The sequence below is a fragment of the Abrus precatorius genome, unplaced genomic scaffold, assembly GCF_003935025.1.
Source record: "Abrus precatorius isolate BTA unplaced genomic scaffold, Abrus_2018 Scaffold3, whole genome shotgun sequence".
In the NCBI taxonomy this organism is placed as follows: domain Eukaryota; kingdom Viridiplantae; phylum Streptophyta; class Magnoliopsida; order Fabales; family Fabaceae; genus Abrus; species Abrus precatorius.
Genome location: NW_020874373.1, coordinates 33,401,213 through 33,473,301, shown reverse-complemented (window position 1 = coordinate 33,473,301; position 72,089 = coordinate 33,401,213). Strand labels below are relative to the sequence as shown.

General features: G+C 28.7%; 4 protein-coding genes across 4 annotated transcripts; 3 read left to right on the top strand and 1 right to left on the bottom strand.

Annotated features, from left to right (window-relative positions):
* Positions 1 to 20,188: 20,188 nt before the first annotated feature.
* Positions 20,189 to 23,846, top strand: LOC113862620 (aquaporin NIP2-1-like). The gene is made up of 5 exons (XM_027495701.1): positions 20,189 to 20,518; positions 20,837 to 21,061; positions 22,798 to 22,992; positions 23,111 to 23,172; positions 23,375 to 23,846. Exons 1-5 carry the CDS (start codon positions 20,378 to 20,380, stop codon positions 23,625 to 23,627), a joined length of 876 nt encoding a protein of 291 aa, XP_027351502.1. The 5' UTR covers positions 20,189 to 20,377; the 3' UTR covers positions 23,628 to 23,846.
* A 13,291-nt stretch (positions 23,847 to 37,137) lies between these two features.
* On the top strand, positions 37,138 to 39,971 carry LOC113862531. Its single transcript, XM_027495612.1, has 6 exons — positions 37,138 to 37,413; positions 38,076 to 38,147; positions 38,584 to 38,648; positions 38,803 to 38,956; positions 39,233 to 39,313; positions 39,936 to 39,971. The coding sequence occupies exons 1-6, from the start codon at positions 37,138 to 37,140 to the stop codon at positions 39,969 to 39,971; spliced, it is 684 nt and encodes a 227-aa protein (XP_027351413.1).
* A 1,614-nt stretch (positions 39,972 to 41,585) lies between these two features.
* Positions 41,586 to 42,568, bottom strand: LOC113863382 (gibberellin-regulated protein 4-like). Its single transcript, XM_027496944.1, has 4 exons — positions 42,479 to 42,568; positions 42,309 to 42,353; positions 42,151 to 42,184; positions 41,586 to 41,767 (listed from the first exon to the last, which is right to left on the bottom strand). The coding sequence occupies exons 1-4, from the start codon at positions 42,545 to 42,547 to the stop codon at positions 41,586 to 41,588; spliced, it is 330 nt and encodes a 109-aa protein (XP_027352745.1). The 5' UTR covers positions 42,548 to 42,568.
* An 18,445-nt stretch (positions 42,569 to 61,013) lies between these two features.
* Positions 61,014 to 62,836, top strand: LOC113861541 (zinc-finger homeodomain protein 9-like). The gene is made up of 2 exons (XM_027494423.1): positions 61,014 to 61,224; positions 61,371 to 62,836. The coding sequence occupies exon 2, from the start codon at positions 61,390 to 61,392 to the stop codon at positions 62,395 to 62,397; it is 1,008 nt and encodes a 335-aa protein (XP_027350224.1). The 5' UTR covers positions 61,014 to 61,224; positions 61,371 to 61,389; the 3' UTR covers positions 62,398 to 62,836.
* Positions 62,837 to 72,089: the final 9,253 nt, after the last annotated feature.

Here is a 72,089-nt window from a genome sequence, read left to right as displayed (position 1 = left end):
AAAAATAAATGTAATATTATGTTTGATTATTTTGTTAATATTTAAATAATAAAATTATAAACTGCTTTAAAAACCTATTTTTTTTATTTTCTTATCGAGAGTTAAATAAATATTCAATATAAGTTTAAACAATGAGTGTTGGTCACACAACTCATTGCTTGATAGAGACTAAGTTTAACAATAATTAATTATGATAGTAAAAATTGGAGGTTATATATTATAAGCAAAAAAAGGTACAAGCTTGATATAAGTTTTTTTTTTTTCAACTGACTAGCTATTTAACAAATAACTATTTAACTACTAACATAATTTTAACTAATGACAACACTTAAAATTCTTAGAAGAAATTAATCTTAACTTGTCTTTCATTTCTTTGAAATTAATACTGTTTAGAGGCTTGGTTAGTATGTCTGCCAGCTGCTACTCAGACATGCAGAATTTAAGTTCAAGCTTTTGTTTGCTTACTTGATCTCTCAAAAAATGAAACTTTGTTTCTATGTGTTTACTCTTTCCATGTACAATTAGATGCTTTGCCAAATCAATAATTAATCTATTATCAACTAGTAATCTCATAGGTCTAGTTAATTTTAAATTTACTTCATTCATCTCAGTTTCAAGCCAAATTAATTTACATGCTGCCATAGCTGTAGAGATATATTTTGCTTCACATATTGACAAAGCAATTGAAGACTATGTTGATAGACACACAATTACTAACAATCTTTTATGGTTAAGTGATAAACTACAAAAAAGTAGATACAATATTATTTGTAATTATCGAATTACATTGCAAAGAAGAAATGAATTCATATGTTTTGTGGTTATTCATATAAATTGCATAGATTGTTTGTGATTTCATGTTAATTATCTTTAAAAGTAAAATATTTTTAAGACTTTTTTTGCAATTATACACAAAACTGTACACAATCGAGTGTTAAAATAAATAATTTTTTAGGATAATAAATCCTTTCCAATTTTTATACCTACAATTGATTCATCATTTTCAAAATGACATTAGATCAAAATAATATAACTACGTTCATTGAAATTTAAAGTCAAAATCACTAATTAAGCTAAAATAATTCTATATTGGATGATCCACATCCAAGTGATTTGTAAATAAGTGAGTGTTTTTAATATTAAAAATTATTATTATGTATTATGACTTCAACTGGTCGGCTTGCAAACCTACATGCTCAACCTACGATTAAATGGGCCACATATTTTTGGTCCAAGTTAAGAAGTTTACTAACTTTTGTGGGCCAACCTGTTGACCTAAGTTGATATACTTACCTCTAATTATTTCTTATAATTCTGGAAGGAGAGACTAGTGGTACACATTTTGAAAAGAATTTCAAATTTCTAAAAACTTGTAATCTCTTATGTAATAAACAAATGTTGAAGTGTTTCCGTGGACATGAATAAATGGTGTCAAATAACTTAAATCTTGTGCATTTTGTTTTATTAAATAAATAAAATTTGTGTATGTTTCACTAAATAATAAAGGAAACTTGCTAATAAAAAGTAAAAAAAATATCTTCTAGTGAGAATCCACACAAACTTTACTGAAAAGTAAGAAGTGTATTAAACATTATGTTGGTATTTTTATTTATTTTCTTTTCTTTTTAATTATCGATTAGAGTAGGATAAATTTATTTTTTTTTGTAAAATTTTTTAAAAAAAGGGCACCCTCACCACCATAATATATGATTATCATCCCAACAACAGCCATATCCCAAAAAAAAAAAAAATCATAAACCCATTGAGCAAGTTGGGCTCTTCTTTTATACATGGGCTTTTATCTTCTGGGACAACTCAGAACTGGTCATGGGCTGAGACCAAGTTTCGGTCGCGAGAGTAGGTCGAGCTATTTTTTTTAACAGCTACTCCCACTAACTTAACATTCTTTAGGTTTAAAAAAATATTATTTTATTCAGAAAAAAAGAGATTTTAAGCAAGATAATAAAAAAATTGATAAAAATACTAAAAAATAAATAAAAAATATTTATATTTTTATCTCCAGTTACTTAGGCCTTGGTTTGATCATATTTTTATTGTTCAATGGCGTGACTTATTTTTTTTATTGCGTAAATTTTTTTGAAGTTTTATTTTTTGCAGTACCGTAAATCAAATTTTGTTCAGTTTTGCATTGATTTAACACAAAAAAACATATATTTTACTTTCTAATCAACCCATACTTATTATAAAGCAAAGTCATTTTTCAATTTCTTTTTTTACTTTTTGTCTATAGTGAGTTTAGTCATTTCTTTCTTTTTATTCTTTATTCATTGTCACTTTATTTTGATGGAGAAAGAAAGGGAGAAGAGATTTAGAAAAGAAATTAGGTTAAACTTTATGTTACTCGAACGGGTAAAAATAAAAATAAAAATCCCTACGTTTGCTAAGATTAACAGAAAAAATGAGTGAAAAAAAGATTGGAAAAAAAAATCATACAGTAAAGAAGCCTTTTCCGAACATGTTAGAAAGGAAACTGAAATCATTTGATAAATCGGAATTTAACCTTTTTTTCTCCACACCAATGGCCCCAACACATTGGTTTTGTATTTGTCTGCCTGACAAATGAGCCGAACAGTAAGTTTTATTTTCAACGCCTTTCTTGTTTTCTTTTCTTTTCTTAATTGATTATGAGATATTAAAAAAAACTGTGTGTGTGTGTGTGTGTATGGATGAAGAATGATGATTTTGATTTTTTTTCAATTTTAACCCAGCATAATTTTCAGTTGGTAACTACCCATTTCCAAGTTTACAGCAAGTAAGAAACATTATCAATCCCAATAAACCAATCCTCATAAAATTACTTAAAACGGGTGAGACTAAATAAGCACATTAAATAAGTACCTACTCCTTGCGTGAGACTAAAAGGAGGCATGGAAATCTTTTATTTTTTCAGACAATGCACGTCATCCACATGATCTACAAAGTTTTCAGGTGCAATGATTGCTTGACGGATTGCCCTTCGAACACAACATCCCAACCAACCATGCTATTTGTCTCCTTCTATACAAATTAAGAAGGCACGATTGTATATGAAGCTGTGTGTGTTTGACTTTACTGTGAATGGTAATATGGTACATTGCTGATCAACCTAACACATTACAGAAATAGACCATTGGCCCAATATAATAGAATACAAATTTTGAAGCCAACGAATGTTTACTACAAGTCCATCTCCTCAAAAATGTATACTTTAAGAGTATATTTATTGCGTGTCTTTTATTTTGGTATTGTTATCTATTTGAAGTCTCTCTAGGGAGAGCTGTTCTCAAGTTTATGGTGGGTAGAAAGTTGTGGATTTGAGACACTCTTACTTATTGCATATCCGAATTATCATGTTAGCAATTGTTTTAGTGCAGGTAATTTGATCATCAACGACTGAGACTCGGTTTTGTCGGATTGTGTCTCAGTTTTCATGCCTTGTTGGAAGGTGATATATACCACACATACTTGGCGGTATCTCTGGTTTTAGTTGATAATGCATAAGAGTTTTGTGTTAATGCTCGCATATTCTGCTCAATAATGGCTTCGTTATTTGTATGTGAACAGATATTCGTTCCCTTGTAATATATGTAGCTTTTCATTGATTTTTTTCGTAAAAAATATCTATTCAAAGGTGACAGAAGTAAAGGGTGTTTGAATAAGCGACATTAAATCGCTTTTAGGATAAGTTCTAAATTACAGAACTTTTAAAAACACAAATAAATGTACAAAAGTGTTCATCAATATACATAAATATAGGTAGATAAGAATTGACATGTAGAGTAATTACAACACATACTTATATAATTCTTAATAAATATTTGTAATGCCTGCTTAAGTCATAGAAAAAGGTTTTGGTTTTTCTTAAAATATCTAAGTTCTATCATCAAAAGCAGTAGAGAGAATTGTGCGAAGGTTTTGTTGTAAGTTGAAATATAGGAATATCGTTTTGGACGTCTTTTTCCTTACACAATTCTCCATAAGGTTTCTAATTCGTAAATTAGATTAACATCTTTATTGCTCAACACGCATATCTGTACCCAGTTTCCCAAGTCATTGTGAGGTAATTGGCCACTTTAAATCTTTCGACTTAAAACAACCACTATATGGTTATGACCTTTTTGTTTTTTAAACTCTTTTACCCGTTGGAAACCCATTCGATTGTTGAAAATGGACCTCTTATACGCATCTACATATTCGCGAGTATAACTTAAACCTACTCTTGGAACATATAAAAGAACCATGTGTAGTCATAGTTGCATTTAATTAGACAGTGATTCGTATGAATTCTAGTGCTTTTTTTAATATAAAATAAAAGAATAGAAACAACAGAAATATTGTGGAGTTTGGAATTTCGTTTTAGTTTGTTTTGATAACTTAGTTTGTGTTAATTTGATTATTTCCCTCTTCATATGGTTAATTGATTTTGCTTTCTTTATCCAATTTATAGAATAATATGAAATATGTTAAAGAAATAAAATTAAAATTTAAAAGATGAAAATCTAACTCATTCCTAAAAGTTAGTTAAAAAAAAAAAATTACTCAAGTTTTATAAAAATATTTTACTTCTATTCATAATCGATATAAGAAATAAAAGGTGTTTTAATTCTATATTCTAACAAATTGTACATGTGGTTCCATGATTAGGTTGTGCGTCCATATAAAGTGGTCACGGAAGAAACCTACGTAGACATAAATATGATCCGATCCGCTGAAGATAACATAAATAATTAATTACATGTAATCAGAATTTTATTTAATTGTTTGTAATTTTTTCCCTTTCTCGTTATTCTATGACAAAGTTAGGAGTTGGGAAAGGATTTAGATTGACGAATCAAACCTGCTCGATCTCAAAATGGAATTTTTTCGTCATTTCTATTTTTCTTCCCTTCTTTTCTCTTCTATATGTGTAGCTGGATTTTAAGGTTAGATTACAATGAATCTCAATATGAATCATTTGTAATTTGCATTCTCTTTCATCATCTTAATTCAAGTATTTTCTTTCAATTAATCTTTCCAATGCATCAATAGCTTGATCACCCATAATTGATTCTAGATTTAGCTTTATGATTGAGAAATTAGTTGACATAAATAAAGTAATTCACTACAATTATTAATTGTTATGTTAGGAATATGATTTAATGAATGTATAATGTTTTTTTTAATTGAAAAAAATCTAAAGATATAGATTTCCTTTTAGCGGAAGGGAAATTGGAATTAACCTATAATAATAGATTTGGCTTTTAATTAGGTATACGTATGAACATTTAATTAGGTTAATATAAGTTTATTGGAGAGAAGAATGGTAGGGTTTTAATCCCAACCATTGTTATGTTTTCACCATATTGTTGTTGATATTTTGTGAATTGCATGCACTCTCTTTATTGTATTCTTTTGCCCTCTGAATTCTCTTTTTATTTGTATATATACTTACTTTTTCAAAAGATAAATTAAAACAATAATAACTTTATATGAATCGGTAGTTGAAGCAGGCTTTTGATAGAAACTGTGCTCAATCACATTTTATTACTCAACACAGTTTGGTGTACTGGCCAACGTTTTCTTTCTCAATATAAAGTGCAAGGGAGAGAAGTAACAACAAACAGGCACCTATGTGTGCCCACCTACAAAGCCTAGTAAATTAACACAATTGACAAACAATTAGGTTATTTAAGCATGTTAACCACTTCTAGTTGTGTATGCATGCAAAAAGCTTTCTAAAAAACAGATAAATCCCATTTCAAGATCTTTACACTTCGAAAAAAATTACTTTTTAATAATTGATTGAGAGATATCTTGGGTTGACATTAAACCAAAAAAAAAAAAAAAAACTATATATGTGCCCCTCTTTCAAGAAAGAGTAACTCAAGGAATATGTTATCATTTTTTGAAAAAGTAAAATACAAGATGAGCTCACAAAAGACTAACATTTTTTAAAATAATAATGGTTTGACTCTCAATTTTTTTAATAATTCTTATATTTTTTCATCACGCATCTTATTTTATTTCATGCTTTTCTTCTGCTCTTTTTTTGTCTTGTTGCAAGCATTGTTATGAAAAATTGTCATGCGTACAGTATTACTTAACTTCCTATAATAAGTTGAATCATTCACTGTTACAGTACTTTTTCTCTATTTCACTTTTTATTCGAATTAAACAAAGATCAACAATTTCAGCTATGCCTTCTTTATTTCTTATTCCTTGCACACAACATACCAAAAATCGTAGGACATGTTATTTTACTGGGAACATAAATATTACTTGTCAGGATCGAGTTCTCCAGTAAAAAACTTTAGTTACAATATATGTTAGGCGCTTGGGACACCCTTTGTTCATCCAAGGAGAAAAGAGGCACGTGACTTAGAAATCCAAACCAACAAAATGATGCATTCATGACCTAAATTAGGACTCTCTCATCATAGACATGTCCTGTTGGACTAGACAGATATTAACCAGTGGGAATTACAGCATCTTAATTGGCTTCAATTACAACAATAATTTGGTTCGAATGGACACCATGCTGTGTCTTTATGTTAAAGATAGCTTAATATGGAGTATAAAATATGATCCATGATTGCAAGTTACTCTTCTTTGGATGCGATTAATAATGATGTGGAACCTCTGCAGTTGCAGCTGTCCGGGCAGTTTTGTACATTGTCAGAAATTGGGTGGATTTCATAATTTGATTTTAAACATTTTATTTTTTATGGATAAAGTCGAAACTAAACTCTAAATGTTTAATGCATACATTTCCTTTTTGTCTTTCTGTTAAATCAAGTTCGCCTTTTCTTTAGAAGATACTGTGAAATGTGAAAAAAAAATCAATTTTGACAATCATGAAAGAAAATAAACAAAAATTAAGGTGTAAATGCATATAATAGAAAGTTTATGTATAATTAGTTTTAGGTTGTTTGAATTTAAATACCTTTTGTAATCTCTAATTTTAAATTAAAAAACTTCAATAATAAACATTTTTATAATGGAATATTATATTTTCTTGAAGTAAGATGATGCATGTGCAATCATTTCTAAGACACTATAAGAAAAAACAGATTTAGTTACAAATAATTTATTAGCTAATCTGTAACTAATTCCTAGCTAATAAATTTAGTTACGGAATTGTTTGTAGCGTAAAACAGGTCACTAATTAGTTACAGATTAGCTACAAAATTATTCTGTAGCTAAGTTATAGCTAATCCGTAGACAATTCATAGTTGATTATTCAGTAAACAAAATAACAAGTCTGTAGTTAATTAGCTAGAGATTATCTATAACTTTATTCGTAACTATTTTGTAGCTATTAATTTTTAGGTCCGTAGCTAATTAGCTAGGGATTATCCGTAACTTATTCTGTAGCAAAAGTCTTTAACTATTCTATAGCGAAAGTCTCTAACTATTTTGCAGCTATTTCATAGCTAATCCGTAGCAAAAGTCTTTAACTATGCCGTAGCAAATCCATAGAATATCTGTAGCTAATGTCTTCAATTATTCTGTTGCTATTCCATAGCAAATCTGCAGTTAAAGTTTTATTTTAGTCCATAACTATTCCATAGTTAATCTATAGCTAAAGTTTCTAATTATTCTGTAGTCAATCCGTAGCTAATGTCTTCATTATTCTGTAGCAAATCTGTAGCTAAAGTTCTATTTTAGTCTATAGTTATTCCATAGTTAATCTGTAGTTAAAGTCTCTAACTATTTCATAACTAATCCGTACCTAATCTGTAACTAATGTCTTCAATTATTTTGTAGCTATTTCGTAGCAAGTCTACAGCTAAAGTTTCTATTTTAGTCCGTAACTAATCTGTAGCTAATGTTTCTAACTATTTAGTAGCTAATTTGTAGCAAATCTATAGCTAAAATTTCTATCTTAGTTCGTAGCGATTCCATAGCTAATTTGTAATTAAAGTTTCTATTTATTCTCTAACTATTTCGTAGCTAATCCATAGCAATTGTGTAGCTAATTTCAATCCAACATCTTATTTATTATTTAAAATTAATTTCTAACCACAATATAAATAATTTAAAGATTGCTATATTAAATATCTAAAGACTGTAAATACAAGAAAAGTGTATTAAATATCTGATCGTGAATATAGAAACAAAATTTAAATTCAAGACATATAAACATAAAGATAGTAATCAGTCTAATCCTAAATCATTATCATCATTTTCTACCTCAGCAACTTGATCTAATGGTTTTTTACCTCGAAGGGGTGGTACTGGAGTTAAATTTGGTGCTTGAAGGCTAGTGTACTGGGATAAAATTCCATCCAACATCGGTGCCAACTGAGTATTAACAAAAGATGTCATTGCTACATTTACAGCTGCATTTATGGCTACTTGTGATGGAGTAGACACAGAAGAGGAAGTAGCATATGCTGGAGTTGTAGACATTGATGATCCATTAGTTGACAGCTCTAAGCCGTGACCCAAGCCATGAACTCGTCCCTTTTTGGTGGGACTCGCAACCTCTAACCACACATCTGGATCAATCTCAGGATAAGATGATTCTTCACCATACTTTTGTAACATTGCATTATCAAGGTTGTTCTGCATTTATTACAAGCAAAATATTTATCAACTCTACAAATATACTTTATCTATAACTTATACGATTATATTACAGGAGCAAACAACACAAGATGATGCAATATCAATCTAATGCAAAGGAAAGAATGTAAAAAAAGCAGCCGAGAAATCATAACAATACAGGAACACCAAAAGCATCCAACAATATAATTATTATATTATAACTCTATATTTAGTGATAAGGCCACACATTCATTACTCACTATGAAACCCAAACAAAAATTATTGATAAGTAATAGACAGAAAGTCTTTCATGGCTAACAACACATGACCAAATTCAAAACAAACAAAAGATGTACATCACCCACTTGAGAATAATATTCAATTCATTGAAAAAAATAAGATAACTATATGTTTCTTGAGATCTCCAATCCATATTACAGAGTGCACAAGAAAAATAATAAAAAGTCAAAAATTCTGAAACTAAAATCTTCAACAATCAGAATAGTAAAATCTCTTTCACATACGAAAGTCAGCAAATGAAGATATCTATACAAGAGAAATAACAAAACCAAAGACATGGGCAACTAATGATAATGTACAATAATACTATAAATCATATGTTCTTATATAGCAAATAGTATAAAATAACTAATAGTATAAAAAATTATGTTTAAGCCACATACAGCAAATTGCTTAGAGTGCTCAGATATAAATGCTCTAGCATTGTTCTTATGTGTTTTATGGTACACATCTCGATAAGAAACTTACTGATTTTTCTCTATCTCCTGTAATCAACATTCAATTAGATAGAATATATAAAAAAATATAATTACTAAATCAAATTTGTTATACCATCTTCTTTTTGTATTCACAAAAACTAATGGATCCTCCTGTATGCAACATTACGTTAGACATAGAGGCTTTATTCCTCCGAGCAATTTCTGACTTCCTTTGCCATTGAGGGGACAAACAGATGTCAACTAATCCATCCCAAACTTCAGTTTTCATCCCCTTAGGCTTATGACCCTTTGCATCAGTCAAATTTGTAGAGTTTACAACCACAAGTGCTTTAGCTTTTGCCTTTTTCAACATGTCTGGATAGCGATCATTGCATGTTATCTCCCATACATGACTTGCCATAGTGCGATCATATTTTGATGAAATTGATATCTTTCCTATAATAATAAAGGAATGAGTTAATATCTCTTTCATTTTTAAAGCATATATAAAAAACTCAATTAAGATATTACCATAAACTCTTGAAATAATACCAAACAAATTTTATTTTATTTTCTTCATTAAATAATTTTATAAAACTGTTTTAAAATATTATTTTTAAAAATTATAAATCAAACAAGTTCTAAAACTAATTTGTAGCTAACTTGAGTTTTTTAAGTGTAAATTTTGCTACTGAATCATTCTGTAACTATTCTGTAGCTAAACTAAGAATATTTTATAGCTAACTTTTACTATAAAAATTTTTTGTAGTTAATCCGTAGCTAAATTAAGAAATTTTTAACTATGCAAAAGTCTATAATTAATCTGTAGCTAATTCCAAGCAAATTTTTTCTGCCATATAGTGTCACTTATTCCCACCATAAGTTTATTTTTCTACAAAAATTTTTTGTACCTAATCTGTAGCTAAATTAAAAAAATTTTAGCTACGCAAAAATATGTAGCGAATCCCAAACAATTTTTTCTCGTCATAAGGGGTCACTTATTCCCACTATAAGTTTATTTTGCTACAAAAAATTTCTGTAGCTAATATGTAGCTAAATTAAAAAAATTTTAGCTACGCAAAAGTTTGTAACTAATCTCAAGCAAATTTTTTTCGTCATAAGACACTACTTATTCCCATCATAAATTAATTTTGCTACAAAAAATTTTTTTAGCTAATCCGTAGCTAAATTAAAAATTTCTTAGCTACACAAAAGTTTGTAATTAATCCGTAGCTAAATCGAAGCAATTTTTTCTCGTCATAAGACGTTACTTATTTGTGTGAATTTAGCTATGAAATTTTTATCCCTAACTAATCCCTAGCTAATTAGCTAAGATTTTGCTACGGAATAATTCTATAGCTAATTTTTATAACTAAATTTGTTTTTTTTCTTATAGAGAGATTATTATATATCATTTCATTTGAGAGAGTAGGTAAGAATAAAATATTTAATTAATTTATCATTGTATATATTTAGTGATTATTATAATATAGAAGGAAAAAAAATTTACAAATAACTTTATAAAATAAATTTTAATATTTTAAATTTTTTAGTGATTCAAATATTTATAATATACATTATTTTACTTTTAATTATTTAAGATATTAATTCTCTAAATATTGAAATATAAGAATATTTTTTTTGTTTTTTTTTTGTATGAGAAAAGAAAATTACTAAAATATGATATTTTAAAACAAATTTCTTAAAACTCGCCAACTATATTTTTTAATTATTTTTTAAAAAATTATCATTAGCAAATTTTTATGTTTTAATTTTTTTTAAAAAGTATTAGCGAATTTTAAAATTTTTCATTATTCTATCTCTAAATTTTTGTACTTGAATCAAAACTCATGATAATATTTGAATATCATATTTTTATAATTTTTCTAAAACTACTATGTTGGTATAGATTATTTTAAAATTCCATACATAAAAGAATAATTCTGTATTTAACTTATAAATTAATAAAATAATAATTTTCTTATTCAATTATATAATGCAACTATATGCCCTATATTTAAACTCAAGATTGCTGAGTATGTTAAAATAATTTTGCGTTAATTTATTCACGTAATCAAGGTCCAGTAAAACAGTACTATTAATATATCCTAAATAATTAAAAATATATTTTATGAACCTGTATATGATATGGGTATGGACTCAAGGTATTTTTGCTTGGGGAGTTAGTAGGCAACAATATTGTTGGCCCCATTATTTCATTGCAGTTATTTTCTTAGAAATCGAAAGGAAAATGAACAGGAAAATAAAAAGTGCGAAACAGTACTCAATAATGAAGGCCAACGGAAACCCAAGTTCAGCACACGAAAGCTTTCAATGTAGCAAAATATTGGTGGCAAATCAAACAGAAAATTGCATGGTCCTGTTCCATTTACGTACCTGTGGTTCATTTGCAAGTTTTTGTTTTCTTATTACTTATTAGGATGTCTTGATCATTATCCACTCTTCCTAACCTTTACAACCTATGAATGAGTAGGGAGGTAACAATTCCATTGTTGCTGACAGAAACAAAATATCGAAGAGAAAAAAAAAACAGTTGAGCTAGCTAGAAAGAATGCTGAGCAGCGATCAAGATAATAATTTTTACTTTGTTTCTCATATTAGAATCTCATGATTAAAAAAATTGATTTGAATCACTTTGTAAGTTTATTTTTTAAAATTTTAGAACACATTAAAGATAAGTGAAATTTATTTTACTTTAATATTTTTAATTAAAATGGTTAAACAAATATGGATAAGATGTTTATAAATCAGAATTTCTTTTGAAAATTACAAACATTTGGTTGTGTTTTCAAAGAAAGATTAAAGAAAATGTTAGGAATCAAATCATGTAAACACATTAGACAGAATTTGCGTCTGATCGGTTTGAACTTTCATCAGTTAGGGTAAAATAAATACATGTTCCCTGAAAGTATCTTTTAAACTCGACAACTTTTCTTATCTTTAAAAAAAATATTATTTTTTCCCTTCAAAATCATTAAATTACAAAGTATTAAAACTTGATTTTTTTTTAAGTTTTAAATACAGTTGGCTGTTCTTTTACAAGCGAAATTTTATAAAAAGTACACGTGTTTTGGTGTCCTAAAAACAAGACTCAATAATTAAACGTAAATCAAACAGGTTTATGATATTCAGGAACAACAAGAGTACTCATCCATTTGACATCGACCGAAGCATTTTTCTTTCAAATGTCTAACACTTCTAAAATTTTGTAACTATATCCATTACGTGGGTTGACAACTGACAAATGATAAAATATTATATTTTAAAAATAATTGAAAACATGTATATTTTACAGTCCATGGAAGATATGAAGTGATTGAAAAGAATGAAGGAATAAAAAAGAAAAAAAATGAAAGATCAAAATTCTATAAAATAATATAATAAAAATGAGAAAAATTCTAAAAAAAATTAAAATCTACAGATGATACCTCATAAGGTTTAAATAAAATAAAATTTAAATTTGTTCCACAGGCATAAATTCATCATTAATGTTAACTGTATCAAATAGTTGTTGTTTAAATTAGAAGAAAATATTATTTTTAATACATTATTAGTGTACTTTTTTAATATCAATCAATTAAAATTTATAATAAATATAATTTTAAATTTAATTATTAAAAAAACTAGTATTTTTTCATTGATATGGAAGTTCATAATTAAATAAAAATATAAAAGTTAGTGCATTTTATTTATTTATTTTAAAACGTGATATACAAATGAGTTTAATTTTCATAAACTGTTAGAATGAGCTAAACTGTTATTTGCACTATTAACCATATATCTGAGATATAAGTTTTAAAGGAATTTTTTATAATTATAATTTTTAAATAATAATTCATGATATGATAAAATGTAAAATATCTTTAATATTAGTGCAATTTAATTAAATTCTAAAAAATATCCCTTTACTGTTATCTGAAAAGATGCTCAATCACAGTATAAATTATTTTGTTTTTCATGAACAAAAACTAGCCACCACTGCAAAATTAGGACAAGTATGGACATATCCATGGTGATGAATTGAAGTCCTACAATGTTGCTTTTGCAACCTCAAATCTCTAAAAGAGAGAGAATCCTTATTTCTGTAAGTTCTCAACACAAAATTTAGTTAACATTGTTGAAATCACACTTTTAATATCAATCAACATGATCGATTACAATAGATATAGAAATGCCCGCAAGCATAATACTCAGCTTTGGTTGGAATTCGAATTTGGATAAGGGTCTATCAACCAACTTTGCCTCTCATTTATCTAGTGTAGTTATGAATTTTAGCTTAAACATCTTTAGTTCGTTAGATTTTTTTAAAAATTTATTCTTTAAATACAAAATTCATCAATTAGAAGTGAAGTGTAATTAAAATGATAAGTTTTTCTCATAATTTTCACATATTTCTACGATTAATGAATTTAAGTACAAAGATGTCTACTACTTTTTCTTTTCTTTTTTTTGTAACGAATGATTACTTATATATATAGATACCAAAATGTGACGAAAATGCCTAAAAAGTCCACTGATATATAAAATCATTGCCTATAAAATTATTGCCGCCCCTCCCTTTTTGTCTTCTTGTTTTTTAAATTATGAAGCTTATCGTTCCTCTTTTTTTCTTTTTTTTTTCCCTTTGTAATGTTATATAAGATGTATTAGATATCAAACTCATATATGTGATTACGAATATATTGATTTTATTAAGAGTGGTTATGAATAATATGGTACCTGATTGACGAATGTGTAAATTTATGAAATTTAGTATGGCAAGTGTATTGATATGAAGTCGTTGACAGGTAGTTATTAATCTTATAATTGTTAGGATGTTAACATATAAAGAAAAAACTTCCACGTGTATTTTGTTGGTTGGGGACAGAATGTGTTCTTCAAAAGAATGGAAAAGACCATCTATTAATGCAAACAAGGAAGGAAGGTAAGAACTATCGGACTGTTATATATTTATTTGGGTGCTGTTTGGACAATATATATATATATGACTCCGCAAGAATCAAATTATTTTCGACAATGTGGAAGAAATGGTGAATCAATTTCAACTCATATATTAGCTTGCAAAAAACTTCTCTTGGGTCTTGTATGTTTTCTTGCAGCTGTCGCTGTTCAGATTACAATAGGTCAGTAATTAAAATCAATCAATCAAAAAATGAAAATTGCCACTACTTAACATTGATTACTTTAATAAAAAAGTTTAATTGATAATATGTTGTCAGTATAAAACTTGTTTACCCAGACATCAAAGTCAAATATTGCCACTGCATATCTTTTTTAAAGTATAATTATTAAATAATTAATTAATTTAATTCCGTTAAAATTTTAAAAAATACCCAAAATAACTAATTTTCATACCTCCTCCAATTGCCCGTGAAAACCACCATGCTTACCCCAGCCTGCTCAGTCAGCCGCCACGAAATCATCATTGACGAAATGAATAAAGTATATTGTTGCTCTTTTGATTCGTCTTATTTCATGATTCACCATTTTCTTCCAATAACACGTATACGAAGAACATTGCAAAAAAATTTTAGATATTTTTTAATCTATTATTAACTTATGTATTTTTACGATTAAAATTTCTGTTGTCGTTGTTTCAATAATAATAATAATAACGATTGAATGAAAAATATTTGGACCACTGTGATTTCTGTTGTTGAATTAATTATTTGATTAAAACTATTGTCGTTCTTATCGATTTGATAGTAAAAAAATTAGCAAAGGCAGGCACCGGAAAAATGGGTGGCAATGAAGAGATTGTGATTTTCAAAAGAGAAACAGAAATCAACAAGCACATAGATTCTACCATTGTGAACAGTAAATAAGATATATTTGAGAGTTTAAAAGAGAAAAAAAAAAGTTTGAAGGAGAAGAGGGAAGAGGAAGATAAAATACTTTTTTATATCTTAAAAAAAAATTTACAATAAGAGAACTTAAAAAAAAAACAAGAAAAATTTAGAGTAAATCTAAAAATCTCTCAATTATTTCTTTTTAGTTTTAAAAATGCTTAAATAAAAAAATATATATCCTAAACTTACAAATAAATCCTAAAAGAAAATAAAAAGTGGCATTGAAAGTCTTGTAGTTTAATAGTCTCACCACCTATAACTCAAATTTACATTTGGTGACATATTTTATATTTTCCTCTCTCTTCTTTTGTCATTCAGATTTCTTTAAAAAATTATTGTGGAGATAATTTTTGAAAAAGAAAAGGAGAGAATATATTTTATAATTAAAAAAATATATATTATTTATAATAATAAATATTTTAAGTTTATATTAATTATTATTTTATATCTTTTATTTTAAAAAATATTTATTTAAAAGAGAAAATTTGTCATTCCTACTCCTTTCCTTTCAAATATTTTTTCCAAACAATTCTTAAATGAGAAATATTAGAAAAACGTTTTAAATCGTTTAATTTTTCAAAATCTCCATAAAATTTTCTCAATGTTCTAAATATAATTATGTTTTAGAACGTATCTCTCACTATAATTTTGGTAAAATCCAGGATACCAGTATCCGTACAATTTTTTCTTTTTAGGGACGATCGAAACCTATATTTCAAGTTAAAATTTATTATTATTGAAGTCACATCATATGAATTGAAGCATGCATAATGATGCTATCGGAGCTGAATTATGTATCTATATTTATTGTTGAATTGGTCAGTAATACTCGACTTATACTATTTGAAGAAGATTGAAAGATAACGATCAAAGATATTTACTTAAGTACTTCAGATATTGTGATTTAAAGTAGTTATTTATTTATTTGTTTGAAGAAATATATTCAAAATCAAGAAATGCGTGTATAGGGTGACTAAATGTCCACGCAAATGCTTTGAATTCTCTATATCTAATAACATGCATGTTGCAGTAATTATATAGTTAATGTGTTTTCACTCATTTGTAGTGTTGCACCGCAAGGCTAATTTAAAACACAAATTAAGAAACATTGGTTTATATACAAATTTAGAGGCATAAAGAAAATGTCATGGTAATCTATTTCATCCTTATTCAAAGAAGAGTCAAATTGTACAAAAATAATTGCCAATTATTGGTGGAACCTGTGTCGATGAAAAGATGTCATATGGAGCAAGTGTTTTTTTTTATATTATTATTATAAATTTATCTTTTAATTATAAATATCATTAAAGATTCATAACACCTTTTCACGTTGCTATACTCACTTGTAAGTATTGCACCCACCAGACTTATTTGAATTAGATAAATTGACGAAATTTTTATAAATAAAGAGAGGTTGATATATAGAATTTCAACGCAACAATCTTTACATTTCATTCTCAATAAATAGCAATATCGTACAAATTAACAGCATGTCAATGATGGAGAATTAAAATTGAGTAATTTAACAACGCAAACACAGGCAGCACATCCGACATAAAGCCTGACTTTTGAGGATGACATCTCCACTAAACTAATTCTATAATCCATTAGCTTATAATTAATACATGATAAGTTATATATATATATATATATATATATATATATATATATATATTCCTTTTAAGTTTCATACTTTTAAAACTTATCTCTTTATATTTTTATTATATTTAAAAATGAAATTTTGTATCATTTGATAAAATAGTATAAATATAATCAATATACTAAGTTAGAGTATTTTACATTAATTAAATTTCAATCGATCTAGTAAGTAACAATTTTCTATATTATTTATATCAAAATTTATCTAAAATGTTAGGTTTTTATCTATTTTACAGGAGAATTTAATTTCATACTTGAAATTTAGATCATAGTGTAATATCATTAGTGTTATTTGATTAATAAGAAAAATCTAAACCTATATTTATATATTATTATTATTATTATTATTATTATTTGGAGTCTTTTCAACAGTATTCAAGGACCTTGAGCAATATAATTATTTTGGTCTAGCTTATTAGAATTTTTACCTTCTTATGAATCATGTAACTTTTTCATTGACCATTGTGAGTTTCACTCTCAAATAAAATCTTTTGATGCAAATTGTGTTTAATTTTAATCTCATTTGTACATGTTTTAAGATTATTTAGACAATGTTCTAACACATGACTATATCTTCCACAAGAGAAACACATGAGACAAAAACCTTTATATTTTATTTTAAACTATTAACCCAAGACCTTCAACAAGAAAATTAACTTCCTTCTAAGATCTAATTTCACACATATCTTACTAAACTTTGCTTTAATTAAGATCAGGGTGTTATTATCAATTTTTAGCGTTGTTCTTAAAAAGGACTATACTTGTCACAAAAATTTACTATCATATAATTTTAATGGGAGATTAGAAATTCTAATCCAAACAACTACTTTTTTAAAAGAGTACTTGACTCAAAAAGAGGTTTCCAACATTGAACCTAAGGTCCTTCAAGCAAAATATTTTTATAATCTTCCATGTGATCAAACTTAACAAAAAAAAAAAATCTTCATTTAAATTTAGTACTTTCATGTCTCCATTTTTACTCCAAATATTTTTCAACTTTATATCTAAATATTTATACCAATTTTCATGGTCTTTAAGAGGAGCTTTAATATGAAGATAGGAATTATTATGAGAAATATCAGGAAAGTCTTTATCTTTATCAAAGTTAAGGTTAAAATCTTTCATATCAAACTCTAATTTTAGGTCATTCTAGCAAGAATCTTTCATCATGGCCTCTTTCAAAATGATTTGATCTTTTTCCTTCTCCTTCTACATATCCTTCATTGTTTTAACCTTCTTGACACTTTGAGTAGGTGAATCTTCCTTCTCTGATAAGTCTAAACTTGAAGCTTCCATCCCTTTTGAAGTCTTCTTCACAACTTGTATTGGGTTCTTATAGAAGGAAATTAGTTGTTATAAGCTTCTGCCACAACCAATTTATCAAAATTCTCAACTTAAGCGACATGATAAGTCAAGTTTTAATAAATGATAACTTGAACTATAGCATTTATTATCTTAAATAAATTAAATTTTAGTTTCGATCTCTTTCTTTTATTGTAATAGTTCTCATGAGTGGCTAAATTTTCTTTAAGATTGAATGTAATCTTTAACTCAAATATATTTTGATGATCTTAAATGTTATAAAACTTAACTCATGAATGTATGTGCAATTGTTCATATTTATTGTTAAGTGTTTAATTGGGCAATTGAATGTGGTGGATGAATTTATTATTAGAAATTTTTTACATACACAAATACTTGAACATGAGACCTCTTGCTTAAGCAATACTAAGTCGCTTATCACTAGGACCAACCTTCAATCTTCGTCATATTTATTTAATAACTACAAAATAAGTTTTTATAATATGAATCTAACAACAAAAGATAATGTATTCAAGGTAATATTTAAAGAATATGCTAGCATCATTTTTTTTACAATGTGTAAGAATCTAAACTATTCGGGCCGCTTGTTTAATATAGCAACTGTATTTTTAGTCTACAGCTCAAAGATTAAAGTGAAATATCTTCTGGTAATTGATTCATATGTCCAAATTTTATTCAAAAGATAATTGTGCTTAATTTCTTAAAATTAAATTCAAGAATTAACATTATAAAGCTGAATAAAAAGCAACAAATGCACATAGAAAAGAGATTTTTTCTTATTTTGTGGGAGTCGTTGTCGCGGGACACAGAGTAATTAAATTATACTTATTGTCCCTAACTTTAGGGGTTGGATTTTATATTAAAAAAATCAAATTTATGATGGAACTAGACTAAAGATATAGTTCACTTTTTTCAAACCTATCTTTAGTTTGTATTTTGTTAAATATATTTATTTAGTTTTGGAAAAGTGCTTCAAGACCAGTTTATAATCGGTTAGTACTGAATAAGGAGCAACATGGTGCCATAGCTGGCCTCCACACACGCCGCATGCCTACCTCTTCTCCATCACCAACTTCTCAAATCCTCCTTTACAATAACAATCTCACACCTATTTGTGATTTTATTTAATTATATAAAAATAGTTTTTAAATAAAAATATGCTTATATTATACAAATATTTTTAATTTAATAAATTTTAAAAATAGTAAGTAATTTTTTTTATTAATAATCAATATTTTATTCTATTAAATAAGACTAAATTAAAAAACTAGATTTTTTAAAATAAATATTCAATATAAAAAAATGCATAGCATAATTAGAAGAAAATAGTACTTTTAAAATTGTTTTCATTTAAAATAAAGAACTAGGTAGACTAATACAAATTACTTTAGCCTGAAAATTTATTTATATTATTTGACTTTTTAAAAATGGATTGATTTGAACTATGGTTTAGTTTGGTTTAAATGGGTATCATACAAATCCTGCTTAATGTATCATTAAAAGGAAATTCATTAACCCATGGTTTCAGTTTACCACACATGCACTAGGTCGTATATCCCTAGAGTATGACTTGCTCTATTTCGTATTAAAAATTATATTAATTTATAATTGTGTTTAGACTTTAGAGTCTAAGATTTTAATCTGAGACCGTCTTAAGAAATACATTAAAAACTTTGTCTTGTCAAAAAGTTATAATAGTCTTGATTTTGTTATATATACTCAAAATTGCATACTTTTTACATGTTTAGTTTTTTTTTCTCATCATATGATTTATAAACAAAACATATAAATAATATCATAACGATTTTTAATATTTTTCATCGATGAAAATTAGAAAAGTATATTGATATTTAACGTCAACATTTATTATTGAAAGTTCTGAGATAAAATTTAACTTATAATTAAAAAATAGCACCAAAATATCTATAATACACAACATAAACTTTGTCCTTATATGCGCACCACTTTATTTGGTTAATAAATAGCGAAGTTGGGTATGAAGAAAATCCCTTTTTGTATACGGTGTAGGCAACATCAAGGACACAGCAAAAAGTGAAGAGATATGTGACAAAGGTCGGAAATGGTGTATTTGACGGTATATGACGTAATAAAAATGTATCTAACTTCACTTTGGGAATTTATATTTTGGGCACCTACTTACCATATAGAATATACGAAGAGGCACGCTTGGGAGATTATAAAAGGGTCACTAGCCATCAAGTCCCTGCCACTTGGGTTTTACATAGAAATCACATTTCTTAGATAGCTCCATAAACGATGGAGGGGACCAACCAAAATATATGCAGCTACGTCGCTGACACGATTGAACTGCAAATTCCCAGCACTCCCGAGTCATCATCCCCTTCTCTTTCTTTCACAAGACTTGCAGAGAGTTACCCTCCTGGCTTTACTAGAAAGGTAACTAAGGAAAAAAGTGAAAAAACCCATTCATTCTTAGATGCTTATGAATTATTAGTATTATCGTTTACATCAGTAATAATAATTAGTCTCTTAATTTTGATCATTTTACAAAGAAACTTATTTTATAAATCAACTCAGACATATATTTATTACTCTTCATTAATCAATATCCAGGCTTGTTAATAATTTTATTCTTTGAAGGAGTTTAGTTTTGTGGTTTTGCATATATGGGTTGTTTAATTAATTAGATTCTTATATTTATAAAGGAAATGTATTAATTAAACTGGGCTGTTGTTGGTGGAACATAATGAACAGGTATTTGCAGAGGTTATAGGCACATTCCTATTGGTGTTTGTGGGAAGTGGTACTGCTGGTCTTAGTGCTATTGATGAAAACAAAGTCTCAAAACTTGCAGCTTCACTTGCAGGAGGATTCATAGTGACGGTGATGATTTATTCTATTGGACACATCTCAGGGGCACACATGAATCCAGCGGTTTCTCTTGCTTTTGCCTCCGTCAAGCATTTGCCTTGGCCACAGGTTCGTCCGTATATTCATATATTCTAATATAATAATCCCTTCTTTTTGCACGTGGATTGTTTTCCACTCATTCTTGATTGAATTCATCGACACAACAATGCATTAAGATAAGAAAATATTAACACTGTTTATTTTAGCCATTATTATTTTATGCGTAAAACTTATTTTGCAAATTAACCTTTGTAATTTAGCTTTGTGTGTTTTATTTTATTAAAATAATTATATATTAAATAAAAAAAACTAATAAACTCAAACTAACTTTTTCACTACCGCTTTTGAGCCATAGACCAATTCTTATTCAGTTTAAGGTCAGCTTGTTTTTTAGTATTGAATAAATGCATACACATGATTAGTTCGCTAATTTTTCAATGTTGAATCGGATAGGCTAATTCAATTTTTAATTCTATGTATTATACACCTAACATGTGTAATTAACACTGTGGGAGACAAATGTGTTATTATTGTATCCATTTTTAATCACTAATAATTTAGGCTTAATATTTCATGAGATATGCAGTGTCGTACTAAATAGTTACGTTGACCCAAGTGCTCGAACGCTCCTCACCACTCCTTTGATTTTAAAAGATTTATAGTCACCAATATGGCATTAATAATATATAAATCAGTATAATTAACACAAATTGGAATATAATGTTTAAAATTAAATATCACAATAACTCATACCTGGTCTATTGCTTGTCGGGTGGTATAATATAAATAGTATTTCTCATGCTTAGTATATATATATATAGAAGGAAAATGATAACTGCACACAGAGTAATTTCTTCACAAAATCATCATATATAAACTCTTTTATAAGCTATGGAATAAAATAATTGTCTCACTATAACATTTTTTAAAATGGTTCAATGAAATTATCGTGGAATCTATAAAACTTCTGTAAAAATGGAATGGGGGAAAAATCCCATGTCTTTTTGGTCAATAAAAAAAAAATCTCGTAGTAAAATGACCTTGAAACCAACATGGGTCTATTTTTATTGGTTCAAGTCCGCGTCAAAACAGTTCCGCCAAGGAAAAAACAGGTACTGGTCAAGTTCACGTCTCACCTGGACCCACAATAATGTGTATGCATTTGCATCCAGAAATAATCTGAAATGTTCATTAAAGAAAAGGCCCACTAACTCTGTATGAATCCATACATGTGTGATGAGGTTTTGAACCACCCTTCTGCCACGAGATAATGCATAATAAATACCGTACTTGTTTACAGAAATTAATAAAATCTATTACTGATAGAATACTTATTATTTATTTTTAATCAATAGATTCTTCAGTGTATTGTAGTAAATTAGTTCATTTTAAAGGCACAGCTTCTCTTCCTTGTACTCCATGACAATTTAATATATATGGGTAAGTTTTGCATTATTGTTGTTTGTATTTTGTGAGAAGTAAATTAATAGGTTTAGCCCAACAAGGAGCCGACACAAGATGACAAAATGAAACAGTCAACGAAATAATTCAGTTGGATGAACTTGAATTCTTAGAAGGCAAGGTTGGGTTAAATTAACTATTTAGGTGGGTTTTAAAAATGAAGAATAATAAAAGAAAAATTATGTTTATACATTTTTGTTTAAGAAATGCATTTCAAAGATACATGCATACATATATAAAAAAATATGTACATACACAGGGAATGCCAATTTTTAGCGATTCAATTATTGTTGATTTGGACCCTTTCTAGAGAGGCACATAAATAGCACACAATTTTCTTGCAGGTCCCATTTTACGTTGCAGCTCAACTCACAGGAGCCATTTCTGCTTCATATACGCTGAGAGAGCTTTTTCAGCCATCTAAGCAAATTGGAGCAACGACATCCGCTGGATCCCACCTTCAAGCACTAATCATGGAAATGGTGACCACATTTACAATGGTGTTCATCTCCATGGCCGTGGCCACTGACCCAAAAGCTGTAAGAATAACACAAAATTAATTAAAGTTAATTTAATTGAAGCAATTAAATTTTTAAAAATTTTCAATTACATTATCTATATACATACCCTTTACCCTAAAATGTTGTCATTTGGCAGACAGGACAGCTTTCAGGAGTAGCGGTAGGTTCTTCGGTTAGCATAGCAAGCATTATCGCCGGGTAAGTATAGGAAAAAGAAAGTGTTCCGCTCACACACACATATTCACATTTTTACATTACAGGGATTACATGAGCATAGACAAAAATAAAATTAAAAATGGGAGACTCAAAATTAGAGGAAGCTAGGTGAGTTGAAAATAAGAGACATACATGAAAGAAGCCTGTGTTTTGAAAATTATTATTGTATTGTCCGTTTAAACAGACCAATATCAGGGGGATCAATGAACCCAGCAAGGACATTAGGTCCTGCAATTGCAAGTTCAAACTACAAGGGACTTTGGGTCTATTTTGTTGGACCAGTTACTGGGGCACTTTTAGCAGCATGGTCTTACGGTGTGATTAAGGAGACAGATCAACCAAGTGCATTTTCACTATCCTCCTTTTCATTCAAGCAGCGTCAGAGCAATATTAGAACTGACCAAGTTGGTAAATCCACCCACCGATGCTTGGTGTGAAAACATGCTTCTTGAATGACATGTCTTGGAGGAATATCCCAACTTCCACATGTATCATCATGTGTAATTATATATATAGTACCATCATCCGTAGTGTTATTAGCCCTATGTTTCAACTTTAAGGGTTTAGATATGTATATTTCGACAGTATGTAATATGCTTATCCTATATTAATGGAAAGTTAGTTTCATCAGAAATCGGATATGAATAAATTATGAGTCTTTCTAATCATTGCTGTAGCGAAATGTTCGTTATAAAATATATTTTTTATTAGAAATTACATTATAAATTTATTAAAAATTATACTAATAATATATTAATAGTGTTTTAATTTTTTAACAAATATCTTAAGATATTGATTAGTATTTATTATAAGTTATTAATGATAACTAAATGCAGGCCTGGACTGGTATAAGAGACAAATAATCATCATAATATTCTCAATTTAACGTCAATGAGTTATGAGTGCACCACTTACAAATCCATCAAGCGGTTTGGCATACGAAATAAATTTGATTAACCCCAACTATGTTCATCTACCAATTAAAAAACGTACGTTTTATTCCTATGGCTGTGGGAGGATTAAATATGTCATGAACCATGCATGGTGAGCAACAGATTAAGCACGACTCTTCTAAGATAAACGTTAAGAGATAGTTCGTACGCAGCAAAATAAATTTGATAATCTAAAACACAAATCACAACTCACAGGTATTACGTACGCTCACCTACCAATCATATGTGGAAATTCAAACTTATAGGGATAATAAAAACAAATCTAGGCAAATAAAGATTTTAATGTGAAAATTTTTCTTAATAAGAAAAATTACAATAAAAAAAGTACTGTATTAACAGTTTAACTTAAATTAGTTTTATTGGTTTAATTTTTATTTGATAAAATTAAACTGCAGTATATACTTTATAAATGTATACTCTATCGAGATAATATTAACGTGTACAATTAGCAGTTTTCCTAGTGAAAATAAATGCATACAACAACCAATACATCAACAACAACAGTTTTTAGTAACAATAACCTAACAACACAAAATCCAAAGAAAGAAGTGCAACAAAACAAAGCAGACAAATGCAGGATCAGAATTTGCAACCAAAATTCAAATCCTATATCCACCGTTCAAAATAAAGAACCTTGTGTCAGGAGCACTCTCACAATGTTTACCTAATCCAATTATAATAGATGTAAGAAAGAAAACTGCTTAAGAAAAACAAAATGGTGCCCTTTGAAACGTTTTTGCTTTTCTTCTCCGTATCTTTTTACTTTTTTTACTAATTTGGAGATCGTTACCCGTCTCCTTTATCCTTTATTCTACAGATAGGAATAAAAATCCACTTAAACTGGGTCAAAGAACTAAAATTGTCTCCACCCATGTTCAATTAAAGGATTAAAGTAACACATTTATTAATAGGTCACCTTCGAGTAATAGGGGAAACCTAACAAAATCGTGGAGCATGTACATTCTTTAAGTGAGCAAAGTATACATTCGATTATGACTTGACCCTTCTTGATCGCGTCTTTCACATAATACCCGATGACAGATGCAATCTTAATGTCTCGCACACCATATTTGTAGCACTTGGAGTTGAGTGTGTTGAAAAAATTAAATAGAACAAACGATAAAAGGAATACAGTAGTAAAGTCAATAATAATAAAAAGTACCAAGGGTAGGCTCGATTTCATCCATTATCTAAAGAAGGGTAGGTTTGCAATGGTGGAAAGAAATACAATATCTAATTAATGAGCACTAAAACCTACTAATTAATTATTAAGACGACTTGACCATCCTTGATCCCGTTTTTCACATAATACCCAATGACATGAACAATCTTGCAGGCTGGCACGCCACATGGAGTTGAGTGTATAGCAAAATTAAATAGCACTTAAAATAAACAAATACTATAGTACTAAAGTTAATTAACAACGTAAAGTACCCGGGGCAAGATCAATTTCATCCGTTATCTAAAAGGAGGGTAGGCTTGTAATGATGGAAAATAAAGAAACTACAATAGCTAATGAGACTCTTCTTTAGAGTGCAAACAATGAGTGCCCATGAAGGCATTTGTATGATTTGCTTACATAAACAACATGAGTCTCAAATTGATTTTGAATATAATTATTTATGAATAACAAATGGTCAAGTTGACTGCCATGTACCAATAACGCCAATAAAGGCCCCTTTTCAGACTTGGAGGTAAGCATGCATGAGCTCGTTCTAAAGTATATTTATTAGTTTTTTAATACTCTTTAAGTATAATTTTAAAATATAGAAATAATTAATTCTTAAGTTTTTAATAAAATAAATATTTTTATTTTATTTCAAACGTTTTAAAATGAAAATTAAAAAATTTATGAAGATTAATTAAAGGAACTTTTAATTGAAAAAACTAAAAACAAATTAGACCAACACTGTTTAGTACGTATCTTAAAGAACAGGCAGACTCAATTTCACCCACTATCCAAAGCAGGGGTAGGCTAAGGATGATGACAAAAAGAAAATCCAATATCTAATCCAATTCCCTACTCGACCATCCTTGAGCCTATCTTTCACATAACACATATATATCGACAAGTGGCACATCGTATTTATATATAGCACATGCAGTTGACAGAATGGCCAAATTAGAAAGAGTTTTAAAAAAACGACTATAGTAGTAAAGTTAATACTCATTAGCAAGTTTTTGGGTATCACAGAAATATATTTTTTAATTCAAAATTAAATTTAACAAATAATATTTGAAAAGATTAAAAAAATAAGAAATAAAATTAAATATTCAATATAAAAAAATTTAAGTAGCATAATAAGAATATAAAAATATCTTAAACATGAGATTCTGAGGATCATATGTGCAAGTGTGAGCATTTAATTCTCTCTCCTTAATTATTTGAAAGATTATACATATGTAAGTGTGTGTTTGCAATTTTATAATTTATATCTAATTGTATGTATTAAAGTATTTGTTTGTTTTCAACCCAAAAAAAGGGGGGGGGGGGGGGGGGGAGAACTATGTGAAGCTAAAATTTATTATTTTCACCAATGATACTCGAAGATGCCAAAATAAGAAAGTAAACTTGATTCTAAATTTCTAATGAACAACTCAAAAGTTTGTTTATTTTAACTTTATTTTAGATGCATTCTAAACTTTTCCCTGCTCAGACAGAATCAATTCCATCCATTATGTAAAAGTAGGGTAGGATTGCGGAGATGAAAAGAACATACGATAAACTGCTTAGCTAAGAGTCTAAAGTTAAAAAGCGAAAACAATGAACTGAATTTTAAAGGGCACATAATTAATCAGTGTCCTAAAGGCACATTAATTTATGTTTCCATAGATAAAGACATGATTATGCACACCGCATGGGGTGGTCACAAATTGGGTTTAATTTAATGAATGTCATTAAAAATATTTTAAATAATTTATACATTTTTTTATTAATTTATATAAATTAATGATAGATTATACTTATCTTATATTTTTATTAATTATTAAATAATTTTTTTAAGATATGAGACTTAATTCATATTCTTAAAAAGTTAAGAGAATTAAACATGAACAATTAATTAAAACTAATAAAAAGACTCATATCACATGTAAGATAAAGTATTAAAATTAATATATAATTAATTTTTTTTATAAATTTTCTCAAAATTATAATTAATAATTTCTAAACAAAGTTTAATAAAACTTGAAATCACTTGTTTTTTTAATTTCGATCAACCAAATACTTTATCTCATTATATATTATGGCATGATACTAATTGCAGAATAGTGAGCTGGCTCATCACAAGTAAGCTTAAAGTTAACTAACTTAATTCAATCATTCTCTTTTGAGACAAGTCAAATAAAAACCAACTTAAATAATTTATCTGACTGATTTAGTAGATTAACTCAAGAGTTAACCCATATATATATTTTAAAAAATAAATTTGTTTTATCATTATTGACAAGTAACTTCTAGTATTTTATACAATTAATTATTATAAAAAATTAGAATTTTCTAATTTTCTACCAATTTCTAATTTTCTAATTTTTTGTATTACAATAGTAGGTGAAATCAACTCATAGTAAGTTAATCTACTATAATCCACGAGTTAAGTCAAGTCATAAAAACTTACAATGATTAAATTTTAAAAATTCAACTCACTAGTGAGTTGGATTAAGTCCAGTAGGCTAACGAGTTCATTATTATCTTAAAATATATAAGTCCTCCTCTTACCACACAACTGTGCTACCACTTATATAGCACTCACCACCCATTGTTTTAGATTTTCGAATAATATGCACCTTCAAAATTTATAACAACACGAATACATTTTTCTTTTGTCGACACACTTATACCTAAATTTCTTTGTTCCCGCCATTTACTACACCTAAAGTGAGATCGATGGAAAACAAAGATGCTACTTTGTTGTTTCCGATACTGGTAAAAAAAATTTCAATATCTCCGGAATTAAGTTTTATATTTGCGAACGAACGATAATTATACAGAAAATGTTGTTATATTTTCTTACATATTTTTTAATAATCTTTTTTTTATTTTATAAAATAAATATTATATTATATGTATAAATAATATATAACACTTTCTTTATTTAATAATTAAAATTTATCAATATATATATATAAAGTGAATTTAAAATGATTCTATTACTAACCACTGTTCAACTCTTGTCAACTTGTTTCTTAATTAATTTAGGTGATAAACTTGATGATATGAACATGAAAGAAAATCTAAAGCAACAAATAATTGATTATATAGTAATATAATAAAACTACATTTTCAATCTCATGAGTATTTTACAATTACAAATAATTGCTAATACCTTTCTCTGTTTAGACAAATAAATTTATATTTTGAATAATATTATTAACTTTTTATTATTTTGTAAAATCAATTCAAAATACTTAAATTTAAAGACGTGTGAATAAACTCTGATGCTATATAAAAAATTAAAAATGGATTGAAGTTAAGTGGTTCCAAAATTTTAACTCAAAAGACAAAAATTGTCTATAAGGTCAAAATTCATAGAAAGTAATCTCCCACTCCAAATCAAATTAAAACATATCTTAACATAGAGCAAACAAATTAAGCCAAAATCTATAACTGAACTCAAAATAGGCTAAATCTTTTTTTTTTAATGAATTTGGTTTCCTTTTCTTCAAATTAGTGCAATTTTATTCATTACATAGAATTTATTTAATTATCATAATTCAACAAACTCAACCTGTGCTTTTTGAGTCACTATAGTCTTTAACTTCAACTCTCTCGCTGTTCAATGAATGAAACTCCGTTCACCTTGTGCTTTTTGAGTCACAGATGCTGTCATTGCTTCGAAGTCATTGTCGTTTAGCCATTATTCTGTTTAGTTAGCATCTACTAGTTACTCCCATTAATTTGAAAAGATTTGAAAGTGAAATCATACTCTTGTGATTCTTGTTTAATTTCGTGAAATTTCGTTTCTCTTTCATTTTAGGTTGCACCAACAGTTTTGATCATTTCATTGAAATAATAAGCTTTGTCTCTTGGCTGAGGTTTATCCCTTTTCGTAGTTGTTGAATTTCTCATTAGTACTATTGAACGTGCTATATATAGAGTAATGATTGAGATTTTCGATATTCATATCATATACTTTATTCCGAATTTGTATTAATCGATTTAGACCCTTATCCATTTAATTTGAAAATGAACAGAGATTATAAAAGTTGCACAAGACTTTCTTACTCACTATAGTCTATAATTTCAACTTTGGCCGTTGCACATGATCAATTAGCCTTTCCAGAATTGAGGGTCGGCAAGGATAATCTTTTGTTTGAAAATGAAGAACCAGAAAATGAAACGTTCGCTGATGCACATCACAAAATTAAGCTACATCTACCATCCATTAACTCCTAAAATATACTCAATGTGTGCTTTATTTTCCTAGTTAACCATACTTTATTAATCATTAACTACATACCTAACCAAAAAAGCTTATATGATATCTGACTAGCAATCTAACAATTTATTAAGATGGCATAAAGGAATCTAAAAAGTGAGAAAAACATTTAACCAAGCTCATCTAACAATTTATTCATAATAATTGATAGACAAATAATTAAGAATGGATAATGATCTGCTTGTAGGTTGTGAGACAAGGAGAAAAAGGAACTGGTCCTCAACACAAAATATAACTAACAAGTTGGGGAATTCTTTAAACCATCATCACCACTCCTTACTCTTCTCCCTTTAGTCCCTTGCATGGTTTCGTGAGCTCTCTAACTTCTCCCTAGCTTCTTTCTCAATAATTTTTTTTACATTATAAATTTCAGTACTCATTCTTAGATGATAAAATTTTTTAGAGCAATTATCTTTTTAATTAAGTCACGTTGCTTCTTTTTTAATTTAATATTTTATTTTTTATATTTTAAAATTTATCTTAATTACTACTATTTAAAATTACTAAAGTTTACTAAAAATTTAAATCTATACTTATATTATAAAATTGACCAAGTTTTCACTTTTGAATGACAACATTTTTAAGATACAAGACTTTTTTGCTCTAACTATTTTTATTTATATTTAAAATTTCTTTCAATAGTATTATTGGAATTTTGATTAAATTTTGAATATTGACACAATCAAATAGAATAGATTTTTTATAAGACAAATTTTGTTTTAAAATTATTAGAATTTAGTGGAATTTCAATTTAAACTTAGTTTTAAAATTTTGATAAACCACATCGAATTAATGGACATGGAGTTAATATGTATTGATTAAAAAAATAATCATATTTTCATTCCTAATTTTAAATTTTATATCTCTTTAATTTATTTCTATAATAAAATAAAAGATTCATCATTAACAATAAATACGTCTCCTTTTATATTTCATTCTTTCTTAAGATGTCAAATCACTATATTTATTATTACTACTACTACTAATATCTTAATAATACTGATTAACATTCTTTGTATTTTTTTTTATACTTTTACTTAAACATATAAATGCTCGATAATGTATAAATAACTTACTAGTTTATAAATCTTTAATATTAAAATTGTATGTATCAATAATACACTTTGTCAAATACCATTTTATTTTACACACATATGGATGTATATATTTGTCGTTGGTTTCGCAATGGCTTAATTAGTGAACCATAAACTAATTTTTTTTATTTAATAATTGCGTGGATTTTAAATTAGTAGTTTCTCTACATCTCCATGTTTATTTTCTAATACTCGCACTCTACAAAATGAGTTGATTAAGTTATTTTAAATAATTTTTTATTCAAAACTTATTACTCAAAACATTGAATCTCAATAAAAATTAGAACATCTCAAACTTTTTCCTTCTGAATTTTATTCGCTTATACTATAAAATTCTTTAAATTTACAAAATTTTAGTCATGAATTAGGACACTTTTAGGGAAATAATTTAGTTAACACTTATTTAATTAACACTTATCATGCAAAAATTAATGACATAAATTTAATTATAAAATTTGTAATAAGTTAAAAAGAAATTATTTTAATAAATTAGAAAGCACATATGGAAATTACAGGCTATGTTTATAAATTCTTCATAAACTCTTCTAAGTATCTCCTAAATTATTTTCTATCTCAAGTTTATCCTAAAGTCTTAATTATTTGAGTTAAAAACACCCTAATTATTCTGTGTTAGGAGAGTATTCAGTGATGACGGTGATGCTGATCAGAAAGACAAGGTGCTTAATAAAATACCATTGGTTTATTATTATTATTTGATCAGGCGGCTTAATAAAATGCGATTGATTTAAGACAGATTAGTTCAACAGAATTACTTTATGGATTCTTTCTTATCCACAATAATTGCAATAATAAAAGAAAATGAGGGGGCAAAATCGTACTTTTGAGATTGTTACCAAAAATACAATAATACGTCCGTTATATTGCGGATGCGATGCCGCCAGTTACTCAAAATACTTACAACGGTCTTCGATTTTTGTTTTTTGGGCCGTTAACGTTTTAAATCTCCATCTAATTGTCGATTGTGGGCCCAGCCTTGTGTTATTACTTGTATTGTCTTGCTTTAAGTTTGTGGGCTCCAGTTGTCAAAAACGTTGTGGGCTCATCCACAAAAACTATAGTTCGTGGGCTCTCCAACTCTTTTGTCCTTTAAAGTCAGTCTTGTTGAATCACGGCTTTCTTGCTCTTTTTCTTTTTGGGTCACGCGTGGCTTTCTTGCTCAAATAATGGATTTCTTTTTTGACAAAATAATAATAATAATAATAATGAGTTCCTTTTATTCTTTACATGTACCTAAATTCAACCATGCTTCTTCTTCTTTTTTTTTCTGTCGAGAAATTCGACCATCCTTCAACGTGAATATAGATTCTGATCATAGGCTTCATTTGCCTTCCCTTTGGTTCATAGGTGAAGAATGGGGATGAAAAGAGGTGTACTTTGTTTGGTCAGTAAAAGGAGAGGAAAAAACAATAATAGTGCTATTATATATTTTTTAACTATTAAGATAGGAGAAGAGGGGATATTTAAAGTTTTAAGTATAATTTTGTCAAGAAATTTTAAAATTTGTAAATTATTTTTTCTCCAAATTAATTTCTCCATTTACTTATTTTAAATCACTTAAAATTACTTGAAATTAACTTATTTCGTAATTTCTCTCATATATAGTGTAAATATGTTATCAACAGCTGGTAAAATCACTTGAAATTAAGCTATGATCATAGCTTAATATTTATGATAAAAAGTTGAAGTCAATTTATGATGAAACAATTCATAAAACGTTGTGTCACTTGAGCTATATTTTTTGGTGTATAATTATGCAAAGAAAAACTTCATACTCGTAATTTAAATTCTCATAATTAATGAATTGACTCTTTTGTATGATTTTATTCTCCTTCAGGTGAATTCATGATATCCTCTGCCTACTCTCTTCTTCGTGACCAGGAGCAACGTTTATGTACTGATCAAGTAGCAAAATTAATTTGGAATTGACCCGGCCCTCCGAAGATCCAAGCTCCTTGTTGAAAGGTTTTTTATGACAAACTTTTGACCAATGAGAAACGTGGTAAGAGATGTAAGGCTGTTAATATTGGGTGTTCTCAGTGTGGAGATAACTCATAATCTGTCTTACATGTTCTATGGATTGTCCATTTGCAATGGATTTTTGGTCTGAGATTGTTGATGACAACATGTGGGTTCCTTTTTTCACCAAAGGGAATAGGGACTGGTCAAAGTTCAATCATGGATGGTGTAGACTGGAAAAAATTTGTTTTCTGTGAGAATTTGGTACCTGTGGATAAATAGAAATAATTTTGTTTTTGGTAATCCTATCTTAGACTTACAGAAATTGAGCTCCAATAAAGTTTCTTGTGGTGGTGTTTTGAGGAAGGCTGATGGATCCAATATAACGTCTTTCTCCTGTAATTTGAGAATATATCCGATTTTGAAAGCTGAGTTGTGGGGCTGTTTGTCATGCTTTAAGTGTAGCTAGACAAATGGGTATGATTAATCTAATTATTGAGATTTATTTTTCGTTTAGTTTTTATTTGATTAGGCATGATTATAAATCTTTCAATCATTTGTTTATTTTGGTGAAAGATATCAGACAGATTCTTCATAATTCTAGTAATTTTATTGTGGACCATTATTTTAGAGAAGGTAAAAGATGTGTTGACCATTTAGTTTCATTGGATCATTTGCACCAAACTGGTTTAGTTGTTCATAAACAGTGTTCATTCTCTCTATTTAAGTTTCTTTAGGAGGATTTTCATTTAAAAAAAGGCACAAATTCAAATCCCTAGCATTATCATGAACAAAAATAATACAGCATATAAATTCTTCTGAAACTTCTATTTATGCATAGCGCCATGATGAAAATGCTACATCAATAAGCTAAACGTTTGAATAAACAATATGGAATCAGATTCCTGCTCATACTTCACATAAAAGGATAAAGGTGTACGCAGTATGGGAATAGTGTATATATAATAACAACATTTGATAAATAAATAGTGCTAATGGATGTCCATCTGAAACCGTATATGCCCTAGCAATCCACAGTTGAGAACTTTGCAACGAGACGAGTCTTGAGTGTTCAACTGATCCATCTCCTTTGGCTTTACCTTGTACACCCACTTGTTCCTACTAGGGGCACAACATATTAGGACGAAGATGAACAATGACCCAAGTTTTGTTGTATTCAAGAGCACTCAGTTACAGTGTTCATGGCATCTTTTCAACATGAATATTCACAAGTTTCAGTGTACAAAGTAGGTTCCTTGATACTTAACAGAGCTAAAGATAAGGTGTAACTACCATGTTGGGGCGAAAGATCAGTATATGAGATGAAGATGACGAGGGATATAGAGACGTGGAGCGAATTGAACAACCCACGTAATCATGTCTGACACATGCAAGTTCTGATTTGTGTGCTTCGGAATCTTTTCTGGGCCCCTTGCTCATGGGCTCGTTAACATGACCATGAGCACCATGACAATTGGTCCTCAAGTTCTGTAGGATACCATTATTTCTTTAGTAAGAAGATCCAAAACAATAGATCCTTTGATTCCAACTTTATGTCCCAGGAAATCACATTTTAGCGATCGAGGATCAAACTTGTGTCGATTGGAAGTTAAGGTAGACGAGTAACACAAGTAGTCAAAAACATGAAGATTGCTGTCATACAGATGTTGTTATTCATTCTATTTCTATTGATTTCTTTGAAAAGCAATAACTCTGCTACTTGAATTCCTTGCCATGAGATATCGATGCGCAGCAGAGCTCTTTGAAATAGTTCTGATACCATCTAAGATAAAAGAGAAATGCAGAAAACTGAAAAGAAGCAGCAAGAAAAATTCATATTTTCTTCATATATTGAAGTGATATTACACTAATCTTTATATACATGGTTTAGACTTTGCTAGCTCCTCATCATTTCACTATAGAAATGAAAGGAATGACAAACATCTACATGACAGTTATGTTAAGTAGACTTTGTATGGAGAAAGGCTGATAATGTTGAATATACACGTAATTTTCTTTACATTGATGTCGTTAAGCATGATAAATTTTTAATTATATGTTATTAGGTAAAAATTATTTTTTAATTAATTTTAAAAAATTTTAAACATTGTACAAAATAGTGACTAATTAATCCATTTGAATCAGTCTTTCTTTAGTTTCTAAAATCATTTTCCAATGCAAATCAGCCACTGAAATTGGTTTTTAAATGGGCACTAAAATCAATTTCTAAATTAATGGTTACAATCATTACTAAATTAGTCTCTAAAAATTCAGTATCTAAATCAGTTACTAATAATTAAGTGACGAAGAATTTTAGCCACTCAATAAAATTGATTACTACCGACTAATTTTATTAAATTAGCAATTAAACTTTTGGTCCTTAATGATCAATATTTTTAGTAATGATTTCTTCATTTTAAAAACATGTTATACACATATATTCGTATTTTATACATGTGAATTTGTTTTTCGCGTGTACGATGGGTATATTCACTCAATAATTAAAAATCAATCTCTTCAAGATGTAAAAAGCACAGGATTAACCTTTATTTCTTTTAATAAGGTTTTTCTTTTATATGCAATTAGAAATCGAACATCTTTAGATATGCTTAAACAACGTAGCTGTCTACTAAATGTGTTATGAGTTGTGTTAGTTACATGCGATGATGTTCTAGTATTTAAAACCATATAAAAAATATATCATTTTTATGTATAACTTTTTCTAAAGCGAAAAAGTATATTTATCCACCAACACACGTCACTGGAAAGGGAAATACAAATACCAAGAATTCTGAAAAAGATTTCTATTAGAACATAGAAAAGTGAGTTAAATCTGCCAACATACTAAAATCTATTGAACAGAAATAAACCGTTAAGCACATTTACTCTATAAATTAACTTAAGAACAAACCCATAATATTTCCCTAACTCACCACAAAAAGCACCAACACACGGAAGTAGTGAACCGGATTTCAGTGGTAGCTTGCCACATACTTCCATATGTGGAAGCAACTCACAAAAGAGAACAAGGAAAAAAAAAAGATAAAAATCATATAATGATGAAATAAAAGAGGATCCAGTCGGTGGCACTTAACTGCTCCATGAATTCAGATAAACCTCAAGAGGGCAATTTGGTCACTTTATTTTGAGAAAATTTCAATTTGGTAAATGTCCTATAGAAGCCAATTTTGAGTAACTGAAGTTGGGCCATGTTGAGGCAATGGTGGCCTAACAAAGCCGAAAGGGTCTCAACTATGTGGCATGGAATGATCATTACGCGTCCCTTTGAAGCACATCACCTTTGTTTCCCCTTCTGCCATATGGAACTCTTAATCTATGGACCCCACACAGGCCCTGGATTCATGTTCATCTCAGTTACAGATCAGATTATATTATTCAGTCTTCACTGATCACACTATTCATTCACTACTAATAGAAACAGGTTCTTGCTGCAACTATGCTGAGCACAACAAGAGATTGGTTGCAAATAGATAGCAGAACCAGAGTAAAGCTTTTATTCTCAGTACTCTTTATTATTATTATTATTATTATTTTCCTTTTCTTTCTAACTTCTGCTTTTTGTGGTGCAGTCTCTCTCTCTCCTAGTTGGAAAGAAGATTTATTTTTCATTTCAGAAATGAAGTGATGTGTGCTTTACGTGCAGATTAATTATTGTTATTATTTGGAGTTTGTTTCGATCTATTTTTCCAAAATCTTCCATTCTTCGACATCTTTGAAGCCGTATATCACTGTTTTTAATTTATGATGCGATGTCTTTGGTTCCTGAAAGGGAAATGAAATAGTGGAGGGTCATGTACGTTTGTCTGTTCGTCCTGTGACATGGTGAAGATCTGAATTGAGTTTTTGAAACATGAATTTAAATAATTTTCTTTCCCTTTTTTTTAAAAAAATTCGTATAACTTTTGCATATACGTAGGCCATAATTTTAATTATCTGAGGGTAAATGCGTCGTTGGAACTTATCTTTTTTCTTTTTATTCTTGATTTTAATTAATAATTTATTATACATGAACATGATCAAGATAGGCTCTGGGTTTTGAAGGCATTGAAAGAACACTGTCCCCTTCTTGCTGAATTTAGGTTGGTGGGGTTACAATTATTTAGAAAATATGAAGTGTCCAAACGTTATGTCTTATTACCAACGTTGGGAAATGAAGAAATGTTATAATTCTTTTCTTTTAATTTTTTTTTTAATTATTTTTTGGCATCAAAGAAACATAGCTTAAGAGATGTTCATGAACATAAAATAATCTAGTTCATTTATCATTTTTTTCCGTTTTCCAACAATCAATAATACATACGTTTCTTCGCTATTCTAAAAGTATATGTCCCAACCTTATAAACCTTTCTACGCATACTCTTCATCAAAACCAAAATGAACACACTGATACATGTTTCCTAGCCAACTTTTGTAATTATTTAGTTATGATAACCATGTTTTCCGTTATAGATACAAGGGGACAACATGGGAGATCATGTCACTATCTCTGCTGAGATATTTCAGGGAACTCGAGGCCAAGGATCCTTGACTACTCAACACCACATTGCAATCCCCATAGAAGAATTTAGTGCATCCCAGAAAGCTTCAAAGGACAAGAGGCCTGTTACGGATGACAATGTCCAAAATCCTGAAGAATGTTGTGAAGAATCTCAAGAAGATATGAGAGAATGCCGCTATTGTCACGAGGAAGACTTTGTTTCTAAACTGGAAACACCATGCTCTTGCAATGGCAGCTTGAGGGTAGTACAATTTTACACTTAATGGTTGATATTTACTCTCTTTTTTTTTGTGTGTGTGATTTTCTATTAAATGGGATTCCCATATTGAATCTGCAAGATTTTAAATTACAATCCTGGTTGTATTGTGATCATGATTGTTTTTTTTTTTTTACTAAATTACAATAGCATCACTGAATACTGATTACCAATATCATTAATATATATGTCTATTTACTATAGAAAATTTTGAATTTTCAAAGTTAAATATTACAAAATTGAGCCTATGTGAATTTGTTATGCATTGAGTTAATCGCAATCGTCATTCTATTGTAACATAACTTTTTTATCATGCAAATTGTTAACATTAACTTTTAATATTGATTTTAAGCATTTAAAAATAGTAAAATTTTATTTTAAAAAATAAGTATTTTATACATTAAAAATGATAAAGATTTTTAAATAAAAAAAAAATTTGTATGCTTAAAATATAAGGACTTGCGTTAGTAATATCTCGTTTAGAGTTAATGTATTTGATGTATGGATTTTTTTTTTTTTTCCGTATAATTTTTCTATCATGGCTTTCAGTAACAAGTTTATATATGTATCTTTATTTACGTTATAAAGGTTTGACCGCTAAATTAAATGATAATCTTCTTGTTCTCCTTCCACCCTCTTGTGCCGTAGTATGTTCACAAGAACTGCATTGACCAATGGTACCATTCCAAAGGCAGCATGATCTGTGAGATTTGCAAGCAGGTGTGGATCGACCACCTTAATTATCATTGTAATAATAGTGATGTTATAGGCTTATATATGTATCCTGTGTACATAGTTGAGTCTAATCTCTTTCAGGTTCTGTTTACTTTGGTAGTATTGCCTTAATTATCTTGTTTCCAAGTAAACCCTGCAACATTGGAATTATCTGCCTAGCTACTTATTTATTGCTACATATAACTTATTAAGTTGTCATTAAAAATATAACCGTCGACACAATCATTTATTGTTGATGAAAATTAGTCAATTTACATATATTACAAACATCCATGCTTATAAACTTATTGCTTTTTATTTGTTTGTCTTAGGGCTAGAGACTACTTGTAATTTCATTTCAATAGAGCTCTATTTTAGACTGCAATGAATGTGTAAAGGAAAAAATTATAGTGCTTCTCTTCTCCATGATTCGGATATGCAGCGTTACCATCCAAATTATACAGTTCCGGAACCCATTTATTCTTCTTCTGATGAGACAGAGATAAGGCAAGTTGTATAATAGCTTTCTTCAAGAGTACATGGTCCATTTATCCTTAAATTTTAGTTTATAAATAATTCACATATAATTATCAGATGTAAACTTGATCCGTAGAAATTAAAACAGTAATGTCAACATAAAAATACATTATTTTTGTGGCAGTGAGGAATGGACGTTTCCTGGAACAAACACTCAAATCCAAGCACCACTGTTGGTGGTAGAGCGTGCCACCAATGGCCTCATTGAATCGATGAATAAAGACTTCACCTTGAGAAATCCCAGTGGAGGAGTGATATTTGGAACAGCACTCCTCATTGTAAGAGTACTTGATGCTCATCTATTGTATAGGTTATTGTGCGGGCAATGTACGTATGTATGTGTTATGTAAATCTTCATAGTTGATCATACATTCATAATAAAGAATTCAAGATTAATTTTAAATAAGTTCAATCTTGATGACCTATGTATAGTTGTTTTAATTTCGCCTTGAAATTTTAGCCAAAGGATATGAGAGAATTTTATATTTAAAATTCAATTATTTTACCTTCTTGTCAATGTTTATGTTAATCTTCATTTATGGTACATCTTTCAGTTTATGGCAGTGCTAGTTGTTAAGGATGCTTATAACTATGCTCCACCGAGGGATGACAAAGTTGGTCACACTTTGTACTGGGTAAGTGTGGATGGGCAACACTTCCATCCTCTCTTGCGTTATAATTTAGTGTTAATGAATTTAATTTTAGTCTATTAAACATTTCTGTTGATATTCAATTTTTTCTGATAATAATTTATAAGGAAATATTGATCTCACACAGGGTCTGGTGATTATCTCTTTGCCAATCTATATTTTATCTTGGGTTATACAATGCCAGTAAGTAAATTCGGTCACAAGTGTTATACGGCCTTTTCAGTATTCTGTAATATCTTATCTCACCTTCCTGATTTTTAATGGTTACTTTGTAATTTTTGACAATTTAGAGCATATAGAAAGCGCGAGAGGGAGAGGGAAAGAGATCGCAATGTATAGCTTATAGTTTCGTATCCATCATCAAAGTTTGAAGCTTCCAAAATCGTGGAAAGAGGAGAGGAAGGCTAGCATCATGCACTAGTAATGAATGTGTTTTTAGTTTTTAATTAAATTTTCTTTATTTTGGTCCTTAATTGTTATGCGACTAAATAAACAATCAAGAGTTGTGTGTGCAGAAACAAACTCTTCTACCGTGTTATACCCTTTCTGTTGTGGCATGTTAACAAATGCTATGGCATTATACAATATTTCCTTTCTCTGTGCTCAGAATATGTCACTTTCTGCGCTGTTCTTGACAGTGTAAAGCAATCAGGAATCAAGAAAAAAAAACGAAAATCTCCACCTTTCTGTTGTGTTACTTTGGTGTTTCAATTCAAAAACTCGTTGAGCTTCTATGAATAGATTCATCTTAAGTAGCTTGCCTTTTTATCGTAGAATTGGACTTAAAACTCGTACTTATGAAAAATGTCTAACGCATTATGAACCTCTATATGGATCCTTTTTTGTGGCCCAGACCAGCTGACCTGATCCATTTGATCTCCATACAAGAAGTACTATCCAAAAGACACATTGATGTGGACCAAAACAAGCTAGAGACACGTTGATAATGAAAAAATAAACCCTTTGATGATTAGTTACACTTGAATATAGTAAGGGAACTGTACTAAAAGAAAACAGCTTTCCATTTCATATCCCTAAATTGCTCCATGGCATTTATATTTACTTCTAACCTTGCTGGACTTTTTCACTTATCTATATATTAGTTTTTTTAGTTACACTTGCTCTGCTCTGCGACAACCTTAAACCAAGATTTTCATTCTCCAGGATCCCAATCTAGTCAATACAGTATCTACCTACAAAAGAGAGAGATTCTACGCACACTACACTAACACACAAAAGCAAACCCACATGAACAAGCACTCCAAATTTCACCCCCATCCAGAGAACATAATAACAACCACTCACCATACAACTCAAACACAATAAAAACAATTTTCATCATTTCTCATATAAATTTTGAAAAACAAAAAGATAAAGTAAAGATAAGGAAGCATGTTTACAATTATTTATAAAAATATATAAATTGAATTCGAAAAACATTTCTCAAACTAATCAAAACTTAGATTTATTATTAAGTACAATACTAGCAAAATTTTACCCTTTTCTATTTCTTGCTTCACTTTTTTTCTTTTCGGTCGAAACATTTTTGGATCAATCTTCCATGTTTAATATTTACAGAACTTTACATTAATCCTTCAACAACTGTTGTATTAAATAAACTCTTCATTCAGCCAGTTACGTCACGGTCACCATCACTACTTTTCACTTTTTTTTATATCTTTTTACTTTAAAAAGTAAAAGAAAACAAAAGGACGTGCCTTGAATAAAATGGGCCTATAAACTTTTAGAGAAAGGTGTCTGACAGAGCAAAGGCATCTCTTTGCCTGATCACATGTAGACCTGTTTCACAAAAACCTTTATGGATGTTGAGCTTCTAGTAGAAAATCAGGGTCTTATAGTTGAGGATTTATGTTAATAGAAAAAATAGTGTTTCCTCGTGAAAATGGTAAAGTAAGGGTAGACAATTTTCTATAACCCAATTCTCTCTTCAATCGTTCAATACATTCATTAAGAATGGACACAATTCAGTCCAGATTAGAATCGTGCAAAATATATTTTGCCAAGGCAAGAAGATTACGTAAGCAATAAGTTTCATATATAATATTAATAAGCCACTCTCATTAAAGGGTTACTAGCCTTAAGGAGTGGTACAGCAGAAGGAGCCCATAGACTGAAAAGGGCACTTCAAAATACATCAAAACATTTTCATAGAACCAAAAGGGCACTACCATTTGGTTAGGAAAAAGGGTCATAACGAAGGAAATTACAAGAAAGTAACAGATGATGAAGTTCAAGCTTAAGGACACTTGGGTCCTCCTTCCTTGGTCTTCCAATTGTTGTAGCAAGGACACACAGCTTTATTCCCATAATAACCCGGGGGCACACACAAGCATTTCCTGCAGCATTTCTGACAGAAAAACATGCAGGGCTTGTGGTATTGGGTCTTGCCACATCTCCTCGAGCATTGTGAAGGGCATTCTGGTCATATCATATTCCAAAAGTGCGTTAATAAACAAGCATTATCATCTATATAATCTAAGGTCATCATTTCTTTTCACACATCACAGTGAAAGCACTCCAAAAGAAGCAACTTTTGACTACAGTCAAAGTAAAATTGACTGTGAAGACTGTGGTCATAGTTGAAAATACAATAAATTAATAACAACAATAACAACCCAAGATCTTCTCTGCTGGCTTTTTGGGTTGGTTCTAAGAAATGTTCCTTCTTCCATCCCCAGTGTTGCCACCATTTTCATGTACAGAGTTTGGAGAAATCTCCAACCATTACGTTTCTTTATACCATAAATAAAAGAACAAGGTGATGTGAAGAACGAAGGAATTGTAGAAAGAACGTTACTTACGGTAGCTCTTAAGACTCCCGGGTCCATATTTGCTCTGTGGAAACACACAATTAAGTAACATTAGAAAGCAAAATCCTAAGACCCCATTTTGATTCTTCACAACACACATAGAGAGAGACAAGAGAGGGTGTGTGTGTGTATAATATATGTATACATACCTTGTTATCATTCAGGTGGCTACCTTGCCCATTAACACCCATGACCTGAAAAATCAACCCACTCAAATGTAACAACTCATAAATTTCTAACCACTATATGTTAGTGGTAAAAATAAATAAATTGTCTGAAGTACAAAAATGTGTCTAGTTCTTTAACATTAAAGACCAACCATCGTTTGAAGCATGGAAATAGCAATGAGTGCCAAGATCAAAGTAGCAAAGAACTTAGCCTTAGCCATTGTTGCACCCACACACAGTGATCCCAAACCCCTCTTGATTTGGCAAAGCACAAAACGGAGTACAAAATCAGGCCAAGACACAAGGGGGATGTTGGAGGAGATAGTGGGATCATTGTGCAAAAGATGTGTGGGGTATTTATAGAACGCTAAAGGGTGGGTTTTGGATGCAACATTTATTAGGTGTGTGCGGCAGTAGAGTGTTGTCCTTACTGTGGATAACCAAGATCTGACACGTGTGTCGGTACAAATATCATGACGGTGATGCAAATTATACGTGAGATCTCATCGTACGGTCAATGATGCGCTTTAAGTTTAATTATGAAATGCTAAGCAACTTGGAACATAACTGCTTATTTGCTGCTTCTATAAATTACAACTCTTACAAAACATGCACGCTTTTATTTCTGCAGAGGAAATTTAAAAATATGAAAATGGGAGAAAAGAAGAACAATATCTTTTCATTTATTGAGACGAAAGATGAGAGAAAATAAAGGGCAATTATGTTACGATTGTTGAATTTTTTAGTATAATAATAAATTATTAATTAAACGAGTTATGCGAGGTAGATAAAATTAGTATTTTTATTGAGTAATGATGCTTAAATTTTAATAACATTTGAGTTAAATTCTTTTTTTATTATTATTATAAGGGGCTAAATGTCCAACAAAAAAAAAAAAAATTTAATGCCTAACACTTCAGAGCTAGATGCATAGATCATTAATATACAAGAAGGATAACTCTCCGTTCCATATTTAACAAATCAATCACCATATTGATTGAATTTTCTATAAATTAAATTTTTTTAATAAGAATTTGATATCAAAAAATAGGAAAAAGAAAGGATGATAAGAAAATGAAACATTTAAAAAAAGTTGAAGAGCAGAAATTTAAAATTTTCTTCAATTCAAATGCATTAAAATTACTTTTAAACGACGAGATACTGACTCTAATAAATGGCCCATAACTCTATAACTAAAGGAGGGCAATAATGAGTGCTACTATGGAAATTAACAATAAAATTTTCTCAGTCATCTTTAATAAGACCGTCATACCCAGCAATCTATTTATCAGGCCGGACTAAATCATTAACATTAAGTTTAAGATATCCATAGTTGAGAGGGTTTCATTTAACTTAAGTCTGTTAAACCAATAAACCAAAAACAGAGTAAAAAAATAATTAAATCAGTAATTAAAAATATTTATTTATTTATAGAATATCCTCTAATCATAAGTTGTCAAGTGCTAAAATAATTTTTAGTAGTATTTATTTAATAATATATATTGATATTTTTACTAATAAAATTATTAATATAATATACCATATTATTAGTATAAATTGATTATATATATGCAATAGTTTTTTTAAAAAATTACATTAATAAAGACTAATCTAAGCATTAAATTTTTAATTAATGCCTCCTTTTCTATAATAAGGTAAAATATATTAAAGTAACCAGGTTCATACATCCACTGAATTGACGAAGCAAATATTGATACACAACCAAATATAAAGCTAAATAAAAACATTTGTATTATCTTTTTGTTAGTTATGCTTTATAAAAGTGAAATTGGGATGTTAATCATACCCAAATAAAAGTAATTGCAATTTATTTATGAGTTAATGAATTGTGACGGTGGAATAAGAAGCATTGAAGAGGGAAGGGTAAGAATTGGAAAGTTGGTAACGAAGTAAAGTAATTGGGTGAGGAAAACTGAAAATGGAATGGAGAAGGGACCCACACGGATAGAAGAAAGTCAAGCTTCATCAAATGTCAAAAAGCAAATAATTTTATTATTTTTATTTTCTGGTAAAAACAAATTAAATCATTATTTCTTTTTTTATTAATAAACTAAATCTGCTATTTCCCAGAGTGTCAGCTCTGCATGTGCGACCACGTGATACCAGCTGCGCCACATTCACTAACGTGCACCTAATGCACTGTATTAGGATATGATACTTGTTTTCAGTTCACCGCCATTGTTTGTATTTATTCACTTTCTCTGTTTTATTGTCAAACACTTTAAATTAATTTCCACAAAGAAAATTTTAATTAAAATTTCTTGTTATTCTTTAATTTTATAAATAAATTTTAAATTATATCATTATAAATTTTAAAAATATATATTTTTAACATACTGTTACTATAAAAAAATTTAACTAATTAAAATACATCATATATAATTTTATATTAAAAATAATATTAAAATTAAAAACTAAATATCAGAGTTTTCTTTATATGTAGTAGTTATTTACAAAAAATAAAATATTATTTTTATTAAACAACAGTGTAAGTCTGGAAAAAAAATAGTTTTAATGGAGCTAATTAGTTCCCTTCTCTTAATAAAAAATTAGTTTTAAATTAGTTTTATAATTTGATGGTTAATAATAAAAAAAATTCAGGATCCTAATTTTAAAATTTTAGAATTGAGCTAAGCTAACAAAAAAATTATTAATTTTTTTAAAAGATATCTCATGATAAATTATTAATGAATGAGAAAAGAAAATTTCGATGTTCACTAATAATAATTTTTTTTATTTATAAAAATTATAATTTAATTGTTGATTTCTTAAAACACGTAATGAGATTTATTATCTTAAAATAATTATTTAATTATTTTATTAATTATAAAAAATCTTAGTAATATATCTTTTAATATCTCTCTTTAATGTATATTTTTATTAATGACTAAAATTTAGTAAAAATTAAAAATATAAAAAAATATTAATTGAGAGGTGAAAAATATTGAATTCACATTATTTTGGTAATTTTTAATAAATTTTAGCTAACAATAAAAATGTGTTATAAATAGTGTGTTGTTAACATTATTTATTTTATTATTTATTGAGTTTCTTAGCTCCACTCATTAAAAAATATGCTAAAAATAATTTTTTGACAAATTAAAAAAAAATCAATACTTATAATAATACTTCTAAATTCTATCTGAAAACAAAAGTCAAAGAGATTATTATATGAGTTTTATATTAACATACTATTATAAAAATAATTTTTACATTATTAAATAATTAGAATACATGGTAGATATAATTTTTAATTAATTATTATAAAAATTATTTTTTATAAAAAATATAACTAAATAATAACAAATATATTTAATTTTTTTATATACTCTTATTTAAAAAAATTATTTTCTATTATTTAATTCTATTACATCATAAGATAATGACTAAAATAATATTCCTTTCTTAAAATATTCATTTTCGTGTTATACCTTCAAGTTTTGTTAGAATATTTAGATGAATAAAATGCACAATAATAGAGTAAAATAAAGTAAACTTGAATGAATTAAAAATACTCATACTTGAAAACAGTTCTTGCAAAAACAATGTTGTATTTGTGTTTTCTTACGTATCTTGTAATCGTATGATGTAAATTAGAGTTAGATCATGCAAATTTTGAAGACAAATTTAGCAAAAGAACCAAAGGCATATTTTTATTGGGAAAAGTTATGTGTTTTATAATAAATCTACTTAAATTTGACACATAAGAAAATGGTTAAAGCAAGAGCAGAGAGAATTGAGACATTTTCTTGTTGGCTGATATGCTAAAGTCCTAATTACGAGGCCATCACGTTAGTGGGGAAAAGTTGCTTTGAAAACGAGGTAGGGTTAGATATACAGCGCGATAGCATGCAAAAGAAGAAAGTAAATAAACAAAGGCATTTAGAGTTCTTTTAAATCTAATTATGCTTTCTCCCATGTTGCATAAACTTTTATCACTAGCTAGTAGTTCTACTTTTCTTGATGCCTGTTAGCATGCTTTATAAGATATTCTCATGAGGAAAAAATATTATTTTCTTATTCATTTTTTGTTCGAATGAATATGCACCACTTGCATACATTGCCCACTACAAAAACATTATTAATTACTAAAAAATTAATGTTAGATTAACCTTTGTAAATGTAATCTTTTCTACAAGAATTAAGTTGTTAGTACAAACATTATAAATTTATACCAACTAAACTTTCATTCCTCCAAAGAATTTGTGCCTGTTATTTTAATCTTTTGAAAAATTAAAAATATCACATTAATTCTTAACTTTTATATCTATTATTTATTTTAGTCTCTAAATATAGATTACATTAATAAACAGTAATAGAAAGCTAACCTATTATATTAAATTTTATATCAAAAACTTAATGGACAAAAAAAAACATTATTTTAAAAGATTGAAAAAGTGAACGTAACAAAATAATTTTAATTGATAAAAATGAGGTCGTTTCAAGAAATTTTAAATCTAAATTTACTCACAAAATTTAGTTTAGTCAAAAGAAATAAGCTCATTTCTTGAATTTTCTAATGGTAAGCACTAACTCCCGCATATTTAAAGGATTCACATGGTATATACACATAGAAGCAAACCTGGTGAGTGAACCTGCGATCTGAGCTTCCAAATATTCTTGCTAAATCAAAATTTACAAGTTTCAGCTGTTCATTAGGTCCTATCGGCAAGTTATTTGGCCTTATATCTCTGAAAATACATAAGAAAACTTTTGAGCTCAGAACTTAAAGCAAATAACAATTATGTAATGATCAAATCAGCATTGCAATTTACCTGTGCAACACCCATTTCTTGTGGCAATAAGCAAGGGCTTTTAACGTCATTTGAAGAAATGATTTTATGTCACCAGGTGAAAGAATAATATTTCGGATAATAGCTTCAAGGTTTGTCTCCATAAATTCAAACTCAAGGTGCAAATTCCCTTTATGCGAGAATGCATCAATCAACTCAATAATATTTGGATCTTTGAGCTCTTTATAAACTTTAACAAGGAAACGGGGTATTTCATCCACTTAAAAAATATTTTCAATGAAAGTTATGCTTATATACTGAAAATTTTAAAATTTTTCTCAGAGATAAAAGAAAAAATATATTGTAATATTTAGACAATTAAAATACTTTAAAATTTTTTGAAACGACGTTATTTTTGCTAATTAAAAATATTTTATCACATTTATTTTTTCAACCCTTCAAAATAACATTAGTTTTGTTAATTAAGTTTTTGACATGTTAGTTTTTTATTATTATTTGTTAATGGAGTCTGTATTTAAAAATTAAAATGAATGATAAAAATAAAAATTAAAAATTAATATAATATTTTTAATTTTTTAAAAATTAAAATATTAAACACAAATTTTCTTAAAGACTAAAATGAAAGTTTAATCAGGTAAAATATTACACTAATTTTCTTGAGTAGTTGTATATTTAGTAGTGGTATCGAGTGTTATACATCCTGCAGGAAATTAAGTTAATGTTACAAGCACCAAACTGTTTGAGAATCGTTTACTTACACGTCATGTATATAGGCTTCTATCAGAATAAATAAAGAGGCTACATAAGCCATTAATATATAGTTAAGCATAACTTTAGAAAAGTAAAATTAGTATTTACATTTTTAAGTTTAATTTAAATTTTAGCTTATTTTAATTTGTTAATTACAGTGTAGTTAATTAAATAGTTTTTAGTTCAGTTTTATTTTTTGAAATTACTTAAATAAATCCTGTCCACTAAGTTTATAATTTAGAATTCTAAAGTTTGTCCATGCTTGGCTGTGATTTTGGAAAAGGGGGGAAAGTCATTCTAGGTTGATCAAATAATATATCTCACTATCTAATTCTCCTTCTAGCCGAGGGAGATCTAGAGCAAAAAAATCCATTAAAAAAACTTGCAATTTTCTTTAGTTGGCCCAGCCTCATAATGTGAGACATGACAAATAAATTGACTCTGCCTACAAACTGTTTTAATTTACATGTTTTCTATCTTCCATCTAAAGCTGTGGACCATTTGATTAACAATATATGTAGGATAAATTTCAATTGATATTTATGTATTGGATTTTTAAATTAATGTTTATCTAAACATACATAATAAAAATTGTATATAACATTTTATTTAAAAATCTATACAATTGAATATATTAATAATTATAATTTTTAAATAAAAATAAAATTTATTATATAACAGACATTAAAAAAAATTATGTATATATATAACTCCACCTATGAATCAGCAAAGCCAAAAGTGAGAATGAAGCAGGATGACGAGTAGTAGCAATAATTAGCAAAGACATGTGCAATCCACATGCAACTGATTGTGGTGGCGTGCTCTCCTGGTATTCGCCTCCATGGATTATAGCAAGTTCACACCAGAAGATGTTTAAATGATTGTGATTCATCAATTTTAAAACGAGTTATTGTTAATATCAATTCAGGTTCACAATTAATTTTAAGATTTAAATGGAAGAAGTCCTCATTCCAAGGACTCCTGTGATTATGTCTATGATCAAATCACTTTTTATAACATCTTAATTATATTTTCTCATTTATTTTTAAAATTTAGACAATGCTTTTAGTCTGGATTTTCACGTTCTTTCTTAAAAGTCAAAATCGTTTAAGGGAGAGGCTTATCCACTCAAAAAATATTATAGATTATTAATTAATGGATAGCAATTAAAAATATTTGATAATTCATTAAGTCTGAATAAACGTGTATCCTTTAAAAGAAAGTTTAAAACAAGCTTCTAAAATAAAATAGGCAAAGGAGGGTGAGACCGCATTCAATGTGCTCGATGCTTTGTCTGTATGAGAAATGCAAGTGTTAATACTTTGCAGAGTGCATATGAAAAGAAAGAAAGAAAGAAAGAAAGCATAAAAGCTAGCTGCAATCCAATTGCAGTACTCATGCTCTGGCATGTGACCTTGCTCCAATATCCACATGAGCTACCAAACTTGTTTCAAGCGCAATAATTCATTCCTCCAAAATATCTCTCAACTTTTTTTACGATCTTTGGATCTATGAGTTAACGATGATTCAAGGACACATAATATGTTGATATATGTAGAAGAAGGATTTGTAAGTTTAAAATTTTTTATATTTTATCTTAATTTTTTATTTAATTTATATTTAATAACTAGTAAAATAATAAATTATAACTTGTTAAATATAAATTAAATAAAAAACTTTAATTATAAATTTTTTTAAATTTATACTAGTGTAAAAAAATTATAACATATATAGTATAACATATACATATAAAGAGTATATTAAGTAAAAGAAATTTATTATTATAAAAGATGAGGATTATTAATAATGACTATTAGATTAAAATGAATAATTTAAATTTAATATTGTTATCTCATTTTTTTTCTCTTACCAATACTATTATTAATGTCTCTCATCTTTCGTCTCTCACTTGAAATATCCTTTATATATATATAAAATGAAAAATGAACTAGTTTAAAAATATTTATTAGTTTTACTAACATTTTTTAATATTTTTAATCGATATTATTAACTGTTCAATGGAATTATTTTATACAATTCTTTTTATTGAGTTTTAGTTTCCTCTTAACATGAAAATTACTTAATAAACTAATAATATAGTATTTAAAAGATAAAAGTTTAGAATAATCGATTCGTGATATAATATTTATTCTAAAAACATAAGCTTTATGGGTTGGACAACACTACTAAACCCTTTTCAAGTCAATGAATTCTACCGGTTTTTTAATCACATTTTTTGCCCTTTTACCACACACACACACACACGACTCACTCAAAGTCCTAAATGGGCCTTAAGTCAAGCTAAGTGCTTAAGTAAAAAGTATTGATGCCCAACCCAAGAACAATAATGGATCCCTATCTGGTCCACTATTTTAGTAACAGCTTTGAATTGGAAAGAGACACTTTTTCACGAACCAAAAAACCAAAGTCATTTTGTTAAGAAAATAAAAAGGGAGACACCAAGCAATTCTAGGCTCTTTATCCTTTTGTTTTTTGGTCAAAGTACTTACCAAATCTGCTAGCATATTTAAGAACTTATTATAAATGGGCTGGATTCTGGTCCTTTTCTAAAGGCTTTTTTCAGAATTCCTTGCAAATACCAGCCCAGTAGATTTAGTCTCTAATGGCAATTTGTAACCCTTGACCAAAATGGAGAAACAGACTATGGTGATAAACAGTTTCAGCCACAAAATTATGCTTGGGTTGGACCAGAATATTAGCATTGTTCAAAAGTATGTCCTGTTTGATTCAAATTTTTTAGTAGTTACTATTATTTTTACATGTATTTGCAGTTTGCTAATATAAAGATTAAAAGTATGGTTTTGGTAAATAATATCTTGAAGGATAAAACCTTTTTATAGTTAAAAGTTACTAAATTATGTTTTAACAATTTTTTATTTTATTTTTAATATTATTTTAAAATTAATTAGTATAAACAATTTCATACTGCTTTTAATAATAATACTATAAAAGTGAGTTTTTAGATAAATCAAAGAAAATAAATTTTCTTAAAATTACTTTTCACTTAACATATACAAACATAAAACTTAATAATATAATCAATCGTGTGTGTATGTGTTTCCTAAATTATTGAGATTTTTTTTTTTGCAGTTAATTTAAACACACACAAAATCAAAATCAAAATCTTACAATATGTTTGGTTTAACGTTAAAACCATTCAAAAATTTATTTGTATTGAAAACTTTCCTTAAATATGGTGCTATCATGTTTAAGACTGTTTAAGAAAAAATCAATTTGGTTATGTGATTTTGACTCTTTAAATATAAAAATAATACATAAGAATTAAATTGTAAAGTTTCCATAAAAACTTTAAAATTTAAAGTTAATTATTTCAGCATTCATTTATTTATAATCAGAACAGTAACTCGTATATTTACATATTCTAAACCAAACTCACTTAAAATGCTATTTGTAGCTTTCTTATATATCAGTGTTAGATTGTTAAACAGAACCATGTTAATTAAATTGTGAGTGTTTTGTTACATATATCATTTTTCTTCCTGGCATGTGTTTACAAATTACCTTCTCGATGAAGAGAGTATAATATTCCTCGCCTTAAAACAATCCCACCAACAAGATGTACATGCTGAATCATTCGCAGTTAACATAGCACAACTAGAAGTGCATTGAGACTGGTCGTCACAGTTAGTGCTCTAACTATGATCTATAGAAAGACATGCATTATGTGGAGAGGATAGTAAGTACAGGTGAAAATATTTCCGTAATGGCACAATTTGATGATAAAATTAATGTTTTTTTCTTTGTATATTCTCTTTCAGTAAGGTCTAGATTGATAATTTACAAGGGTTGTGTTCTATGGGGGGAAATTATTCAAGTGGTTACGGCACCAATAATAATTGTAGCATATTTTAATAAGCATCCTCTGTATTATTGATCGGAAGCACAAGAACAAAATTGCCAGTTGTGGAAGTGACATTACCTTAGGAATTATGACATTTTACACAAGTTATTTTATTAATATTGATTAATTGTGTACTTTGTTATGTTGATTGAAAACTTTTTCTCCAGATTTTGATTTCGTGGCATTTGTTTTTACTATCCCTTGCACTGGCCGAAAGAGGCATGTAGGCCCAAAGGAGCACTTGTTAATGCTTTCTTCATACAAATAGCTGTGATCTCTCGAGCACAATTTTCATATTGAGCTGGTTTTAACTACAACTTTCTGAAACCTGCGCAGTTGAAAGGGACTATTAGGTAGATATGTCAGAGACCATAATAAGGATATGTGGATGGTTAAAGGGTGCTACAACCCAATTTACCATTTTCGTGGACCTCTTTGAATAGACCACTTAGAAAACATGGGCCACTTGTTTCACACCCTTTCTTGTATTTTAACTCCCTCACTTTTACGGACCCATGATTAATTTGGTCTTTGTCTCCTCTTGGAAAGGGAAATTTACTATATAGCAAATTACACTTATTAGGTAATGTGTATGATTTTATGTATTTGTTCTTTTAATTTGTTCAGCATCTATCTTATAGTATTCTAAGCACACAACTGAATAAAGAGCGGTTATGCTATTTATTTATTATATATTTTTTATAATACTTATAGTAATTTTTTAAAAGGATAAATAAAACACCATCATAAAAAAATTATCAATAAAAGTCAAGAAATTAAAAACACATAAACCTGTAATTTGAATTTTTTTTAATGACAATATATACCTGCTGAATTTTGTAGAAAGTTGCCTTAAATTTTGGATGGTTGTGGGGGAAAAGGGAAATATGCAGGGGCAAACGTTGGAGAGTCCAAGGACATTAATTGTGACTAGAAATCAGAATGTGGGTGTTAGTTGGATTAACGATAGCAAATATCCTATCTATGTTCTAAGAACTTGGAAATGCCTTTACAGAAATGGAGCAGTGGGGTAGGCAGGGATAAAGAATGGGATCACCTTGTTAATGAGTTTGTAAGAGAGTGGGACATTGCACATGATGGTAATGGAGGACTAAAACTTGCATTCTAATCCATAAAGAAAAAGATAAGATGAAGAAAGACAACTAATGAGCATAACAGAATAGAAGAAAATGAAGATCAGATAAAAAAAAATTATTACTATCATGTGATGTTATTTAATAATATGTGAGAATTCAAATTTAAAAAAATTACCTTAGAAGAAATGACCCGTTTCACTTTGGATTCTTTGACCAATAATGTTGTCTATTTGCATCATGAACACTCCTAATCTATTAATCCGCAGAGAGAATGACTATTCACTGACCATAATTAAATGGCCTCTTGTTGATACTGCGGATTGTCCACTATGCATGAAAGATTGAAAGCTTATGGTTCAATTGCATCTCCCTTTCTCTTAGCCAAGCAATTAAAGCCTCGCAGTGTAAAATGATGTTAGGCCTCTCGATATGACTTACACCACATGCAGCCAATAACCTTATACCAAATATACAGTGATGGAATAAATATAAAAATTTAATTTAAAGTCATTCTGCATTGTTCAACTTCTTAAGAAAGAAGGCTCCCATGTGCACCAATTGTGCACACAATTATGACTGTGAAGCATTTGTTATCACAAATTTTTGCTCAATTGAACTCCATAAAAATGCATTCATGATCATTTGAATCACCTCGATATGCATTGCAATAAAAACTGGCCACATAAAACCTTATCTTTTAAAGGGTAATTGTATGTTTTCCGTTTTCAAACTGCAAAGCTTGCTTTTATGGAACTTGGCGTGATGCTTCGCTTTCAAAAGCACAGACATTCAGTCATATATATATTCGCTGGCTTTTTCTTCATACTCCTACTTAATCAATGTTTCTAAAAGTGAAAAGTGGTAAAATCACTTGGAGTGAAAGCAAAAAATGATATTATTATTATTTACTGTAAATAATATATTAAGTAATTATTTTTTCTTTCATATACAAATTGTTTAGTTCCTTTCTAAAACTATCTTAGTGAAATGAGAAATTTGTTTTAAATTTACATCTAAAACAGAAAGAATTTATTTATCCAAAAAAATGAAAAATAAAAAGAAAGAATACATCCAAGATACAAGACACATTCAAACTTTGTTTGATATAATCTGTGCCACATTTAGAAAATTGAAAAATAACTAGATGCTTAATTCTCATATAATATGTAAATCATCTTGATCTTAATTTGTATTTATCATGGGGTTTTTTCTTCTGTTACTTAGTCAAAAAGGGAGAAAGAGCTTTCTTGTATATTTTTTAGGTTTTTGAGTTTAATATTTTCTTTCTTGGTGAGTTCTAAACCTGAAATTTCATGAATGCAGTATAAATATAGAGACATTATCTGTGTGGAAAAAATATTGAGGCTTTTTAGACAATTTCCACCATTTTTTTCCAAGATTTAGTTGTATAATAATGTTGTATTTTATAACAACAATGTTTACTTTTTGACGAGTAACAGAGATTTTATCCTAAACTAGTTAAGCAAGAAGAGAATAAAAATTCATTGTTGTCATTAGTTTGTTATTGAAACTCTTTTTTGATAGTTTTTTTTATTGTAATTCAAAGAATTTCAGCTTAATAATGCAATAAATTTTTCCCAGTGAATATTATCTATAGCAAACAAGACAAAAGATCTAGTTGGGTAAAAATTCTCTCTCTCTATATATATATATGATGAAGGAAACAATGAACAAATTATTAAATCAAGAAGAGACTTGAAGGTTCCTTGCTCTGGTGGTGTCTGGGCCATAGAAGGTTGAGTTTCACTTGAGATCAAGTTTGAGATATGCCTCTAGTTAAAAAGCCCAAGATAGGGTGGTGGTAGTACAAATAGTAGGGTATAGCAACCTGTAAGAAAGATCACATAACTATGTCCAAATATGAGATTATATATGTTGATATATATGTTGGTTGTTGCTTGACAATTACTCTTGAGGGAGACCAAAAGTGTTATAATACACCCAATGTCCCATTCAATGGGTCATTATCCTGTGTTGCTGCAAACCGCAGGACTTGTTTCAGCAACCAGACACTCCAATTTGCATAACCACTTCCATTAACATCAGAGACTGCTTAGTTTTCTTTTTTTCAATAAGTTGGGGAAATTAAGAACCTTTCGTTTTCCCTTTTGAACTACAAGAATTCTACAATTTTCTCATGATTCAAGAAGTTTGTGCCTAAAATGAATCAATTATTTAAACTTCCGTTTAATTTAGTAATTGCAAAAGTAAAGGATCAATTCTCTTCCGTTTTCTTTGCAAAATATTTTTAATGGTAAAATCACACATTTTATATAAAGACAAAATATAATAAAAAAAATTGCTTTATCCTCAAATGGGAACTCTGGGTTATAATATAGAGAAGAATTATTGTCAGAAAATTTGATAAACAAAAATAGAAAAAGAAAAAAGTTGTGCGTCAAATATAAAAAAGTATTTATGCAATGGAAACGTAATTTTTTTTTATACCATGAGAGTCAATTTATATGATGTTGCTTATATATTACAGCTAAAGAAAACTAGGATAAGTATTGGGTGTCAATTTTAGTGAAATTCTCATTGAACAAATGGATTAGGCAAGTGTTTTGCCGACGCAAGAAATGTCCGACAGGGAAACATATGCAGATATATACATGGAAAAATGAATCAAAGCAGTCAATTCTTGTTAAAATGATTGATCACTTTGTTAAACTTACCCTCCACTTGGATTATATTAGAAAATGACCAATACATAATAATACTAATTGAGTTTTGGAGGTATGCTTATAGGTGAAAAAATCATCATATTAATGATAAACAACCATGGTATCTATAATTTATAAAAGCTAATTAATATCATTATTCATCTTGTTAATATAGCTGTGATTTCTATTTCATTGAATTCAGAAAGACTAATGATATGATATAGACGTTGATGTGTTAATATTGGGCAAAGTAATAAATTGACATTCAATCGGTTTAACTGTGAACCAGATTCATGTCGGTTTAAATTATCAACAATTAAACTATTGAACTTTGGACTGCATATGATTAATCAGTTGTAAACTGTTAGAACACGATTCAACGCAAGAGTACCCTTTCTCACTAAAAAAATATCAAGTTATAATTTTGCTTTTTAGCAAAGACGAACACAGGTCTTTTTCACGAAAAAGAAGATTTAATTGCATTTGTGAAGTTATATAACCGTATATATATTTACAAACTTATTGCAGAACATTAGTTTATTATTACTTGATTTAATATTTAATAATATATTATAAAAAATTCAAATATAAAATTGCCCAATCATAATTTAATTAGTAGCCCGAAATAAGCATTTTGAGCTATTCATTGATCAATCCAAGTTTAATGGCATTGAATATTTCTTCAAATATAAACGTAAAAACTTGAGTTTGACCTGCCTAACATTAGCCCTTTTTGCGGCATGGCTTAGTTTTCTAAAAAAACCTAACTTAGTCCAAAAAATTATATATATATAATTCATATAGTGTAAATAAAAATAAAATAAAAAATTGGAAGAAACAATAATTCCAAGTGCTTTTTAAACAAATTGTTATATTTTCCTCTTAAGTTAGCCTGTGCTTTGATCTTTCTTTTCCGTTCACGACACATAATTTTTCTATTTAAAATTTGAATATTATATTTCCATTTTATAAATCGATGACCTTAATTCAGGTATACAACATTATTATTTGAGTGTATAACCATGTAATAACACATAATCAATCAATAGATTGAAAAATTTGATTCAAAATACAATACAGTAAAATCTTGATTTTCTTTACCTCTTTTTACTGGTCTCTTACATTTTTTGACTGATGCGAGTATAAAGCTGGGCTCACAAACAAACATCTAATGATTATTATAATTATTCTTGTGTAGAAGACAGGTTAATTAGTGTCCACAAAAGCATTGGGCTCTAGCTCTCCAACCTCTGCCTTTGGTACCAGCGTTGAATGATCATTAAGTTGAAATTATGGTATCAAATTAGTCATGAATAGGAATCATAGCAAGCAGGCAGAAGCAAAATATTTAATTAAAGGAGGATTGTACTTGGACCGTAATTACAATTATAGTTCATTTTACAATAATAAATTTTATTTTTTTTTTTATTAAATTAATTATTTTATCTCACTTTCTCTTCTTTTTCAATTTATTTCTCTTTTTATTATTAAAAAAACATATTCAAAGTTATACCAATGCATGGAGATTTCTCTGTCAAGAACCCGGCCTAACTTCTCAACCCTTTGTGCCATTCTAACCGATGAAAAATCCAAAAATACCTAACACACACTATCTCTGCCCTTCTTAGAGGGATCGAACCCACACAATATGAGAGTGCAGAGGTAATTATTTCTTGTCTTGGTATGATTTTCTTGTTTTCTTTATTTCCACTTCTCCATAGGTTTTTGCAAAATCTTAGGAAATGTATAATAATAATAATAATACACAAGAAATATCGTGGCTGCGTAAATATGTTAATAAAAAAGAAAGTTTGAAGAAATTTAACCAAACTTTTTATAGCAAGACCCTTAAGATTTTAGTTTCATACTAGTGACAAACTTGAATGCACAACAACTCTATAAAAAATTTTCCAGTCTCCGATGCCAATGACGAGCAAGTGTTAAACCCCCAAGGTACACAGTACACACACACACCCCTTTCCCCTTATGAATAACAATGGCATTGGGGTCAAGTATGTCTTGTTTTCTATAGTGTTACTTTGCTAGGATCAATCGCCATTGGCTTAAGCATCAGAGACTAGTTTTCACCCACACCCCATTACCAACAACTAAAGATAGCACACTACCAAATCAGAAAGAGGACGACACAAGCTTTTTTGTATTTCATTTCGTTCTTGTTTATAACGGGCATGTATAACTATGTTTCAATTCTCTATCCCCCACAAAAACAAAGTAATAGGATTCAAATAAAATGCTAGCGATAATACGTTGATTACTCGTCAATAATCCACTCAAATCTTATTAAGTCATTTACATGTAAGCCACACTGTATATCTATCGAACTATTTTCTCTATATTATTACATAAATGATTACGCATTGTTTGTATTTAACTATATATGTATTCAGAGTTAAGATCAAGTTCACTTCATAAGTGGTGTGCATAATTGGTTATCAACTACGCATCACCCCTTTAATCACACGAGTTTCCTCTTAAAAAAAAAAGGATCGATGATTTATTATTCATTTCAATAGTTTGGTTTATATTTATTAAAGTAAATTATTTAATTTCATTTTAAATTTACTTTAATCTGAATAAAATAAATACTTAATTAATATTTTTTATAAAATATGAATAAATTAATTTTATTTTCTATTCCTTTTAATTTTATTCTTCATAAATTTTAAAATTTCTAATGTGATTATTATTATTATATACATTTATGTATGTTTCCTTACACACTCCTTTCTCTACAAATATTTTTTTTTTTTATGATTTTTATAAAAAAAGCATCAATAGTTTTTTAACTTTAGTTAAAAAATATAAATATATATTTCTAAATAGAATAATTATTAAACTTTGTATGCATTTATTTATTATGAAATTTATTAGTGACTTTCGTTTAGTATTTATATAAATAGATATATTTATTTATTTAATATATAAATTATTAAACTAATATTTAATATTATAAATATTTCTAAAATATAATATAAATTTATATATAATTATCTTTTATTAATTTGATGAATTAATTATTTTTTAGAATATAGACTAAAAAATTAGTGTTTCACAGTTTTTAAATAATTTTGTATATAGACGGTATTGTACACATTATATTTTTTTATTATAAGTTAATTTTTTTTAAAATATTATTTATAATACTTTTTTAATATGTATTCAAAGATATATAATAAAAATTATTAAATATTAAAAATACATAAATTTATTAATTTTAGTACATTTATGATATTAGTACCATATTTTTTAATAAATTGTAGTATTTTTTTATATTATATTAACATTCTTAAAAGCAGATTAAAAACATTATATTTAAAAGGAATCTACTATCTTTTGATCAACAATCTCACTCCAACATCCGAATTTTCATGTCCATGGATGAAAAATTAATACAAGTTTGTGAGTTTCAATGCAACGTTTTGAAGTTTGGCTACACGCCATTCCATGATTAAAACTTTAGCTCCTCTGCTTTAGTCTGCTTGCGTCACCCCAAAATAAAAATATTCTCTCTTTATTCAGTGCCCTTTAAGCTCCTTTCTTCTTAACTGTGTTCCGTAAAGCATTATATCATTCCCCTCTTTTATTTTAATAATGAACTAATTTGACTTTGACAAAGTGGTACGCAGTTTCATAATCAAATTTACAAAGTAAAATTCACTTAAATTTAATAATGGAGGTGCTCTCAGAAAATTCGGCTGTGGTTAAATTTATTCAAGTTAAAATAGTCACCAAAGGCTGATTCACACGCGTTTGCCACGTGTCATATGATTTGATGGCGCTCTTTTGAGTCCTTAAATTGTAATATGATGAAAGTGGGGAGGGGCATTTGTCGTAATAAAAAAATGTACTATCTATACCTAGTTTCTCGGTACGGTTTCAGGACATGTTTCTCTTGTCGGGGCCAATCGAGCAGTTGCTTAATGCGACGCCGTTTCTTTGCGTTTCATTGTCCGTAATGCCGACAAAGATACCTTTAAGTTCCCCTTCCAACAAATTCAGCAGAGTCAGAGAACAATTTTTTAAGTATTCAACCAAATAAATGTTTTAAATTGTTATGTATATAGTAGTTTTGAGTTTCATTTTATAACATGTAAAGAACCACATTCACTGAATAGTTATTCTTTTTTTCAAAAATATTAATAACTCTCATCGTAACTAAAAAAATATTATAGATGAAGGAATATGGAGACGAAGAAATGATAACTTTTTTTTACCGTTAATTTAAATTTAAGATTTATAAATATAATTAATTCTAAATTTATGATTAATAAGTATTTATTTTTTTACTTTAAAAAATAAAAAAATTTCACGAATATAAGTGAAATTTTGGGTGGGATAAAATCGTGATTTATTTTTCACTTTTTATATTTTATTAAAAATTATATTAAAAGTTACAATTTTTATTAAAATAATTATTTTTATTCATTCAAGTAAAAAAAATATCTTTTTCTCTTTTTTCATGTAAATAATGCATTTTTGTCTTTTAATCTATTTCTCAACTTTTAATTTTTTATTTCATAAAAAATAGCTTAAATGAATGTCACCATGGTTTTTATTAAAAAATTATTAACTTTAACCAATATTATTATAATATTCCTTAATTAAACTATATTAAATAAGGGGGATAAATAAAATATATTTCAACGTGTATTAATTTGAGGTGATAAATAAATTGTTCAAAAGTGAAAACGAAAAAAAGAAAAGATAGATTCTAATTTATTTTGTATTTACCAAAATAGGCATCCCGGTTATTCCACTTGGCATTGAGTTACATGCACCTCCTTTTGATTAAAACTACGGAATTTGCCACCGGATTGGGCGAATCCTGAAGCTGGATGAGAGGGGGCAAAGTTGTCCTGTGGAATGAAGACGAGAGAGAGTGGGATGATAATGTAATTTGGTCTGAGGATGGATTATGTTTGGGCTTAGGAAAAGAGAAAAAGTGAAGATGAAAAGAAAAGGGGAATGGGTTGCATCCCTAAAATGAAAAACCTCAATGATTTTACTGTGAAAGCTGTCCCGTCCCGTCCTTCACTGCCATCTTGACAAATTAAGATGGGTTACAGTCAATGGGCTCAGAATTGCAGGCCATACCAATTTCATGCTAAGAATCACTCCCCGGGTCAACTCGCTGCTAACCGAGTCATCATTCTTCCCACAAAAACCCTTCTCCCCTCAACCAAAACCACTCGGGCCCTTTGCCTTTAAACCCACCCAAGGTGGAGTCAAAATCAAATTCCCAAGATTAAATAAAACAATTACTATTCTACACTATACTCTTGTAATAACTAATAAACTGTAGGGTCATACTTCAATATGAGTCCAAGCCAGCATATTTATTATTCACATCTAACCTCAAGTGGGGTCAACAACTTAACCATGGATTAGAACCAGGGTTAAAAAACAAGTGGTTAAGAAGCACCACCACATAACCCTGATTTTTTATTATCAACAGTCATCGCTCAGACCATCATCGTCATCATCATCAACAACAACTACATCTTTCCCTCCCCTCCTACATCCTCCTCTTCGTTTTTCCACCCTTTTTCTTCACCTCCCCCAAAGTAATCTCTTTTTCCTCTCCCTTTTCATTTCCTCTTCCTCACCCCCAAATTATTATTTTCACTTATAAAACAGTGGCATCATCAGCAAAAGCAGGAGAAAGCTCCAAACTTCAATTCATGGAGAGTGAGATTTCATAATTCATACTTCTAATCTGCTCCACCCAACCCTAGCTAGCTAGCAAACCCCATAAAAAGCCAATCTTTTTTTTATATATATATATATATATTACTTTTAAATTTGGGGGTGTTATTTTAAATATTTTTAAGCAGCACCCTAGATGTTTGAGCCATGGACATAACCCCAACAACAACGATCAACAACACTCCCACGAGTGCAACAAAATCCCCAGAACATGACACCGAAACTCCGACCAGAATCACCACCACCGCCACAACAACCAACAAACCCTTGTCTTTCTCCAACGGCGTCCTCAAGCGCCACCCTTACCCTCACCACCACCACCATCACCCCCACCCCATGGCCACCACTAACCACCCAGTTCCAGTCACCTACAAAGAATGTCTCAAAAATCATGCCGCCAACTTAGGTGGCCACGCCTTAGACGGTTGCGGCGAGTTCATGCCTTCCCCCAACGCCACCGCCGCAGACCCAAGTTCCATAAAATGCGCCGCCTGCGGCTGCCACCGCAATTTCCACCGCCGGGAACCGGAAGAACCACCCATCTCCTCAACCACCCACGTCATCGAGTACCAACCCCACCACCGCCACCACCCTCCGCCGCCACCGTTCCAAGCCTCGAATCGCAGCCCCAATTCGGCGTCTCCGCCACCGATCTCCTCCTCTTACTACCCTTCCGCACCGCACATGCTCCTCTCCCTCTCCACCGGCCTGGCGCCGCCGCCGGAAAGCACGGCTGCACCCTCCGGCGCGTTGGCCTCACCTGGGTCCCACACAAGGAAGCGATTTAGAACCAAGTTCAGCCAGGAGCAGAAGGAGAAGATGCATAGGTTCGCAGAGAGAGTTGGGTGGAAGATGCAGAAGAGAGACGAAGATTTGGTTCAAGAGTTTTGCAACGAGGTTGGGGTCGATAGAGGAGTGCTTAAGGTTTGGATGCATAACAATAAGAACACTCTTGCCAAAAAAGATAATAATAATAGTATTATTAATAATGATAATAATAATGCCAATGGCGGTGACAAGAGCTTTGAAGACCCTAACAACGCCAACAACGACGATGACGCTGAAATCAATGGCAACGATCGTGCTGAGGATCCAACTCGTCATCACTATGGTGGCCCCAACGTTGCTGCTAATGGATCTTCTTCTTCTTCTTGATCTTTTTGTTGGAGAGAAAGAGAAAAAAAAATATGTTAGATAGGTTAATGATGCTATTAATTAGTGGTTTCTCTTCTTTTTTTTTTTAATTGTTTAGTTTTATATTATTAATGAGATCACCTTTCTTAAGGATATTTAACATGGCAGAGAATGATATCCAGAAGGGAATTTATTTTGTGCTTTAAAACGGTTTAATTCGAAATTAATTAGTGTTAGTTGTACTGTTAGTGCTCACTAATACTGGCTTCCTTTTCTCGTATGTATTTATGTCTGAATGTTTATCTTTGGCGTGATTTTCTGCCTCTGCTCTTCGCTTGGTTTGTTTGATTAGAGAGTGGTGTGAACAGTGGAGTTGGCATGCAGTGTCATTATTTTGTGTTTTTTTCGTTGAGTCTGAGAAGATGATGAAAAGCTTTCTGTGATTTCTCTCTTTCTTTCTCCCCCGGAAGACATGGAATAATAATGAATTTTTCTTCACATCTCGTGTTCGAGGGAAAGAGGCAGAAAGTGTTGTTATTTACAAGGTGTTACTATTAAATTAAATTATATATTATGGGAGGTGGTGAAATGCTGGTTCTTTTATGTTCGTATGGTCCTGTGTGTTGCCATGCTCTTTCTTTATTCACGAGTTGATAGAAGAGACATAAACATCTCATATTCTATTAGCGGGTGTATCAAAGATGTAAGCTTTTTGCTAATCCAAGTATGGCTTAGATAAGGGTATATTTAATTAGTTTAGGAAAAGATAATATATTTAAGGGGAGACAATGTGGCTAATGAATCCAAAAGAAACCTTGATTATGCTTTAATTATTCTATCTAATCAAGCATGCAATCCTCTTACAGGACTTGAACTATACATTATCCCATCCTAATACTATTTTATTAAGATAACATCATGTCATAGTGTAATCTAACAATGAATAGAATCCATTCTCCCGGAAATATTTGCGGGCACTTTCCTTTTAAGGGAAGTAGATTTCTTTATTAATATAAATAATAAGAACATTTACTAATATTAAAGTGATTTCAATTACTGAGTGTCTTGTCCTCCACACTAAACGTTATGGGTGTGTTTTGTTTTCCATCACTGGCTCACTCACCTTATCACTGGCTCACTCACCTTATTAATTTATTTGTTCTTGGGTCCACTGTGTGGTTTGTTTTGGATTTTGGTTTATTGATGAAGTGAGTAATCTTGTTTTGGTGGGGGTGGGACCCACGAGGGTTGGTTATCCTTTGTTCTGCTAACCAGCAAGTCATGGGCTGGTTCTGGACCCCTTAATTGCCCCTTAAAAACAGGGAGCCTCATACAGAGAATGAGCAACTTTGTCAATTTTCCCCCACTAAATACAACAGTTACCCACTGTGGGAATTTCGTTTCTTTCGCATCTTTGAATCCATATCTGTTTTTTTACTTCCTCACTTTATTCCAATTTGAATCAGATGATAAAATTATTAAAAGTCACAAAGTTCTTATGCAACAAATTAAACGTTACTCTACTGACAAGACTTCGTTTCAGGGGCACTTTTTATGTTAAAATAGCCTTTGTTAATCGATTCATACGTTTATTAATTAAAAAAAAGTTGAACATGCAACAATGTAATCTTTTTAAAACTGAATTTATATTTTCTTTTTATAAAAAAAAAAAAGAGAGAGAGTAGGAAAAATAGGTGTTTCTCTCTTCAATTTTTTTCCAACGAAGGAATGTGAAAAAAAAAATGTAAAAGTAAACCGTGTTGGTTTATTGTTGAACAATGATGTCTGCATTTCTATTTACTTTGTAGAAAGTGATTTGGGACTGGGAGTGCATCTGCGCCTTACTATTATTGACGGCAAACACTGTTAAATGTTGGCTCAGTTTTGGTCTTTGTGCGGAGCATGGAATTGGACACATTGGATTTCAAATTAAATTTTAAAAATAAAATAAAGGATAAATGTTTAAGTATAAGTATTGCGCAAACATATCATAACTGTACCTCCTGCAGTGAATTTGCAGGTTACTCAAATCTGCATTGACATGAACCTGGCTTAGCTTAGTGGGTTTCTTCAAGAGCACTCAAGGACACGATATTTGTTTGGATTGGTTCAACAAAGGTTGCTGTTTGTGAATTCTCCTATTTAGTTTCCTGAGTTTTATGTTAATGAATATCCTACGGAAAATTAGGAAGATTTTGATTTTTTTTTATTTCTTACTTGATATATTTTTATTTTTAATTATAAAATCATCAAAGTGTTTTCATTTTTCATTATAAACATTTTGAGACGGAAATGGTGGAAATATTTTCTTGTTTGATTATTTTCTTCTCAAAATATCACAAAATTTTTTTTTATGATTTTTGTAATCCATAAATAAAACGTATCAAGTATCAACTAAATTATTTTTTCATTCAGTATACGATATTAACATGTCTTGAATTATGAATGGTTCTTTAGAGTAAATAACTAATGTTATATTATTGAAAATTTATAACGTTAAACATGTACTATAAAGAATATTAGATGAATATAACCTCGGTAAAATTCTCCCTTGATTTAAATTATAAGATGGATGGTATAAAAGAGGGTTCCTTATAATTCTTCTAATGTTGTCTTTATCCATATTATAGTATTCTTAGAAACGTCGGCATTCCCATCTGGGTCAATAAAACAATTAACATTCCCGTTGAACTAAATTTAAAAGGTGTCATTTCGGAGCACATTTTGTTAATAACACAGTGGAGTTAAATTTGTCCAACATGCCCAAATTCCGCATATTGAGACATCCTTATCATAGGATAATTGTCTCCTTTTGCTTTTGGTTGAGGATTAAGAAGAAGATAATGTTGAGATGGTGCGGTGCACTTATCTTAATAATGCAATGTTACTTAATATGGGAGTTAACTTGTTTTGGGGTCAATAAAAATATAATTATGGTTAACTTCATCTATAGTGAGGTGATAGGCAACTTTCTGTCCCTACCTAAAAATTACACTGTGCCAAGGTGATGTGACCCTCTAATTCCTCATTTACATGATTAGATCAATGAACTTAGTTCTTCTAACTTCTAACTTCTAACTTCTAACTTATTCTAATTCTAATCCCTCACCAATAAACAACTCACCTTTTTGGTCGTGCTATGTTTCTATTGACACGTGTCCGTACAGGTGCTCTTTTCAATTTTCAAACATTCACATTTATTAGCCAAATTTGCTTAGTTAGACGCCACTCTCTGAAATGAAATCTCCCGTTTAAGTAAATTAATTAAAAAATAGTTTGGATGCTTTATCTTCACCGATGTGACGTTTGTCATACAAACAGAGGTAACAACACACAATACAGAAAAAGTCAAGCGGAAATTGATGGAAAATTTAAAATTTTATAATACTATTTCTATTTATAATATTTTTAAAATTTTAATATTAATTAATACTTTTTATTCAAAATGTTAACTTTCTTTTTATAATTAAATCTAAAAGCTTAAAATAATAAAACTTTATCAAAATATTTATCATATTATTATAAATCTACTTTTTAAAAAGGCTTATTATTAAAATAATAATTTGATTATCAGTATAAATAAATTTTATACTAATATTATCTGTTAAGATAATTTTTATGGATCAAATAAATATATAAAATGTTTAACATTTTATATTTTATAATATGATATTGAATATTGTCCTTGTCTTTCTTGTATCACTCACTTCTTTCACGTAATTGGAGTTCTGCTATTCTGCAGGGTACAGCGTCAGCATCTCACTTGGACGCAACTTCGGGAGTCATTCTGTACAAAACCTGTTCAACCATCATTTCCTACGCAGTTTCATTATGGGGTTAAAAACACATTAAAAAAATTATATAAAATAATAATTAATACTGTTCAATTAACGTAGATCTATACATATTTAAGTATATTATTATTTGAAATCAATTTTATGATTAACTAGATTAAAATTAAAATTAAAATTAAAATATTATTTTTATAATATTTTATTTAATTCGAGTAAATTTATTTTTTCTAAAAAATATCTGTAATGTAATTTTTTTATAATAATATACCTTGAATATATATTATTTCTTCTATCTTTTGTGATATTAATTCAGTTAGTATTATTGAAATTATAACAGGATTTATGATATTAACCAATTCTTTTGAAGATTAAACAAAAGTATAATATTAATCTCGTGAGATATATGTGTTTATTTTTAAATTTTTTAAAATTAACATATTAGTTAGATTAATATTATTTAATTATAACTGTAATGATATTGTTTTTATTATTGCATATTTTAATGAATAAATTATTTTATTTTATTTATAAAAAAGCCAAATTGCTTACTAATATCTTAAATATTTGTCTGATACTAAATTTATTCTTTAAAAATTTGAGGTGTCTAATAAACATTTAAATCTTTTTTTAATAGATATCAATTTTTGTATCTTGAATTTTTATGTGAGATCTTCTCATAAGAATTGGAACTAAGAAAAAATACTACTACTTGTCAAATTAAATTTTTAACATATTTTTTAAAAAATATACACCATCAATTTTTTAAAATATATTATAAATATATTCTTACACCATAATTTTTGAATGATAATATAATAAATCTTTATTTTATCAATATTTTTTTAAAATAAATAAATAAAGATTATATTATATATTTTACTTAAAATTAAAATATTTAATTTCATTAATATATTAAATCTTGTAATTTAAAAAAAAATATTTGTTACAATTAATTAAAACTTCTTACTAATTGTATCTTAACTTAGAACGTAAATTAAGAAATAAAAAATATTTTTTGAAGAATGATATTAAAAATTACGATAAATATATAATTAATAAAACAATTTTCTAAAACTAAAAGAAACATATCATTAAATACTAAAGGTTCATTGTGTTGTGTGCATAGACCTTTCATCTGGCCTTTCCATTTGTCCTCCATGCGGACCACTTGCTGGTTACACACTTACACTGAACTTTACTACTAATAATAAAATGCACATTTATTATATCCTAAAACGTGCATTATCCTCATCTTAAGCATTCAGTGGTTTATTCACCCAATCACTGTTTTACATGGTTTCTCTGTTTTATATTTTTATTTATGTTTCAAATTTTTATTATTTTCAAAAATTAATTTTTTATGTTACAGATATTTTTTATATGAGATAATTCAATTCAAAGTAAAATTATCGTGAATAATAATTTTGTTTTTTAAGTATTTAATATAATTAATTATCAAATACCCTATTCTTATTTAATGTTATATAATTATTTTAACTAATTATTATTATTATTATATTTTTTATTTATAATATTTTACCTATTTTTAAAAAATAGAACATAAATAAGAATATTTTAATCAAATATTTAAAGGCAAATTTTTTATTTAAAATTAATTAATGTTTAAGATTTTTTATAAGAATTAAACAAAATATTCAACCTCTTGATTAGTAAAATAATTTAATCAAATAAAAAAAAGCATTTTAAAAATCACTAAGTTATTAAATTAGCCCTGTTACTTATCTTCTTTGGTTATGAAATAAATTTATTAGTATTCAAAATTTTGTATATTTTTTATTTATTTGAAAACAAATTTGTAATTAAATATTTAATATTTTATTGAAATATTCACATCACATAATTTTTTTTTACTAAGATAAAACTGAATTCGAAATGAAAAGAGTAACTTGTTTAAATTTAAATACTTTTTGAACTTTTAAAGATTTTTTTTATAAACAAGGGATCAAAATTTTTTTTTTCTTTTCAAATTTAATGTAAATATCTAATTTTATCATTTAACTTTAAGTCTCACCTAGCTATTGTCTTTTTAATCAGAGTTTCATTTTTTGTGGTATATTTTCATTACTTTGATGGTACTTGATGGAATTTAGTCTAGTCTTTATGTATAGTGTTACAAACAACAAAATCAAATAATTTGATAAGTTTAATGAAGAGGTAAAGAATAATTAAGTAGTAAATCATACAATGCATATCTATTATACATTTTACATGGGTCTTAACTCCTTTTATGGCTATAAATTCTGCCCTCTATCTTTAAAATATTTTTTTTTGTTGTTGTTCAGAATTTCTTCAAATAAGAAAAAAAGTTAGTTACACTGCAAAATTTTGTGAATAATTATCATACTTGTACCTAGACCTATTTAAACAGATTAAAACCATGTTTATTGTGTAGGATTTTTCTTTTATAAATATTCATTAAAATTTGAGTTTGATTATCTTCCCAATTTAGATTATTTTCCACCTTTAAGTCATAATAATAAATCATCTAAACTAATAATTACTCGAAACTTCTAAACTTAAAACTCTCTAGATTTGATAATTAATTAGCTGTCCTAACATGATAACCAAATATTTATGTACAGGAATAATAATGAGTTCTATATATACTATGTACCTAAAAAATAAAAATATTTTTTTATTTTAAAAAGTAGTTATTATGTTGACTTTTTTCTGAGAAGTTACACAAAATAATTTTTCTTCTGCATAATTAAAATTAATTTTTTTAAAATTTAATAATTTAATACACTAAAAGTTTTCAAAGCATTTTTTAAAAATAAAAATTCATAAAAAAACTAAAACAAAAAGACTCATTATTTTCAAAGAAAAATAGATTATATAAACTCTAAATAATTGATTGTTTCTCAAAAATTGAGAGATTGTATATGAACCCCAAAGTAGCTGCAAGATAATCGATTACTCTATTATCAGGTGAAAGATCTTTGTTTCTAAATCCCAAAACAATTTATTGTTAATGACAACAACAGATTGTTGAAGTTTTCAAACTCCTTCATACCTTTAAATTTCCACATCACAGAACCATTCTTCTTGTTATTAGGCTAACAGTTAAGAATTGGTACTTTGTTTGGAGGGAAAAAAGAATTGTAATTTATAGAAGAAAACAGCAGTTAGCAAGTCATCTTCTTCTTCCCTCTCACTCTTATTGGACTTTAAATGGATTTAAGCATTGAAGCACCACTTCTTATACTTGAAAGAAAGTAAGACTTGGTGCTTGGCAGATTCTTGCATGAAACCAAAAACCATAGATTTAAACTGAGTTTATGCATTCTTAATCAGATCCATTTCTTTTAAGATCCGATTATTGGTCATGATATAACCTTCAAAATTATATGATTCATTAAGTTAAAAAGTTAGACAATATATAACATCTTGACGGCAATGCAATAGCTTTTAAGAACACGTGACTTCATGTTGAAAAATGTTTTTTTTTTCTTGATGCCAGTTCTACCAAAATTATTTACTTTTGAAATCTTATTTTTATGATAAAAATTGGTGTTTTTTTTTTTTCAAATCTCATTTGCCTATACCTCAAATTAATTACTATCATTTTTTCTCAAACCAAAATTTGTCTTTCTTACTAATTTTTTTTTTGCTTATTCTCCCAATCTAATTGATTCGTTTCAAACCTGCCTTTATATATCAAATTAGGAGATACTACTTTGAATATGGTTAAATTTTCTTAATTGTATTAGTTTAAGTTTTTTTTAATTCAATTTATTATTTATACGTATGTTTCACATTTTTGTCATTTAATTAACATATGATTATAATAATGAAAGGTAACAAATGCATAACACAGCCCAATTGTCCTAGGTGTCGTGTGAGATTTGCCTAATAACCCTTAGTTTTCCTTAAAGTGTTGTCCCATCTGGTTGAGATTATGATCCTGTGTTTGGCTTTGCCATGACTAGACTAAAGCATGAGAACGTGCTCCATGTGCTACTATTTAAGAGGAGTGGGCAACTTTCCTCACAAACGATAGCAATTTTCTCATGGAAGCTTGCTCACCCAGAATGATTAGCATAATTGGTATACTAGACAAAATCACATTTAGACACATGATTTACATGCCTCTAATCTCAACTTTTGGGGACCTAAAAGGTCAGTGTGGGTTAAGCTACAAAATGGCATGGCTATTCCGTTGGATTCTCAAAGTGACATGCCTTGCTAATTAGTACACACTACATTAGTGGGTTTTGGGCCCAATTCTAGAGATTGCATATCTAGTGGCTTGGATTCTCATGTGTGAGGTTAGGTAAATTATGCATGTAGCATGAGGACATTTTGGAGAAAGAAACAACAAAGGCCTAGAGTTGTTGTTAGTGGTGCCGTTATCCTCAGTTTATGACATGATTGTTGGCTACTACAGCCAGCCACTTAATCTATTCATCATTGGAAAAAGAATTGTATCAGATTTGGTTACTAATATGGCCACAGATTTTCAAAATCCTACGAATTAAGTAATCCTTTGAAATTTGTGGTGGTTGATAATGGAACTCATGAAGCCTCGCCTCATCCATCTTTTACCTAACATTCCATTTGGTTGATGAAAAAAGACACAAGAATATAGAATAAAGGTACCAACATTGCATATTTATTAAAATTTTCCATCATGATCCCGATTGAATCTGTTAATAAAATACCCAATGACTTTGAAACTAACATGTTACCTAGAGGGATCAAGTCGCTGAAGGATGGTTTTGAATTATTAGTTTGTTGATTATTTTCACTAAAGTGCAATTACCTCAAGATTTCGTAGAATTTAGATTTTCAACTTTTGTTGCTTTGTCCACAAGTAAAAAAGGGGTGAAACGAAAAATAATATGAATTATACACACATGTAAAACATATAATAGTAATTTCACCATAAATTAATACGAAATCTCCCGAATTTTTTTTAAAAAAAAGAATATCTCTCCGGTCTGAACTTTAGTTTTTTCTTATAAAGCAACAAATAGGACCAGTTAATGCAAGCAAATAATGGACCACACAATTATTTGCAGCATAAAGATTAGGGAACTCGCTATTATGGTGGTCCATTGTATTTTTGAGGCCTTATCTTTAACAATCTCCATCTTTAATATTCTTGCGTATGAGCTCCTTTTCATCTTGTAAACATTTTGGCTTCGCACTTCACCAAATGCTGCCCAACCCTGCAAATATTTCAGATAGCGATTGGCGATTGGCAATGGCATCAATGCCCAATTAACCATACAAAATAGTTACGAACCAACGTGTTTATATTTCACATTTTAAAATCTTGTATAATACCTTTTCGCCAATCTTCTTCCTTATTATTTATTTATAATACATTGAGTTAGAGCAAATGATGTTAAAATAGGTTATGTTATGTGAGTCAATTCATTTTTATCAGAATTAGGTGTGAGTTGACTGAAAAAATATTTAGTTGCCAAGCACCTCTATTTTTTTAAGTTATCTCACCTTGCTTGGGATTAACTTGTAATAATTCAGATCAATTTTTTATCTTAAAAAAGTAAATAATATTTAAAATAAATTAAAATTCATATTCAAATGTTTGATTTTTAAAAAATTGATTCTTAATTTTCAAATTTGATGTTATCTTTTTCATTTTTTTGAACCTTTATCTGTTTTTTCAAAAAATTTGTTTTCTTTATGTTCAGTGAATTAATTTGCATTCTAACTAATTAAATTTGTAAATTGAATCGAGTTAAATTTTTGTTGGCTTACCTCAAATGGCAAGTCAAGATTAATAGATTTAATTAGACACATTAATCGCCTCATTTTTGAAAAATAATTATTTTTTATTTGAAAAACTGAGAAAATAAATTGAAGCCCTTGATAAACTTGTTTGGGCTGTGCACTTGTGAATATTTGAACAGTAGCCCATTTAAAGCACGG

Excerpts from the sequence above, each read along its gene's own strand:
- LOC113863382 (XM_027496944.1), bottom strand. The coding sequence starts at position 42,547 with ATGGCTAAGGCTAAGTTCTTTGCTACTTTGATCTTGGCACTCATTGCT. Across the intron at positions 42,185-42,308 it reads GCCACCTGAATGATAACAAG|AGCAAATATGGACCCGGGAG; the intron begins GTATGTATACAT and ends GTGTTTCCACAG. Across the intron at positions 41,768-42,150 it reads CGGGAGTCTTAAGAGCTACC|AATGCCCTTCACAATGCTCG; the intron begins GTAAGTAACGTT and ends TGATATGACCAG.
- LOC113861541 (XM_027494423.1), top strand. The coding sequence starts at position 61,390 with ATGGACATAACCCCAACAACAACGATCAACAACACTCCCACGAGTGCA.
- LOC113862620 (XM_027495701.1), top strand. The coding sequence starts at position 20,378 with ATGGAGGGGACCAACCAAAATATATGCAGCTACGTCGCTGACACGATT. Across the intron at positions 20,519-20,836 it reads CTCCTGGCTTTACTAGAAAG|GTATTTGCAGAGGTTATAGG; the intron begins GTAACTAAGGAA and ends CATAATGAACAG. Across the intron at positions 22,993-23,110 it reads TGGCCACTGACCCAAAAGCT|ACAGGACAGCTTTCAGGAGT; the intron begins GTAAGAATAACA and ends GTCATTTGGCAG.
- LOC113862531 (XM_027495612.1), top strand. The coding sequence starts at position 37,138 with ATGGGAGATCATGTCACTATCTCTGCTGAGATATTTCAGGGAACTCGA. Across the intron at positions 38,148-38,583 it reads TCTGTGAGATTTGCAAGCAG|CGTTACCATCCAAATTATAC; the intron begins GTGTGGATCGAC and ends TCGGATATGCAG. Across the intron at positions 38,649-38,802 it reads TCTGATGAGACAGAGATAAG|TGAGGAATGGACGTTTCCTG; the intron begins GCAAGTTGTATA and ends TTTTTGTGGCAG.